This window comes from Heptranchias perlo, chromosome 30 (genome assembly GCF_035084215.1).
Source record: "Heptranchias perlo isolate sHepPer1 chromosome 30, sHepPer1.hap1, whole genome shotgun sequence".
NCBI classification, from domain to species: domain Eukaryota; kingdom Metazoa; phylum Chordata; class Chondrichthyes; order Hexanchiformes; family Hexanchidae; genus Heptranchias; species Heptranchias perlo.
In genome coordinates this window covers 17,493,566-17,565,654 of record NC_090354.1, presented here as the reverse complement: position 1 = coordinate 17,565,654, position 72,089 = coordinate 17,493,566, and the positions used below count along the sequence as shown (strand labels likewise).

General features: G+C 40.7%; 2 protein-coding genes and 1 long non-coding RNA gene across 3 annotated transcripts; 1 reads left to right on the top strand and 2 right to left on the bottom strand.

Annotated features, from left to right (window-relative positions):
* Window positions 1-13,224: 13,224 nt before the first annotated feature.
* Window positions 13,225-40,231, bottom strand: LOC137299960 (uncharacterized). The gene is made up of 4 exons (XR_010958015.1): window positions 40,087-40,231; window positions 38,409-38,501; window positions 16,251-16,354; window positions 13,225-14,052 (listed from the first exon to the last, which is right to left on the bottom strand). It is a non-coding gene; the product is annotated as an uncharacterized lncRNA (long non-coding RNA).
* dlx4b (distal-less homeobox 4b) lies at window positions 30,425-37,323 on the top strand. The gene is made up of 3 exons (XM_067968992.1): window positions 30,425-30,937; window positions 31,644-31,837; window positions 35,209-37,323. Exons 1-3 carry the CDS (start codon window positions 30,637-30,639, stop codon window positions 35,458-35,460), a joined length of 747 nt encoding a protein of 248 aa, XP_067825093.1. The 5' UTR covers window positions 30,425-30,636; the 3' UTR covers window positions 35,461-37,323.
* Window positions 40,232-45,591: 5,360 nt separating the features above from the next.
* dlx3b (distal-less homeobox 3b) lies at window positions 45,592-50,446 on the bottom strand. Its single transcript, XM_067969238.1, has 3 exons — window positions 49,999-50,446; window positions 48,033-48,223; window positions 45,592-46,860 (listed from the first exon to the last, which is right to left on the bottom strand). Exons 1-3 carry the CDS (start codon window positions 50,330-50,332, stop codon window positions 46,555-46,557), a joined length of 831 nt encoding a protein of 276 aa, XP_067825339.1. The 5' UTR covers window positions 50,333-50,446; the 3' UTR covers window positions 45,592-46,554.
* Between the last annotated feature and the right edge of the window lie 21,643 nt (window positions 50,447-72,089).

Sequence of the window (72,089 nt, the reverse complement as noted above, 5' to 3'; positions counted from 1 at the left end):
ATGAGGGGGCAGTCGGATTCACGTCTCTAGCTGGCCTCCCACAGGTGCAGGGTGCCATCAAGTGCACGCACGTAGCAATCCGAGGACCGCCAGAGGAGCCAGGAATATTTATCAACAGCAAGGGATTTCATTCCATCAAGGTACAGCTGGTGTGCAACCACAAGAAATGCAGGTCTGCGCCAGATTCCCTGGGAGCTGCCATGATGCTTTTATACTGCGGCAGTCCAATATCCTTGATCTCTTCATACCAGGAAACAGACTTGAGGAATGGCTTATAGGAGGCAAAGGTCACCCCTTCAAACTTGGCTCATGACACTTGTGAGGAAACGCACCAATGAGGCGCAAGAGTGCTACAATGAGTGCCACATGACAAGCAGATGTGACATCAAGCAACCCATCGGCATTTTGGAAATGCGTTTCAGGTGCCTAGGCAGGTCTTGAAGTGCCCTTCAGTACTCGCTACCAAGGGTCTCCAGAATCATAGTGGTGTGCTGTGTTCTGCACAACATTGCGCAGCAGCGGGAATTATAGGTGGAGGACGATGAAGGTGCATTTCAATCATCTTCTGATGACGTTCCAATTGGCGAAGAGACGGAGGACGAGGAGCAATATGAAGATGGGGCACCCATCGCCAGACCAGCTGCATACATTGCTGCTTGGGTTTCCAGGGATACTCTCATAGCTCAAAGTTTCAGTTAGTTTGTCAGACTGGAAACAATAAAAAATGAAATCCTCCGCCACCCTCCCCCCACCCAGCCCCCCCACCTCCTTTTGCACAAAATAGTCCTTCAACCAAGTATACCCCCATTGCACTTCCTCCAATGGGTCCAGTCATATATTCACATTCATCACTAAACGACTGAAAGGACGAGCTGGCACTTGGGATGCAATAATGGGAAGGAAGAGGAATCGTTGCAAATTAAATTTGATGTGCGGTTATGAAAAAGAAGAAATTTCACAACAACATTTTGTTAAACACCCATGTGCGTACCTTTGTTGAATTACAATTGCTTTCTCTTACACTTCCTACCGTTTCCACATGGTGCATCTCCTGTGGCTTCAACAGAGGTAGAGGTAGGTTGCTCAGATCCCTGCTCTGATTGCTGCGATGCTTTTGGTCTATGACCGCTGGGATTTGGAGCCCGTGAGGACCCCGCCAAAAACTGCTCCACCCGCACCTGTGCAGGGACAGATTCGGCCATTGGGAGATGAGGCAGCATGTCGGGTACTGGATGGGGGGGTGGGGGGTGGGGTGGCAACGGGTGCGACGTGGGAGCGCTTTGAATGGAGTCCTCTCTTCCATGTCCGCTTTTGCCATCATCCCTCTCCTGGGCCAGTGCCACATCACTCCAACCTCTCTGCTGGGGAGCAGCTTGGTGCAGATCAGTAACACATTGTAAGGCCATGGATAAGGTATCTGTCATCCTATTTAAGGCGGCAGACATCTCCTGCACGGCCGTGGTCATGGCTTGCCTTTTGTGAACTGTGCTTGAAGCTCTACGAAGGTGGTCACTCTCTCCATGGTAGACATTCTCGCAATTACCTGCAACACCAATCCACTAATGTTGGAGCTGGACTCCTCCATCCTCTCCGCTATTGTGGAGAGTGTGTGTGGCACCTCTGCCAGTGCCTCACAAATTTGCTGCTATCCCTCTATTATTCTCATATTTAACGATGGCCCTTTATGCCCAGCTGAGCAGAGATTGGAGAGGAGCGCGCCCTCCGATGCGGACTCTCCACAGCTGTCCCTCCCATCAGTGTCTGCTCGTGCTCACTTGTGAATTGTGAAACACCAGGTGAAAACTCAACTAATTGTCTAACTGGACCCGCCGAGTATTTGCACTGGTACATTACTCTATGTCCTGTGATGGTGCACCCTCAGAAGGAATGAGCTCCTCTGAAGAATCGTTGTCATGCATCTCCGCAGAATCTTGTTGTGTGAAGGCCCTGGAAGACAGAAGAGACAGATATGAATCAGGCCTGGCAAAGTAACAATCTTGCCAATCAGCATTCTCAGGCTTCTCACAGTTCAGTAATTTATGAAATGAAGTCAACATGTGTGTCAGAGATATTTTTAATTCTGTCACCAGGCATCTGCGAGATCCCAATCTCTCCATCTCTGATTAGTAGGGAGGCAGAGGTGCCACTTATCTCCATGGCCGCCTCCTCTGCATCTGTCAGCTGCACAATTTGTGGCGGGCCACCTCCAGTTCTCGCCCTCTCCCTTTCATTTTGCGCTTTCTTCTCCTACAAGGAGCGAATGAACAGACTTGTGAGTGAATGTAGGTCACGTATTCACCCGCAGTACATTCAGCGAGGGTATCTAAGACAGATGCATAAGGGTTGGGGTGAGTGGCAGCAGTGGATGGGTAAATGGGGAGGTGAGGAATTGCATAAAAAGTGAACCATGGGTGCTCTTGAATTTTAAGTGGGTTTAAGGAATGATGTGATGGAGTACACTTGGCAAGACAGAGTGAGAGGGGGTTTGTCGAACACCACAGGATGTATGTGAATCAGCAACTGTATTCACTTTTCCTGACCTGGTTGGGTCATGAAACCACTTCCTTCACTGTATCCAAGAATGGGATACAATGGGGGTGATTTTAAACCCCAAGAATGGGTGGGTTGGGGGCGGGTGGGAGTTGAGAATAGTTGTTTTTTGGGTCGCGACTGCAACCTGGCTTTATTTCTGGGTTTAATGTCGACCCGTAAAAGTACAGGCTTCCCACTGGGAATGCCGAGTCCAAAAATTTTGCGACCCAAAAAAACAACTGTTCTTGGGGGTTAATATCACCCCAACGCTCCTGCTGCTCACCTCCTCAGCCACCTCCGACCACGCCTTCTTGGTGAGAACAACAGGTTTCTTCCTCCCATTTCTGGGGTAAATTATCTCCCTCCTGCTCCTGACTGCACCCAGCAGTAACTCTGCCCTTGCTCGTCCTGAATCCACCTTCAATAACTCTCACCATCTCCTTCCAAAACCTCCTAGCTCCACCAAATTCCATTTTTGCATTGGCCCTTTAAATAGTGAAGTTTAAATCACGTCATGAGGGTGTGCATCACGCCCGCTATCGCAGCTTGGAGTCGCAAAACCCGAAAGTAAAATTATAATTAGGCAGCCATGTTGAAATTGGACATTCCAAACCGCTAAATTTTCTTCCGGGTTTCGAGCATGCAATTTCCCCCCGCTTCGCCCTCCTCCCCCCACCACCCCTCGACTCTGAACCCACTTCTGCGTTGATATCCAGGCCATAATTACAGTTCCAGTGCAAATGAAGCCTAAAATAACTGACAGTCATCCTCATTGTTTATCTTGGTATTTTCTTCAAATCGGATCCATTCTTATGCATGTTCTTCCAAGTGTTGAGGATGAGAAATGCTGTGTTCACTGTTACTGCCTCCCATGACTTCTGGGTCCTCTGTTGTTTATGGAATTCCCTTCCACCCTAGAGAGAGTACTTTGCCTTTCCCCCTCACCACCTACAATAACCTGCAGGACCTCGTCAGTGATGCGAACTATTTGCAATATCTCTGCTCTGTGAATGCTTAATGGTGTGCATTGCACAGCTGGATGACCCACTGTTAATGCCTGTTATTTATTCTGCTTTCATGTCTGTTAAGTTGGTTGACAAGTAATCCATCAACATTATTTCAGTTGTACATTAGTTCTAATGCATGTATCCTCACAGAAAGTACACTGAGTAAAGTAACACATTCCTATGAACACTAAAAATGGAAGAGAAAATGAACTCTCATTTAATACTCATTGCACGAAGAGAAAGTTCATCTCTAAGGGTAAGAAATATCATGGTGACTTTTTTTCTTTAAGATAAAGATAGAGGAGGAATATTATCCAAAAGGTACTTCCTCCTTACCACTCTTTATTCTTGAAGATATCATTGTCCATTAGGGACACCGATATCGTTTGGTGATGTTTTATCATGTTGTGCAAGTCCCAATCATGTGGAATGTCATCTGCAGTGTTTTTATTGCTTTTCCCCCACAGACAGCCAAACAATTATTTGACTGCAGAATTAATGGTCAGATGCTGTTCTAGTCATTTGGATTTTGAATAGCTTCCCAGCTTTTTTGGGTATCACTTGTGCCAATAAAATTGAAGGAAAAGCTTGGCATAGTTGTGGTATGACCCAGATTCTGGTGCAGTAAGTCGAGTTTGTTTTATACTTTATTGTACAAACGGGTTATTATAAATTAGACTGTGTGATGTAATCATATGCCAATCACAGCACAGTTCCTGCATCATGTGATCAATCATTCTGCGATAACCCTGACAAATACTGATTGGAAATCTTTTTTTAATTGTTCTCAGGATGTGGGTGATGCAGGTACGCCCACATTTATTTTTTTTATATTCGTTCATGGGATGTGGGCGTCGCTGGCAAGGCCAGCATTTATTGCCCATCCCTAATTGCCCTTGAGAAGGTGGTGGTGAGCCGCCTTCTTGAACCGCTGCAGTCCGTGTGGTGAAGGTTCTCCCACAGTGCTGTTAGGAAGAGAGTTCCAGGATTTTGACCCAGCGATGATGAAGGAACGGCGATATATTTCCAAGTCGGGATGGTGTGTGACTTGGAGGGGAACATGCAGGTGGTTCCCATGTGCATGCTGCTTTTGTCCTTCTATGTGGTGGAAGTCGCGGGTTTGGGAGGTGCTGTCCATTTCTAGTTGCCTTGAGAAGGTGGTGGTGAGCCTCCTATATTGTTGTCATTACTTTTACAACTGAGTGGCTTACCAGACCACATTTTTTAAGCTTTGGGCAATTTATTACAGCAAACTCTTTGAAGAAATATTTTCTCAATATATTCCACATTTTCCCTTATTTTTCTGCTATTTTGATGCAAAAGTGTTTTTTTTGCATGAAGTGACACAATTTACTGAGTGCACCAGGACACCCTTCCCCCACTTGAAGTAACAGACTAGTAAATTAAGTCCATGGGGTCGATTTTCGGGTGAAGGAGCGGGTGCGTTGGGGGCAGGGGGGGCTCCGAAAATCACTAAAATGCCGAGCGGGCTCGGAGCCCGGCTCCAACCCACTGACTTCCATGTTCCCCAGTGACGTGTCTGAGTGTGTGTGCACCTCTCGAATGCGGGAGTCCCATTGGCAATTAAAGCCGGCGGGATGATAATTTGCATAGTTTCTCCGATAGTTGAGGTACTTGAACTGTTGATTGACTGACATTTTGGCAGGGGTGCGATTTTGAAGCGTCCTCAGCGTGTTTCCCGTGCTGTGGGAAACACTCCCTGTTGCAACAGATGTGTTTCAGCCAGCAGCCAGTGGGAGATGCAAATGATTATTTGACAGGTGGGGAGAAAACGCCATTTATTGCAGCAGGGCACTCTGTCACTTCAGACAAAGTTTTGGCTGCAAGACCTTTGTGTTTTCACTCAAAATTCTTACTTTCCACCCAAAACTCTGCTGTGCAAACATATTGAACTACTTTGCGGACCCCCTCAAACTCACACAGTCAGGAAGGGAGGGTGCCATGGCTGCATTCACCACTTCATCCAAGGACGAGCAGTATCACCAGCCTCGCCAGGCACGGCATCCACCTCCGTCACGTGGCGCTGAAACAACACAGCGCTGCGCCACAGGCACCTGCACAAGAGCATGGAGGGCAACAACAGAGAGAGCGACGTTGCAGGAGGCACTACCCTCGCCACAGGGTCTACAGACTGAGGCTCAGCTTCCTGGACCTCTCTGAGGAGCAGTGCATATGGAAACTCTGAGTCAGTCGCCAGGTAGTCGCAGATATCTGCAGCCTCTTTCATGCCGAGCTGTTCCCGGCTGGGCCGAGCACCACCTCCTTACCTGTCACTGTCAAAGTCACCTCTGCCCTCAACTTCTTCGCCTCCGGATCATTCCAGGATGCCACCGGGGAAATCGCCGGGGTCTCTCAGTCGTCCGCACACAAGTGCATAAGGCGGGTCACCGACGGCTTGTTTCGCAGAGCCTCGCATTACGTCAACTTCCCCATGGACAACCTCAGCCAGATGGAGGGGGCAGTGGGATTCCACGTAGTGGCTGGCTTCCCACGGGTGCAGGGTGTAATCGATTGCACCCATAAAGCAATACGAGCACCTCCACACGAGCCAGGACTGTTCATCAACGGGAAGGGGTATCACTTCATCAACACTCAGCTTGTTTGTGACTACCGCAAGAATTTCCTTCACGTGTGCGCCAGATACCCTGGCAGCTGCCACGATTCCTTCATCCTCCGGGAGTCCAACATCCCGCCCCTCTTCCATGCACCGAACACCCATTAGGGCTGGCTCCTCGGGGACAAGGGATACCCCCTGCACATGTGGCTCATGACACCTCTGAGGAACCCCATCACCGAGCAACAGCATCGATATAATGACAGCCACATCACTACCAGGTCTACAATTGACCATGCTATAGGGCTGCTCAAGATGCAGGTGCCTTGATTGTTCTGGGGGAGCGCTTCAATACACACCAGACAGAGTGGGACGCATTATAGTTGTGTGTTGTGCCCTGCACAACCTGGCACAACAGAGAGGGGTGCTACTTGAGAAGGCCCCATCCACATCTGCCACCCACATTGAGGAGGAGCAGGAGCAACCCATGGGCAGAACAGTGGCTCACCTTTCTGCTCGTGAGGCCAAATAGTCGGTGGTATGTGAACTGTTCTCCTAACATCAGACAGTGTGAAGAGTCCAGTCCTCACCACCTGGATAGAGCAGCGGCCACATCAGCCTCCCCCTCCCCCCCACCCTGCACAAAACAGTCCTGCAACTACACATACGCCCACTGTAAGGTGACCCAATGGGTGGCATCAAATGTGGGCATTCATGGTGAACCTCGTGAAAGGGCCTTACTACAGAAGCCAGTCAAGCATGGCCAAGATGAGGCAGTAGTGGTGACAATAATAATATTTAATGTGAGTTTAACAAAAAGCAAACATAAGTAAAAAACATGACCATTCGTCAAACGCCCTTGTGCATCCCCTTTGTGCTTACAAAACTTTTGCCTTTCGCTTCCGACAACTTCTACGTGGTGCTGGTTCCTCTTGTTCATGCCCTGACCGATTAGATGCTTTGGGCCTACGTCCTGTGGGTTTTTGTACCCGTGAGGGCCCCTCTAAAGATTGCTCCACCTGCACCTGTGCAGGGGCAGACTCGGCCACCTGGAGAGGAGGCAGCATTGCGGATACTGGTTGAGAGGGGGGGCAACGGGTGAGACGTGGGGGCGCTTTGAATGGTGTCCCCACTTCCATGTCCCTTTTCACTGTCATCCCTCCACTGGGCCAGGCCCACACCACTCCTACCACTCTGCTGGACAACAGTTTGGAGGACATGTGTGAAGCATTGTAAGGCCAGTGCTGGTGTATCCGCCTGCCTGTTAAAGGCAGCAGAATGTTGTTCACTCTGAGTCCGAACGGCCATTGTCAGGGCCTGAATGGACTCATTTGTGAGTCGTGCTTGAAGCTCAATGGAGGCTAGCCTTCTCTCCATCGCAGACATTCCCGCACTTACCCACGACACTATCTGATGCCCTCACGTCCCTGTGACAGTTTCTCAGAGATTCCCTCCTGTACCTGTGCCACCATTTCACTCATGCAGGAGTTGGACTCCTCCATTCTCTGGGCTATTGTGGCGAGTGCGCGTTCCAGCACCTTGCAAATGTGCTGCTGCCCCTCGATCATTCTCCTTTTAAAGGACGGCCCCCAGTGTTCAGCATCTGTGTCCAGCTGAGCAGAGCCTGGAGAGGAGTGCTCCCACTGACGCAGACTCTCCACAGTTGCCCCTGCCACCAGTGCTCGTGCTCACATGTCTGGTAACTCACCATGTGCGACCCCAACTAACAGCAGACTGGGACCCACTGAGATGTGAGTATCTGTGCTGGTGGATGGCTCGCTCAGATGTAATGGTGCCCCCTCGGAGGCTGGGAGCTCCTCTGAGGAATCACTCTCTGCCGTCACAGCAGTCGCTGAAGACCCTGTAAGAGAACAGAAGGCAATATTAAGCATGACCACAGATGTGTCATCTTGTGATGATCATACTGAGGTGCTGAAGATGGCAAAGCATGTTAACATCAATTCATATTGTCTGTACTGGATGTTAAAGTTCTGTCACCAGATGTTTGTCGGGTGCCGGTCTCGGTGTCCCCGACGGACAGGCACTCGAGGATGCAGCTCAGCTTTAGCACCTCCTGCTCTGCATCTGTGAGGACGACTATCTGTTACGGCCCCCTCCGGTCCTCATCCTCTCCCGTGCATTCTGTGCTCTCTTCTCCTATAAGGGGAGAAAGTAAAGACGCGTGAGTGAGTGATGGTGACGTGGCCAACCGATGAATGCATTGGTTTAGGTGCGGCTGACCGTGAAAGAGATGCATCAGAGGGTGAGTATGAGACAGAGCCATGACATTGTGTGAGGATTGGGTTTAGTGGTGGGGTGAGTAATGAGGAGGTGAGGAAGTGCAGGTAAGTTGAGGATGAGCTTTGAGTGGATCTGAGGAGTGATGTGATAGAGTAGTGATGGCAGTGCAGAATTAGTTGGGGGTTGGGGACGGTGATGTGGATGACAGAATGTAGGAGAATGAGTAAGTGTACTCACTTTGGCTGACCTAGTTAGGTCATTGAAGTGCTTCCTGCACTGGATCCAGGTGTGGGATATGTTGTTGCTGCTGGTGACCTCCTCTGCCACCTAGAGCCAGGCCTTCTTGGTGGCAGAGGCAGGCCACCTCCTCCCGTTCGCCAGGTAGAAGACATCCCTCCTCCTCCTCACCCCATCCAGTAGCACCTGGAGTGAGGCATCACTAAATCGAGAAGCAGCCTTTTCCCTGTGCTGCTCCATTGTGCTGTGTGGGTGTTTGCTCCAGAAGCAGCCATTGGAGGACTGCCCCTTTAAGTAGAATTCCTCCAGCTGACAGCCTGTGATGCGGGTGTGCAGTCAGCCCGCTGCGCAGCTTTCGGACGGCAAACCCGAAAGCCACGTTAAGTGGCTTCAATTGACCTGCAATCGCGTGGGAAACAGAAAGTTTTTATTGGGCGGGTTACCCACGCGCCCAATCGCCCCCCTTCGCCCATATCTTCCATCCACGATAGACGCTTGCTCCACATTTAATAAGAAAGCCATTTACTCTTAATTGCTTTGTTTTTATCCCCATGTTTAATTTGAACACTGACCACAATTTCTGACCAAATTGCTTCAGTACAAACAGTTTTGTTTTGAAATCGGTTAACAGAATCAGAATAGATTTTATTTATTTCAAAGAGAGGGCCAATATTTTCATGGGAAAAAAAGAGAATTTCTGAATCTACCCCACAGAGCACTACTGCATGGATATTTAATGCGTGTATCGAAAATATCTCTCTCCACTATTATAGTGGTAGTTTAACCCATTTAAAATAAATGACCTAACCCCTGTGGTAAAACAATGGAGAGAGGAATTTCAGATGAACAATTTAAACATTTGTATATTAATATCCATGGCATCATTTCAGGGCTATAAATTTTGTACCTAGAAATGATTGTCAGGGATATAAATCTTCATGCAGAAGACATTGGGGTAGAAATTGGTTCTGGCCCATTTTCGGGTGCATAGCCATCGACGCGCAGTCAGCATGCTCCAAAACCGGGAGCAACAAGGCTCAGTCGAAATTAGGCCCCAGGCCTCATTTCTATAATTTGGGTGAGCTGCTGGTTCCTGTTGCTCCTCCTAAGGCAGCTCACCCATTTCGAAAGGATACATTTTGTGTCTCTAGCCTCGCCGGCAGCAGCTCTTATGTAAGCCCTGGGGAGGGAGGGTGGGAGGGCAATGGGTCGAGAGGCCTATCGTGGGCCGCCAGCAGCATTGGGGAGGTGATGTGGAGCCAGGAGGAACAGGAGAGCTCCTCAGGGCTCCACATCAACTTTTAAAAAAATATATTACTTTTCGTTGGCTGTCACTGTTCAGCGAAGCAACTGCTGGAGATTCCTATACGCTGTCCAATTTAGCAGAGGGGACCTCAAACAGGCGGTAGGCCCCTCATTTACATATGTAAGGGGTCTAACACTTGTTTTAGGCAGCCACCAGGGATACCTGGAAAATCATCCTACCCAATATGGGTTCGGACGTCTTTCAGGCGTCCTTGGGATATGGGGCATTGCTGACAGAAATTGGTACTTTGGGCACTCGTTTTCTGCCCAGAAAACAGGCGCAACAAGGAACAAGTTCCCCCCCTCCCCCTCCTTCTATAGAGTTGTAAATAATTTTACAACACCAAGTTATAGTCCAGCAATTTTATTTTAAATTCACAAGCTTTCGGAGGCTACCTCCTTCCTCAGGTGAACGATGTGGAAGTATAGTAATCATGAAGCTCTAAATATATTATTACATTGTGGAAAAAACTGTAATGTATCTTAATCAGTGTCTTAACAGGGGTATTGCAGTCAACTGAGCTTAAGTGAATATCTGATATGTGAATTTTTCCATTGACTGAAAATCAATCTTGTTTTAAATCTTCTCCTAATTGCTGCTGTTAACTGAATAAGTGGATAATTTGTGCACAGATTACACATTGGTTGAAAGTGTAATGGGCCTAGATCCATCCTGTTGCAATCGTTCACCTGAGGAAGGAGGTAGCCTCCGAAAGCTTGTGAATTTAAAATAAAATTGCTGGACTATAACTTGGTGTTGTAAAATTGTTTACAATTGTCAACCCCAGTCCATCACCGGCATCTCCACATCCTTCTATAGAGTGAAACAGAATGAATTTTACATTGAGAATTTTAGGGTCAGATGCAATAAGCTTTTTTGTCCGATTTTGCTTAATGCTCTGCTTGAATGTTTCAGTCGGTTATGGGCCAAGTGATGCTTTGATTTAAATCCCATAAATAATAAAGTATAGTAATCATGAAGCTCTAAATATATTATTACATTGTGGAAAAAACTGTAATGTATCTTAATCAGTGTCTTAACAGGGGTATTGCAGTCAACTGAGCTTAAGTGAATATCTGATATGTGAATTTTTCCATTGACTGAAAATCAATCTTGTTTTAAATCTTCTCCTAATTGCTGCTGTTAACTGAATAAGTGGATAATTTGTGCACAGATTACACATTGGTTGAAAGTGTAATGGGCCTAGATCCATCCTGTTGCAAATTATGACATTTTTACATTTTATTTCTTTTCATTAAAATTTTATCTGGGCCAAAATTTGACAAATTTAAATTAGTTTCTGTTAACTGCTGTCTGTGAGGGGCTTATTCTATCCTGTATATGTGTGTGTGTGTGTGTGTGTGTGTGTGCGTATGTATTTTTTTTGAGTGAGTACACACAAGAAGCATTCCGTATTAATGTTAAATTTAAACTGGTTTCTATTAACTTCTTTCTGGAAGGAATTTATGTAGTCTTTGTTTGTGTGTGGGGAGAGACAAATATGCAAACCCTGTCTGGATTTATAAGTGCTAGCTTCACAGAATAACCAGCTTCTCTTTATATTGATTGCTCGAAAACAAACCCTTATCAGGACAAAATTGGTTTAATTAATTTCTCAGGCAACGTTTGTACGTTTGTCACTGCGAGAAAGAGAAAGAAGCATTAGCTGACTGTCCCACCAGGAGTATCCTGCCGGCAAAAGAAGTATTGTTTAAAAAAAACACTTGAGCGCCTTTTGCGTCATGACGTAGCTCATCCAATTAGGCTAAAAGACCTTGGCCTAGAAATTTGGCCGACCAGCATCCGTGTTTTGGACACTAAATGGCCTCCTAACCCTCCAAAATGGCGGGCAGGAAGTGCACGCTCATTACGATCCAGAAGTGCGCCGCCTGCCGTATTGATAAAGGCCAAAAAATTGACATGCAATGCCCACACCAAAAACAGGCGTTAGGCCCCTTATTTGCATGTGCAAAGGGCCTAACGACTGTTTGAGGTCCTCGATGCAAAATTGGTTTGCCCTGAGGCAGCAGGCGCCAGCTGGAAAGCCAGGCCTACGTGCATCTTAATAGATGATCCTTAAAGGGACCGCCTGTTAGGCTGCAATCAACAGAGTATATGTTTTAAATATACTTCCCTGAATTTGTACAATGGAGCAGGAGTGCTCCTCCTGACCCCACATTAAAATAACGCTTGCCTCCGCAACTCCAGATATCAATTTCCCTCCATCCTCTCCACCCAGCCGCCCCACCCCAACCCCGGTCGCCCCCCCCTTCCTCACTTACCTGACGTCACTGCTAATATCGCAGCAGCACGATCTTCAACCACACTTCACCATGTGAGCTGCCTCTTACTCTACGCTCGCCCGTATGGAAACGAGGCCTGAGGCCCAATATCAGGAGCGTCTAGGGCCTCACCATTCAGGCTCATGTGCCCCGTGCAATTTCTAGGCCCTTAAGTCTACTCTCTCAAGACATTAGCTGGAAGACCTTCAAGCTTATAAACTTAAATTACTTATATAAAAATACACACTTGTGACATGAAAAGCTTACCTGGCATAAAAGTCTTACAATAGCTGCTCATCTTTAGTTCACTCAGTTCAATCATATGTATAGATCATTGCAGTGGGACAGAACTCCATGAATGTAGAGACATGTGCTTACGTTGAAGTTAATCAAATTACTTTCTGATTTGGGTGTAGGAAACAGTTTTAAAGTAGCGGTGAGAATTAAAGACTCAATTCCTTTATCTGCTCATTTAACTTGCTTCTGTGTATATTTCTTTCTTGCAATAAACAATTCTTTGATTAGCCTGAAAATATATTCTCCATTATCAGTGTTTATCTGCCTATGAGAGGTCAGGAGCAAACCGGTGGCTATTTGTATTATATTTCATACGATCCAGTAGGGAAAAGTATGTTGTTAAACCTGAGGCACACGACAACCCATTCAATGCACACTCAAAGTTAAATTTCAATCTATAAGAGGTGCGGAGCTGCTTATGGTCTTATGGTCAACTTCCAGAAGAGATAGGAACAGGAGTAGGCCATTCGGCCCCTCAAGCCTGCTCTGCCATTTAATGAGATCATGGCTGATCTGATTTTTACCTCAACTCCACTTTCCCGTCCTTTCCCATATCCTTTGACTCCCTTGCTGATCAAAAATTTGTCCAACTCAGCCTTGAATGTATTCAATAACTCAGCCTCCGCAGCTTTTTGGGGTAAAGAGTTCCAAAGATTCACGAAGTTGGCTTTTGCAGTGAACACAAATAAAGTGTTTTGGGAATGAGCGTGAATTGTATCAGTAATTTATTTTTAACTAAATGCATTGTCACCCGATTTACACCCTAGATTATGTACAAATCTTCAGTATACATTTCAGGGTTCTTATTCTATAATCTATTCAATACAACGAATTAAAATATAGCAATCTGAAATTTTTATTTTAGAAAATATCTTAACACAGCATGCAAAAAATTATTTAACATGAAAAAGCTTCTGCATATTTTAATATGATGGAGGACTAAAAGTAGCAGACAGATTATTTACTGAACAGAAATTGACTGAAGTATAATACATTTCCATTTACACAGATGCAAATTGCTAGCAATAAATTATTCATTGATTATATTTTTAGATATAGAGCTACAATTTAATGCTATTTAAGAACAAAGTTTCTTCTCTTTAGTTTAAGATTTTGAAAGATGTCACCTTACTAGGTTCCTTCATAAACCCACCTCACAAAAGGATGTGGTCATCCTTTAGTGCACCTGGGAAAATGAAGGAATATATTAACCACAGGGCTGATCAATTGCTCCCTCGATTCTCCATACACCAAGATCAAAAGTGACTGAGACTCGTAGGCTCAGGACTTTGAAAATAGACTGACTTATAGTAGCTGAATATGGACACTACATCCTTGCATTGTATTGCACAAGTTTGCTGAGCACAGTTAAATCAAGCAGTTTGGCACTGTTGTCAATCTTCTGGTGGCACTATTCTACCACCTGCTACCATCCGCCATGCAGTTCAGGGAAGTCACCAGCCAGAACTCCTTTGAGATCTTCACAGGATTGTTGGGGCTAAAATGCCACACCTTTTGAAGGCTAATGATATGAAATATTCTTGTACTGCCTCCCCTCAAAGTTCGAGGTTTTTCCTATGAAAAGAATCAGTAGTAATGAAGTTAATCACTTATTTTCCCTTTTTTTTAACAGAAATACAAATACTATTTTACTTTTTATTGAAGACTTGTTAAATAAAGAATCACTTTTTCTCACTTCAGTGTCTGATTCCAGAAAACAAGTTACCATTTCAATATAAATGTCAAAGAAATGTTAAGGAGACAGTGCTGCAGCGTGGCCTTATACTTTTTATGTTCATTTTCTGCACAGTTCTGGTAAATTTTCAGCACCTTTATTCAGTGTGCGTCCACTTCCTTAATATGTGAGTGCTTACCGAAAGCAGAAAGCTTATTAAAATGTCTAGATGAATTACAACTTTTATTTACATAAATTTGTCATTGCCCTTTTATGTATAATGCACAATATAATATAATATATCGTGTCAGCCTTGACTCAGTGGTAGCACTCTCGCCGCTGGGTCAGAGGTTGTGGATTCAAGCCCCGTTCCAGGGAGTTGAGCACAAAATCTAGACTGACACTTTAGTGCAGTACTGAGGGTGTACTGCACTGTTGGAGGTGCCGTCTTTCGGATGAGGCATTAATCCGAGGCCCCTATCAGGTGGGTGTAAAAGATCCCATGTCACTATTTCGAAGAAGAGCAGGGGAGTTCTCTGCGGTGTCCTGGCCAATATTTATCCCTCAACTAACATCACTAAAACAGATGATCTGGCCATTATCACCTTGTGTTTGTGGGATCTTGCTGTGTGCAAATTGGCTGCTGCATTTCCCTACAACATTGACTACACTTCAAAAAGGTGCTACATTGGGCTGTAAAGTGTGTTGCGATGTCCTGAGGTCATGAAAGGCGATATATAAATGCAAGTCTTTCTTTCTTTAACTACAATGGCCAGTTTATAAAGATTAGCTGTTGATTACAAGTCTAAACTTCTGGTATCATTGCATCATAGCTGCTAACAGTAAACACCAATAGTTCTATAAATCTTAACTGGTTGGTTTACTTTAATCAGTTCTGCTTTTTATTAATTTTTTTGCACTCAACAAGGTGAGGGATGTTCACGTTGGGAAATGAAACTCTTCCCATTTCAGGCTCCTAGTGTCAGCATCAGGCACTCCCAGGTCAGGAAGTCAGGTTTAACATTGCCAGATGCAGAGTAAAGCTCCCTCCACTCTGCCCCAACAATATGCCTTAGTCTCAACCTCAAAAGAGTGCCCCTTACTCTACCAATGTGACAATTTTTCCATTTCCCGCACTAACCCACCCTGCACCTCTATATATGCACATTTTGATTGAGAATTAAGTTTTGTGCTGTAGGCCCATGCATACCAAGAACTGGAGTAAGACTGCCCAAACTCATTTCACATTGGTCCCCTCTAGCCAGCAGCGTGAGCTGGATTTGAACACTGAGGTAAAATGCTAGAGATTAACCCACTGCACCATCCAGTTCTCTCTAGTTCTGCTTTTTCATCATTAGTTTAATTGATAACTTACTATTAATGCACTGCTGAACTTTACATGCAATTAACACTATGTAATTTAGCAATAGAGCAAAGTAACAATTCTATTACAAGTGCTAAAGAGATGCAAAAATTTCTGGTGACAGATTGATCCCGCTGTAATTTTATATAATACCTCCAACTTGAAATGATCACGAGTCAATGGGGTATGAATTAGTCGGTGCCCAGTTTCAGGCGCAAAGGCGGTGATGTGGTCACAACGTGTGCCCAAACCAGGAGGCCCGTGGCTGGCCTGCCATGGGTCCCGTAGTTGGCAAAGCCCATGGGGTAAAAACGTGTATTCATCACAAAAGTGCACAGTAATCTTGCATAATTCATAATACCACAACCATGTTGGATGAAAGTATATGTTTTCCAAGAATTAAATTCAGGACATTATTTCTAGTGTTAATCCTTGTCCTACTTGTGTTTAATTTTCCTGCCATCTCTATTAACCTGATAAGCTAGATTTGAGATTATTGCTTGTTTAAATTCATGTTTTTATTTTTGCAAATTTATTTTTACATATTCTTGCTAAAACATTTAATTCAATGTGCCTTTGTGCAGTTCCTACCAGGAAATAGTAACGCAGATTGGTCTGGCTATGTTATTTTAAAACAACCAGCCAGATTGAAAATTTTAACTGGTGGATATAAGGACCCAGGGAAGTCTTTGGCTTCTTGAGTGTTTAATTCCCTACTTTACCGTGTTAGATTACCTGATTTGTGCCATGATGGTCCTCAGGAGGTCAGTGAAGGATTAGAAAGCTCAGTTCCATTCATTGTCATGTGAAACACAGTTCATTAAATGGGTTGATCTGTTCTGGGAATGCAGACAAAACAGTCCCCTGGTTATACAAAGTAAAAACACTCAGAAAACAGTTAGCACCATGGAAATCCAGAATAAAGGTAACTCCTGATGGAATCTATTAGTGCCCAATGCTTGAGAAATTCTACAGTCAATAATCATGCTGAAATCACTGCACCACCAGAGAGGTTTTGTAACTATGACTCAAACATTATTCGTCTTTTCAAATGATGTAAATATGTTCTGTTGTCTCTATTTCTGATAAATTACAGATTGATTTTCATTAAAATGACAACAGAATAATGAAAATATTTTAGACCTGGAAGTTATTCATCCTTTTAAAGGCCAAGGACTTGATCAAGTTGTGCTTAAAAATTGTTTTGTTTTAATTAAAAACAAAATTAGTTATGTATTGAAATTACTTATTCAATGAATTCAAGGGGCTAACAAAATATTGTCATTATCTGAACTATAGATCTACATGACTTATTTTAACAGACATGTTGTCATTTGTTATGTTATGTATACAATAGTAAGATTATTTTTCCTGGATGTTATTGAGTGTTCATTCCTTTAATGACTGTGGTTTATGTCATGCTGTTTAATGTTCTTTGTGATGCAAAGTGGATTGTATTTTGACATGAAAAGTTATCAACTACACCATTTACTCATAATATCAATGTTATCATATAGTGTTTCTTTCAGTGAGGTGTGAAATTGTCCAATATACAAATACTTTTAAGACTACGCTCACATTTAGGAAAAGCTACAAGCATTTTTCTTTCAAAATAAATTTGATCAATACAGAAATGTTACACTCAGGAAATTCAATAAAAGAATTCAGCTTGTTTGGAGTCACGTGATTGAGGTAACTATGGTGATTGGGTCTATAATCACTTGCCATTTTCTCTCAGACTGTATTAATATCAAATAAACATAACAGATGTAGGTTTCTAGGATAACTAAAATGTGGTAGAGGTTGTTCCCTTCACTGATAGATTTTCAATATCACAAGTGAACTGAACACTTGCAGTCCCATTCCAATCCTAAGTGGACATATTGTGAAATATTTGAGTAATTTGATTTGGTTGCATCCTTGATCCTCTGAGAAACCCATAGTGGAGATTTGAAGACTTGAGGGTAAAACACAGAAGCTCTTTTGAAGATGATTTTTTAAGATAATGTAAGTGAACCGTATCATTGTTGCTAACGTAGCCTTTATTAGTTCCAATGGATGCAAAATGTGAAAAGGTAGTTTATTTTATTCATGTTTTTTGGGGAGCTGTGGAGAAATTTGGAATGCTGGGTAGTGTACCAAGTAGAAATAGTTTTGCACAGGCACAAGTTTCCTTTCAATTTATTTTTTCTTTCCAAAGTGTCCGCATGACAAAATGATTCCGGCCATAATGATTTCACAGTGCAGGGAGAGATATTTTGAATAACCAAACTAGAGGTAGCTAAAAGGAATGCGATGAGATTTATCAGGAGCAGAAGACTGGTTGATAATTGAAGATACATAACCCAAATAAATCTAATTGTACTTCATTGGATATGTCATAGATGTATTGCTTTACTATGAAGTGAATTTGTATTGTTTATTTTATGTATTATTATGATATTGATTCCCTTTTGCCTTAGTTAGCATATGCTGTGAATCAAAATTAGAAGTTGATCAGTTACTTCATAGACATGTATGAAAATAAATGCCTTAGATAATGCCTCCAAATATTTGGTTGATGTCCAAATAAACTACACTAACCAGCCACAAAGAACAGTGGAGTGGTGCCATCTTAAGCATACCAAAAGGATTTTATACAATGATAATGGCCCCTTATCCATTAGATTACCACTGGTGTGATGCCACAAAGAATCATAGGAAATACACTTGAATGGTCATCTATTCCACTAGTGATTATCAGGTACTAGACTGTATTTTAAAAGCCATATAAAGTACGGGCCTGTTTCTTGGTATTCATTCTTAACCTTCAATTCTAAATGTTTATATACTGAACGAAAATTGACCTTAAATGGAAGTCCCACCATTTTTCATTGGTTGTACAACTTGTATAAATATATTACACCAAAGGTGAGAAAGCATCCTCTACATAAACTTCATTACTTTCAGTTTTTAATGATTTTGACTGAAATTTCTGCATTTCACAATTACTAGTTCATTTATTTATTAAATTTCCACCCAGAAATTTACATTTATTAAATAACTTCAATCAAATTCCCAGTTTGTCCATAGTCTCCCCAACCTCTTTGCCAGATTCTCAATTTCTGTCAAGAACCTTTTGTTTGATCAAATAGAACTTCTGTTCCTGGCATCATCAGAGTTCAAATCCTCTGTCATTAGGACATTTTATTATTAAAATAAACTGTTAAAACAAACTCTGACCAAAGAAAATATTTTGTTTACCAATTTTGTATATCTTAAGTAAAATAGGGGGAAGTATTTTAAAAGCTGTATAAAGAGGCTAAGTGGATATGACTATGGTTAGACTGGACCCACACACTCAAAACATTTTTTTAAAAACTATTTCAGTTGAGAAGGTGCTCAGGTCACCCAGTGCACCCCTGAACACTTTTGAAACCCATCTTAACACTGCACTGAAGTTATACTTCATGTCGTATCCAGTCCAAGCAGTGTGAGAGGGAGGTTTTACTTTTTTTTAAATTTCAATATTAAATTTTATGAAATAAAGTATAAGATACCACAATTCCAAGGCAATACAATACAACACAGATCATACACATACGATTCTAATATTACAATTTAAAACACAGTACATATCTTATAATACATGCTGTACAATACACCTCGCTTCAGTCCATCCCGCAGCACGTACGCCTAGACCTTGGAGCGTGCCAGCCGGCAACACTTGGTCATGGACAGCTCCTTCAGCTGGAAGACCAAAGGGCCTCCTTCACCAAGTTGATGGTCTTCCAGCAGCAGTTGATATCTGTCACGGTATGTGTACCGGGGAACAGCCCGTAGACCACAGCGTCCTGTGAGAGGAAGGTTTCACATCACTGCATTCCCATCAGATCAGCACCTGACTCCAGAGTTATACCGTGACCTTTTGTGCCTCCCCGCAAGATGGAAACTGCTTCCCAGTGACACTAACTGCAATCTAAGTTTTCACCAAGTTTATGCTAACATAAGATTTTCTCTTAATTTTTTTATTGGAAAACAGAGCCACACTGATTATTTTTAAATAAAAACTGGTATAAATTAATATATACAGATATTTACACTATCTGTTTTCCCCAGAAATTTACTGCAAGGTTCCCAATGAGCTTGTAGTGATTATGTCACAGTCATTAAGATTTAATGTGAATCTCATCATCTATGAATATCACAAAGCCACTGCAAGCAAAAAGGACACAAAACTGAATAAAATCAGTGACAAACTTCATAATATACTAATATAATAATGACCAATACTCTGGAGTGATCTTAGGGCTAGTCTTAGGGGTTTGAATGATCAAAGTGCTTAAGTTTCACATTTGTGATTTGTGTCATCTGAATTGTTAAATCACATTATTCTCTTGTATTTATCACAAGATATATGTCTGTTTCTATGTAACAAATTATTTGTAATCCAACATATGTTATATATATTCTTATCCAATCATTACACAACAACCCCCGCCTCCAAACTGACATTTTAATCCCTATGAATCTGCTCAAATACAATTCTATGTCCATCCATTACTTAGAAACACAGATATTGTATCAATTTATAAATTACCATTTACTTAACTAACAAAAATAGCATGTATCAATCTTCAAAAGACATGAGAGAATATGACCTTATCAGTAATATACCTGGATATGAATTATATTTTGTTAAATGTATTCAACTTTGAAAATGGACCATGTTTTGAAAATATTAAATATGCTAAAACAATTATACCCAGAAAAATATTTACTTAAGTCAAAATAACAGGAATCTTCTGTGTGAATATTTTTGTTTAAAAGCTTTTATTCTCTGAGGGTTAATTAGGGAAATGGATTGAAATGAGCCTTGGTCTACAATATAGTATAGATTGATTAATATGAGGAGAATGCATTTAAGTTCAAATAATCAGTGCAGAGGGTTCAGTTAGCATTTAACCATTAAAATATCGTCAATTGTGTATTTCAGGGCCAAGACTTTCGGTATTTAAAGCCTTTTAAGCACAAATGGGATTTCCTCCTACTTTAATGGGGTTAAAGTTTGTCTTTATTTGCGTTACTGACTTTCTAACTTAGGTAGCGTGCAACATAATGTTGGTATGGAAATATAAAATATTGGCTGATTGGGAGTAACTTGCAACTTAGATGAGATCCCACTTGATTTGGAGGGAGTATATGTCTGTATAACGGCACTGACCAGCCCAAAGCAGAGGGGGGCGATACCCATTGACCATTGTACAGCATCCTCCAACTAAATGATTACCTGTACAGATGAGCTAGTCATTGCTACTCAAGAAAAAATAAGACGTAATGTTGGAATGGCACCGTAGCAATTGCTTAGAGTAACCATCTGTAAACTGGTAAGCCCCATTGGGAGATTTTTTTTTAGAACACATTGGACGAATTATCATTTGGTTCACGCCGTGCTATTTACTGATGTGCGCTTGATACATCCACTCTGCCTTATCCGTTTCTGGTGTTGGTGCAGTTTTGCACAAAGGAACCATCTTTAATGATTCGCTCTTGCACTGACCTCTAAATATGTAGAATAACGGATAGTTGGTGAATTGCAGAAGTGGGTACAAGTCTAAGGCGAGGTCAGTCTAGTCTCAAACACTGATTGCACAAGTGAACATACAAATCCCAATTCCTATTTTTAATGTACTGCTGGCCATTCTGCTGCTTTGCACGATGCGTATTCCCTCATTTTCTATATGCTTAAAATGGAATGGGAAATGGAAGGCCGGCCATCAATAATGAAAACTAAAAAAGATGCAATATAGGAAAGCACAAGATAAAACCAGGCAGATGGAGTAAAATCACGAGGAAATAATCTGCAGGTTCTGACATAGGAACCTGAAGTTTAGATATAATTTTCAGAAACGCTGTGTAGGTTAGAAAATAAAATGGACCGATATTTGTTCCAGTATTTATGGAGGTGCAAATATTACACTTGAGACTACAAAAATAAGCACACCCGCTCTGCAGTCTTGCTCATCAATCATCCAATGCAACTGGAATTTCACACAGTAAATGTAAGTTTCGTGCTAGTTTTGCTTGTTTGTCTGAGGCAGGGGCCTTGACTTAAATAGGCCCCCCTTATTATATCGATGGAAAAGCGTACATTTCATCCAGATGATACACGTGTACAAAAATATTTTTTCGGAATTGGTGTGCAATCTGCTCTCCCTTTATTCACAGAGTCACGCAGCGTTGCAAAAATTGAAAGGAGGGCCCATCTTGACCTTTAATTGCGCTTTTTGATTCCAGATTTCTTTCTTCTCCCATACAGTGCTTTATTATACTGATCAAAGCTTTTTTAACCGTCGCCATTATGCACAGGGTCTCGGAGATATTAGTTTGGTTTTTGCCTGCTTTTGAAGAAACATTTTCATAAACGTATTTTGTATAAAAAGCCAAAAAAAAATTCCAGATTTTTAAAAAAAGTTTATTGATTAATTCACAAGGCGATTCCTAATAAGAAAAAAATCTTCATAGAACCAAAAGTAGGTTATGTTCACTTTACAAAGTAATAAACGAAGACTTGTTGGACCAACCAGCGGACAGCGCATACTCTTGGCAATATTTTATTTTGTAACTGCGCCGATTTTTCTAAATGATTAAAAGTAGTAACCTAACCCATTTTCACATTTTTTTATTAAAACTAATTCAAAGGGACGTGATAATGCAATGGGTTACCAGTAAACGAATATCAGAAACATACTTGGAATTTAATTTGTATTTTTTTAAAAACTTGATTCTAAAACCATGATCTTCCCAATACAGAGATCGGAGATCTCAAGCAGAGAAAGGTGCTTAACGAATTCCAAAGCTCCCATCCAGCTACAGAACGCACCACACCAGCAGTGTACTAGTCTGCCCCTTTGTTGTTTATTCTTCCATTTAATAATGATAAACTCGGCCGCCCACCCTATTTATGAAAAGAAATGCATTCATGAAAATTTGCACGAAAGTAGCTACAAAGGAAGAAAAATGTGACTCCAGTATTAATAATGATAAATTATTTTTTTGGAGCTGTGCAAAGATGATGAACTATATTGGGAGCAGAAATGATTGTGTTTTATCAGGGACTTCCCCCCCCGTTAATTCGATTGAATCGCTCGGCTTCTCAGCCCTTGTCATTCACTTCTGCAGCAGCCAAGGCAACAGAGCAATTTCGCCTCATCAGGAGATAAATGGCGGGAGCAGAGTGGTTCTGGAACGAGGGACGCATGTGCCCAAGAACCGCAGGATTAGTGCCCTTCCTGTTGTCATTTAGCTCTGTGCAAATTCTTTCCAAACCTGCAAGCTTAAACACATCCAACGGTTATGTGATAGTTGGCCACTATCCAGTACCACAAATGTAATAGAAACAGCACTGACTTTCCAAATTCAGCAGCAAAAAAAAACATGTTTTCATTTTTATTTGCAAATAGGCGCGAGGACGCTGTGTTATGTTTATATTCTTTTGCACGAATTGAAACTCGAATTTGATTACATGTTTGCTTATGGGCTGTTATTTGTAAACTGCAGATCAAAAGTGCTGATTATATGAGGTGAACAATACATTAATGTTAATAATACGTTAAGGTTAACAAAACCAATGAGCGCTCCATTATTTGAGGTAGAAAATTAAACAAATAATATGATCTGCTAAACGAGAATGTTTGTGGTCTTTTCTGTATGGCTCGTGTTTGGCGTTATTAAAAATACAAATTAAGATTTTAAAACTTAGAGTGACGAAATTAACGAAAGCAAATTCAAGTGATGAGACAGCAGCACGGTGTGATATGTTAAACTGCTTATCTGCAATTCGAGTTTCCCTGAATGCAGGTTATGAGTGGAGATGTAACGAAAAGCAACTGAATCTGTGCATTCAGCTCAGGTCTTTTTGACTGAATTCTGAACCGGTGCAAACCAAACCTGTCTCACAAAATGGGGATCGATCAAGCCCATTGCATTTGAAGAGCCTTTTTAAAAAAATGTTTTAATCGCTGCGAAACGCAGCTGCTCTTTGTTTATTGCTGTTAAATAGTTCAGACTAATCCAATCGCGATTATAGTCATTCTGTGCCATCAGAAAATGATAATTGGAGCTGAGTAACATTAGCGAAATCCGAAATATCAGAGATAGACCACTAATGGCGAATAATTCGAATGTCTACCCATCTCCCTCCAATAAAACACAAACTACAACACTTGTCGGTTTAGCAATCGGTGTTTGTTTTTGAAAAAAAAATAGATTTATGTTCTCGTGATTAATCCAAAACCGCTGTTAAGAATCCAGTACCGAAAGTAAGTGATACCAATTGAAGACGGATAGTAATTCAACCGTCTAAAATGAGCATTAAGAGTTCTAATTAAATGTGTTTACTCATTTACAGGCAAAGACTCGTTTAACGATTCGAATAATTGGATTTATTTGTCAAATTCTAATTTGTCTTTTCCGCTATATCGAGGGGAAAGTCCTCAATGGTTTTGAACAGAATTCTGTGATGAACTAACATTCCTACCCAAACCGGTTCAAATGTTTTCCTTGTTTTTGGCTCCGGCTGTAAAGTGACTGAATCGGTCACCTGTATAGGTCAGTACCCCTCCTTCATCTTCAACTGAAGAAAATCTACGTTTCAGGTAAAATTATGTTCATAGCACCAGCTCATTGTCGGGTAAAAGGTCTGACTACCGTGCATTTTAAGCTAAAGTGTCGATTTACTAGATTTGTTAGTGCGTAAGTGCAGTGTTCAAAAGGTGACATGATTCAGAAAGGCTACAATAACCATTTAAAAAGAATGATTACGGTTTTAGTTTTAGAAATTTAAAATCTGTATTTTCATAGAGTATTATAGCATAGTTAACCAGTTTTATTAATACATGTGGATAATCTTTTACCATTTAAAATTTATTAAAATACGAATGACAGTACTTTGCATCAAAAACAAAGGACACGTTTTAAACGAATGTTTCACATACAAAGTTCATTTTTTCCACAGAGCAAGCACTAAAAGTGACAATTATCTAAACATTATCAATTTTTAAGAGCACTTAAAATTTGATTATTCGCTGCGAAGGTGTAAATTTGTCTACTTAGATGGACAAGTGTAAAATCCGGGTTGTATGGTTATTTAGTTTGGAGTTCAATGCAATCAGCTCAGATAAGCGCACACTATCTAATGACTATATTGCAGCAAAGACAAACAGGGAAGAAACATTTACACAGTTGGAACCAAGCGGCTGCTTTGCATTTTTTCCGTGTCATCATAGTTAAACTCAGTAATTTTCCTTAAGCCAAGGTTACCCACTTTAACTTGACTCTGGCAATATAAACCATATTTATCTTGATTAAAGAGCAGTATCTGGTTTTGTGAATTAAGAGAACCCTCTCTGCCCAATCAAAAAGTCCAGTTCCTTTAGTGGTTCTCAATAGAACATTTATTATTTATGCCTATCTTACACCATGCTTGTTGGTCTTGTTTTTAAAACGTATTAATTCGTTTCTAAGTCGTGCAGTGGGGGTGTTGAGACGCCTGGATGTCTGCTCTGACGTTCCCATGTCTAGTTATTAGAGCTTCTCTCCTTCTATTACTCCACATTGAAGCCTCAGCCTCCAATGCATGGCTCCAGGGCTCGCCTTTGTTCTTCCTATATCCATAATTATAGCTTTTAAAAGAGGGTACCTTTCCTTTTCTCGGTGCTTCTCCGTGTTATGACAACCACTTTGAATTGTCACCAAATGATTTACGTCTTGCACTGCACGATTTGCTAATCCAGCATTTTAAACTTATATTTTGCAAATCTAAAAAAATTAAAGAACAAACAAAAGTAATGCTCGTGAAAATATTAATGTTTTAACTTCCAATAACGAAACGGTGCCTCCTTTTTTGCTTTTAGACTGTAATGGGAATTTGCTAAAACGTAATATGTAGAACATGCTTTTGAGGAATTCTGTAGAGATGATATTCAAGTGTATTTGTGTCGGTCTCCTCTCCCTGTGTGAAAGTGTTTACGGTTCTGTTATCTAACTGGACTACATCATGTTCCTACCATCCCTTCAATAGGATCATAACTCTAGATATATGTGTTAAAATTAGATTGCTACGTAAGCTTAATGGCTTGGTTAAAAAAAAACTCGCTTGCCTTGATCAGTAAAAGTAAATTAATCGTCTCTATAATGCTACTTTCATGCGCATAACTGTAAAACAAAGTTTGTGAGAAATTGTATCTACATTTATATTGGAACACATCCCCAAGCTAGGGCGTGCAATTGATTTGCGGTTAAGAATGGTTTTATTGTGGGAACGGATTTACAGCAATTGTAACTATTCCACTAAATTAGTCAGCGAACATTAACTTTAAAAAATCCGCCTTTTGAAGCCCCCCCCCCCGCAATATCCATCGTCCAACTGTTCATAAAGTACAAACTGGCATTTCTGGAAGATATGTTTATAATCACAGATTTTATATGTTCCCTAACTTTTTCGGCCACACATTCTCACCTCAAGCTTTGCTTTATTCTTCCAATCTATTCAGGAACTTTGAATTGAACACATTTAAAAAAGGGTTTGGGATTCTACTTTTATTGCATCTTAGTAAACTGTTAGCTATTAAATAAAGCTACACGTTTATTCTGTGAGTCGCGTTGTTTTACAGCAAAAGCTGGTGCGTTTACAAACTGTATGCAAAAGCCCCAATGTACCGACCAATTGAACAGGACTAGGCGTTTCCAGGATATTCTCGGGCCTTACAGAAATAAGTTTATAGCATGAACACTGATTTTACATTTAAAATTTTACTTGTCCGAACCAAACATAAAGGTGAATAATGATGTAGCCGAGCAGCCATCATCTCTAAATGGTTCACAATTGACCTTAATTACTGCAGCAAGTTAGCATTTCGAAAATTGTTTTCTTATTGTGTCAAATAGATTTTAGAATCAATACAACATTAGCATCTCAATATCCTTCTATTTGATTGTGTATGCAAAACGAGCGGTAGAGTTATTGCTTAAATAGCTTTTAATGGGAATAGTTAACAAAACGGCCTAAAGTTCTTATTTATCGGTGCATTTAGCGTGTATGGGTATGAATTCGGAGTATGAATCTTATATGAAAGCGACAATACCAGTGCCCTCGTGTTGGCTGGATTTAATCAAATAAACGGTTTTACCTGCTCTATGCAAAGAACATGACAACTGTTCTGCAGAAATTACCTTCCATCTAAAGTTTCTCCAAGAGAATGAAGTCCTCAGTCTGGAGTGTGGTTGTAAAACATGCTGAAGCAGTCAAGAGATTTGCAGTCCATGCTCCGTGTTTTAATTTATTGAGTCAAAATGTATTTTGGCCAAAAGTGGAAGGCAGATTCAAGAATTTTAAGTCAAATTGTACCAATATTAAACTTCTTCTAAAGCTCCCATGAATGACTAATACAAACTCTCCCAACGCACAAGTCTTAACTTTCACAGGCTTCTGATGACATGTTTACATAACACATTGTACTACAAGTTATTTGGCAAAGTAACACTATGTCTTTATTGCATGGACACGGGCTTACCACAAACAGCATCTGGGCACACGAGGAGGTATAGTAATTTTGGGAGTTATTAACCCATGAGACACGTCTTAGGGAGCAGTTGCTAAATGTGAAAAACACAGTGCTACTTTCAATACAAGATGAAATAAAATGACTTTGTGTGAGATGGATTTGAACAGGAGGAAGAGTCAAATTTCTATATAGCTCAAATTGTATACATGTGGTTTATTAATGTGAGGGAAGGTTTAAGACATTACCAGATATGTGCGTGTGCCTGTTTTGCCAATTGCACTCTGTTTTCATATCAGAAAAACTGTAGACGAGATTGTACAGGAATGATTATTTTTGCTGATGGATGTTCAGTCTAAAATTTCTTCCAATCAGTTAACATGTAAAGCAACGCTGTTCGTTTTACCCCTAGATCAAACACACACATCCCTAGATTAAATATATATAATCGCAGATTAAATGTACACACCTCCAGACGTAAATTCAAGTAGTAATATCAGGGGATCCACAAAGTACTGGTTACCATTTAAGTTAGACTGCTATAAAACGAGTAAAAACTTTTGCAGAAACTATTTTAAAAGGTGACGCATGCCTCAAACAATGTAGCAAGTGCCTTGCGTGTCTATCACGAATGCATTTATTGAGAACAAGCAGCACTAAGCTACAAATCAAAGCATGATCAACAGAGGACGTTTATATAAACAGGAAGACAGTGTTGCTTCTGAATACACATTCTTTGCAGTATTTTGGTTAACACCCTGCAATACTCTGCATTATATCATTTTTTGATATAGTCTTCATTTTAATAACCATGTGGTCTTATAAAGTATGTTTCGCAATCAATAAACTTCAGGTTTGAAATGAATAATATTTCACGTTTTCCAATTCGCCTTGAGCTGAGTGCTTTTGTATTAGGCAAAAATTGAAAGCAAATAATGTCGCGAAAATTATCTCCAATTTTCGTAAGCTGGTTGCACCTGTTATATAATTAACTATTTAACAGCTCGCTTCTCTTTTCCTGGATGAAAATCCTTTCTTTGCCTGGGTTTGAATGGCCGCCCTGGTACATTTGGAAGGCTGCAAATCATCTTCTCAGCAGGAGAAAGAAAACCTACGGAACGGAACGAGCTTCTCACAATGAGGGGTTTATTCATGCTGCACAGATCAGGAATAATTACGGGCCGCTAGAAGGCAAAAATTGTTAAATACTGACTACACCCCGCAGCGTTCTTTTATTTTACAAAGAAATTTAAAAATAGTACTGAAAGCTCGACAAAGTATAGATATATGGGAACACGCTTCGATACAAGAGTTAAAAAAATGTTTCGATTTACAAACACTTGAGTTTTGTCCATGCACTGTAGCTTATTCACCTGTTCTCGCTAGGTGTGAGATTGCTCGGTCCTTAACATATTTTGCGATTTCAGAAAAATCGGCCATTTTTTTTGAAACCCTAGGGTTGTGATTGTAACATGAGGGGTTTCTGAATAGTTTGAATCTCTTCACAAGGTGGAACATCGCAGGTTAGTAAATAATAAACCTGGCGGACAGAAATAAGCCTTTATATTACCTTTGACCGTTTTATTCTGTGCAAAAAAAAAACAATAGAAAAGTTAAATATTCAGATCGGCGATGTCAGCTTTTTTATAATCAAGTTATAAAGAATAGTCCCGGTATGGGTAAATACCAGATTCTAATTAGATTTACTATCCTCCGGTGTTTTGGGTATCAATAAGCTGGATGCTGAGATTGGCATTTTAAACAAAAATATATATTTTAAAATAAAATCAACTGTCTTTTTGTATTGTTAATGAACTCTAAAGATCGGAGTTGAGCATTTTATATTGTACATTTCTCAGACCGTCAGGAGAAAGGCTCGGATTGGATTTCTTTCTCGCGTGTTCCACTCCAAGGTTAACAAGCAGAGCAAACAAAGAAAATCTCAGCCTCTCCACATGCTTCCCAACACCTTTGAACCCCTCCATAGGTGTAGGGAAGTTAGGTAACTACTTCATTTATTCACAGCCGTCACCCATAACTGTCACAACGCTCTCCCATCCATCATCTTTCCACTGACACGTGTGTTTTTAAAAAAAAAGTTTTTTTTTTGTTTTTAAACAACTCACTGACATTTCGTTCATCCCGTGTTGTACACTTTGCAAAACATCATTTTCATTCTCAAACACCCACCCCCGTCGTCTTGGCAATATAATCAGATTGAAAATTTCATTTTAGTACTTCAGAAACCATTCCTCTTAACACTGATCCGCGAGTCGCCAGTTAATTTAATGACACGCCAGACGCGGTATGAACATAGCGGTGACCCAAAAAAAAAAGTACAGAAATGAGTAAACGATCTTGATTTTTTAGTTCCGGCAACTGGCTTCATCCAAGATTCACCCTGTGTTCAATAAAATGATCAATACTCGCATTTTCTCTGACGTGACAAATACCTGATATACCGAGTCGTTGTGATTGCCTACACGAGACTCGAAAGACAGCAGTGACAGCGTCAGACAATTCGCCGCTTGTGACAGGACTAAAGAGATTTTTATAGTTGAAGTGGGTATCACATGAGAATGTCATTTAAATCGCCGCATTGATTAGCAGATAGCGGAAGAGACCAGGTATAATTAAGGGATAAAGTATAAGATAAATGTCCCAAATCACACTTTAAAATGCGCCTTTTACTTTTTTGTGTAGAATCCTCCTTAGCTTTATCAATGTGGCGTAACAGATGAATTGTGGCTGAACGAAATATAACTTAAAGCTCTCTGTTGTAATTATTATGTTATATAAGTTGTGGGGTACAGTTTGCATCGTGGCCATTTTAAAATCCTTTTTTAAAAAAACAGTATTGTGTGATCTTTTGTCTAGTTATGCTGCAGATCAAACCGGAACGGTAGTTTGAATCCAAACTTTGAGATCGCTAAAGCGGACACTCAATTGTCCTTTTATAGCTGTTCTTACCCGTTTACTGCCCCCTTTCCACCCCTTTTTTAACCCAACGTCGACTTGTAGTTACTGAGCTACGGTCTGATGATTGCTACAGTCCTCGGAGGAGAAGTTCGCCGATTAATTTAGTGTTTGTTTACCAGTTTTGCAGGGCACGCCATTGCTGTACGCATAAAACAATTTCATAGCATGTTATAACGTGTTTATGACATTGTCTGATGATTATTTCGGATGGGCTGTTCGCTGATGGAAATGCAGCTTTCATTAACTGATTCTAATTAAAGTTAATTAGGATCGCCGCCGGGTAAGTGATGCAATACGCCCTTCGTCCAATCACAAGGCAGGAGACAGCCAATTGGATACGTTTGCATATCAGATCCATATGCATGAAGCAGCCATGCAAATCCAGAAGTTTTCCTGAATTTCACGGGGAATTCTCTCAACTTAACCCCCTTTTTTTACTCAGCATACAAGTGGGAAATTCACCTCTACTTGGAAAATTGAGGAGAAGACGGTTGGATTTGGTTGGCGATCGGCCTCTGTGTCAGTTTCATGTTGCGCGTCAATTCCATGTCAATTTCCTGCACGCTGGTAATTCCTAGTCAGTCCCGTGCACTTCCTCGTTAATGATGACTATGACCGCGATGGCTGACGGTCTGTTAGCACCAGACTCATCCAAGTCGGCCTTTCTGGAGTTTGGACATCCAGCTCAGCAGTCATCCCCTGGCATGTCCCATGGACACTATCCGGTGCACGGCTTGCACTCCAGCGGACATTCTCAGCACGATGGCTCCTACTCCGGCGCCTCTTCCTATGGCAGATCACTGGGTTACCCGTACCCAACCCCAGTTAGCAATCACGCACCTAATCCGTATATGCCCTACCAGAACAGCAGCACTTTGGGTCACACCAGGTTAGAGGACACAGGTAAGAACGGTTCGGACACCAGTTCACGCTGTAAAATAGATCTGTTTGTACGAGCGCTTCTATCGCCATTCTGCAATTGAGTCAAAACGTTTTTTCAGAGTGCGGTACCGAGATTTGAGAGGCCTCGCTGGATGACATTATTTATATATTCATAAAGTATTTTAATTAGGTTCTTTAAATAGACAAGCGCAATTAGGCAAATCTAATCCTGGAAAATCATGAGCTCGTACAGTATTCCGTCTCCTGCCAAAACGCCACAGTAATTGAGTGGCGCTACGGCGAAATAATCCATTGTTTGCCGAGAGATCCACTTTGCTGGGAAATTAAGCGACCTGACCGATTACATAAGTGGATTGTTACATTGAGCTATCGGGGGAAATGTTACCGACTTGCAAAATATTAAAATTCATCCATTTATGTATATTTTTGCAATAAAACCACATCGGAGTACAGGAAGATCAAGTTATTATAATCAAGTTACTGCAACACATCCATATTCCAGCACTTAACTTCAGTTCAAATGTTACTTTCTCTCCGGCAATAATTCACATTATTATGCTCACGTCTTTACTGGGATCGCCCATTCAAGTCGAATGGTTTGAATGAATATTTTTTTTTTGGGAGGGGGGGCGAGGTTGGAGGGGGGGGGGGTCGTGATTTAAGATGTGATGTACCTAAACTACAATGTTTCCAATTTCCCTCCAAGAACACGAGAAATCGACTGTAATCGAAAATGGAGAAATCCGATTGAACGGGAAAGGGAAAAAAATCCGAAAGCCGAGGACCATTTACTCGAGTCTGCAATTGCAAGCCCTGAATCATCGTTTCCAGCAGACACAGTATTTGGCACTGCCGGAGCGAGCAGAGCTGGCAGCCTCTCTCGGACTCACCCAGACACAGGTAGGGTGCTGGCCAGAACCAATTCTGCTCTCTTAGAGTTTGAGTGTCCACTTTAAAAAAAAAATGCAACCTCTTTGTTCTTGCAAGAATCACACGCAGGCCGTTCTTGGTGTTTGAAAACGTATGCAAATTTAACCCCGTTTGTCAACCACAGGTCAGTTCCCAAATTAAAATTCAACAACGTAGCAGGGTCTCGGTGCTTTAGTAAAAGGCATGGAATTTGCGTAACAAAGTATTAGTGATGAACTAGAACCAGAAATTCCAGCAAAAAAACAAAGCATCCTTCTAATTCGTGTCGGGTTCAGTGGAGACCCCACCGCATTTAAAGCTGTAATATCATTCAGCATTGGACTGGAATGCATACATCATTTCCCTTTTCACAGGTTATTTTAGTAGCAACATGTCCTGTAAAGATGCAAGTAGAATGTGTTTGTACCGAAGCATTGTACCACTGCTCAACTAAATGGCAGTGGGCAATTACAGGACTTTGTGTAACGCCACTTTTATAAGTTTTCTTATAGGATGTTTCTATTTAATATGCCGGTGCTGGAGGGTGTGCGTTAGCATTTGTATGTGATGCAAAGCCCTTATTAACCCGTTAAATTACAGGAATTTGAGAGCAAAATAAATTGGTAATCGTTTACGCACCATCCATTTTTGTAATCTTAAAAGGTAACTTTTTTTTAAAAATGTGGTACAGGTTAACAGCCATTCTCCAGGAAACTCAATTGTATATGGTATGACTGGAAGATCATAAAGGAACAGCGCCTTTTCAATTCCTGCGTAAGAAAATCATGGCAATTGTGTCATTTTCCTTCACTGCCATTTACACAGGGCGATGGATTTTTAAAATACATTTAACTCATCCAAAATGGCCGCTAGTAATGAAAAGATAACCCCCTCCAATATTCCCCATCTATTGTATTTCAGCATTCCTGATAGTGTGGCGCATGAAACAAATTCATGCTATAGGTCATAAGTAGACTGCACCTCAACTCTTACAACCGGTTAAAATCATTACTCTTTTCAACGCCGCACAGTAAAGCAGCCAATTTCTGCCATTCACTCTTTACTCTTGTAAAACGACAGTAAGCTACCAATATGTAATTCAAATGTCCAGAATATTTTGAACAACGGCCAACTTTTCATAATTTTATCCATGTTCTTTTCATGCTATTGAAACATTTTTTAAAGTGTCAAAAAAAACCTCCAATATTCCTAGAAAATCTGAAAGTGCAAAGTGCTTCCTGTAACTAATCAACACGCATCATAGCTCGGGCTATGTGTGCTTTCCTTTCTTTTCGCATTCTGCAGTTTTTGGTATTCAGTTGTTCATTAGTTCCTGTAAATCGCACTTTAAAAATTACTTTAGCATGAATTGATCATTGTAGGATTTCAAGCTTGTACAAGCATTAATTAGTTATCCAGAAATTCTGCTACTAAAGAAAAGAATCAAGATTACACGTATATGGAAACCTCGACAAAGAAAACGAGAGAAACTCTAATTCGGAAAATAGAAATAATATAAATGAGAATTGATAATCATTTATTACCGCAGCGCCTTCCTGTCAAACGAACGATTTCTGTTTTAAACATGTAGATATTTATTCCAATTACAGCCGCCAAACATAAATCCGTAAATATAAAAAGAAACTAGTAAAAGTTTTGTTTCATGTCTTAAAGATGAGCAAACAAAATATTGCAACAAATTCCGCGGGCTTTAAAATGCCTATATAGAACTTTATTCAAAACAATTGAAACAACAAAAGTTTGCTTGCATATTCTAAAAATAAACACTACAGATCTTGCAAATTTTAGCTACTGTCCTGGCTGCAGTGGTTTTGTTAGGCTAGAATGTATTTGTTGCATTGACAATAATTTGCTCCAGTTGTATTTTGTAAAAGAATAGATAACTCAGCCGGATTATATGCTAGCGAACATATTTTTGAAGTTGTGTCTGAACAACAAATGTTCGCTACATAACCACCAGAACATACTTAATATTTCCACATAGAAACACGTTGAGTAAACGTTATGTATACAGACATACAAAAAGGCCCCAAAAAATACATCTTCAAAGAGAGGTGGTTTTAAAAGTTTGCTTCAGATTCCACAATCTACATGGAAGTACAGACTCCTCACAGAAACCACTGAGTTTTCTGTACTACGCTGAACAGTTCAATATTAAAAAAACTATAACCATACTGCTAGGAAATACTGGGTGACATTTTCCGAATGTGTGATGCTGGTTCAACGTTAAGGGTGTTGCATGGTTCCGTTAGTATTTATTGCTTCACTGCCTTCTCGCGTAAAGTATTGGACCAAGGTGTTTTTAAAAATAAACTAAATAGACACGAATCAGTCTTGGCGTTGGGTTTCACAATCGGAATATAAAACCTATCAGAGGTGTTGGAACGTGTCTCAAGACATCTTGTATTGTCAAATAATTGGGCAACACTTATTCTGAAAAGGACATGGAGAAATGTTTTCGGTTTCGATTGCAGGATAAATCCCCATTAGCCAAATACCTAAAATGCCACTGGTCTGTTTGGCTAAAAAGGTAACTTTCATTGCAGGCTAAACCTTGTTATCTTTAGTTGGGAACCAACGTAAGAAAAACCGCTATCTATAGTTAATTTCTATGTGAAACTATTGACGCTCGTATTTTAATGTCGATTTATAGTTCAATTAAAATCACTAAGCATATGACCTATCGGGCCAGTTTATAGCATTTTTGTTGTTGCTGATCGGTTGAGGGTGCACCACTTTATACCAAACTCCTAATCGTTTTTGTAAAGAGTCTGTATCCTCATGTAGACGATGAGACCTGATCCCGACTTACAGCTTGCTTTTAAAACCGCCCGTCTCTTATGTGTCCTCTCCTTGTGTCTTTTTGTATGTCCATAGTGAAACCTTTTTAAAACGACATTATCCTATTCCTTTATATACAAAGTGTTTCATCCCACTCGTTTTCTTTTAGAAGCTTCTAAATTGTGATTGCAGTAATTATTTACTGACGGCCTGCTTTTTGGATCAGCCTGAATGTTCAGGCATCACTGGTTTGACAGGATCATTGGCAAAGGGCTGCAGTAGCTTAAAGCCTTTTCTATATTACACATTAGTCCTTCACAAAATATGAATGCAATTTGCTTTTACAAAAAATTATTTCAAATACATTGAAATCTAAAATGGGCAGCATGTTAGGGGAGTTTTGGCTAGATCACTTGTTCATGCAGACACATGGATAATCCACTAAAAGAGTGGACGCTCTCTTGCATTCTATGAAGCAGTATACGCCAGGTTATTCAAGTGTAGCGTTTTGAACTTAACGGTGCAGCAAATATGATACCATTGTTTCTATTTTATTTCAGGTGAAAATCTGGTTTCAGAACAAGCGCTCCAAGTACAAGAAGCTGATGAAACACAGCTCCAGCGTGCAAGAAGGCGACCACCTGCCCACCTCCGCTGCTTTGTCCCCATGTTCGCCCAATATCCCACCAGTCTGGGACGTTACCATGGCAAATAAGGGCGCCACTATGCCACCGAACAGCTACATTAACAGTTTTGGGTCATGGTACCCGCCGCCCCACCAGGACACCATGCCAAGACCCCAGATGATGTGATTGACCAGGAGTACAATCTACCCCACAAACTTTTGATCATTTAAAACAAAAAAAATCAGTGTCACATGATTTGAGGTAGTCTTATGGACGAGAAAAGACGACTGACTAGAGATAGCAATGGCTATGTGCTTTCGGTCATATCTAAGCAGGTTTGTTCTAGAAATACAATGAGTGTATAGAGTCAAACTCCTCTAATGAGTGCAATACACGCTTTGTATGATGTTTGGAATTCTATTGGAGAAGTTTGATGCATCTATAATCTACGTTATGAATTGCAAAAAAAGGACTGATTTTATAGCTCTTCTATTAAGCTCAATTTTAATGTTTTAACAAAAGAAGCGCATTTTTACTCCAGGATGCAGATCCTTCTTGGTTGGGTAAAATACATAGGCTGTATTTCAAAGCATTCACTGATAGGCCGTCCCAAACCCTTCTTAGGGCAAGTGCCATATAGGCTTTCTTTGCGTATTTTTATTTAATTACGGTAATTCCAGTTTGAAACATTAATGTGTAATTTACATTATGTAACTTCAGCCAGACAAAGCTGTAAACACTTTAGTTGAGGAGTATCTGACTGGAATATCCAGGTTTTTTTTAAAAAACAACAATGTGTCAGTGTGAAGTGAATGTAATAAATGCAAACATACAGCCGCCCAGCTCTATATAGTTGGAATAAAACAGAATGAGCTCGAAATACACAGCGGATTCCCCCAGCACCTGTAAAGAGAAAAAGACAGACCAACGTGTCGGGCTTTGATCCTTAGTCAGAAATTCCTCAAAAGTTCTGAAAAAAACGTCAATACCTCAAACATCAACCTGTCCTTTTAGGGATGCTCGGGGAAACGTTGTGTATTGCCATCGTTTTCTCCGTTAAAAAAAATCAGATTGCCAGCGCTCTCATGTCCTGATTATAATTGAACTGTTTTGGGGACAGTGAAGGAAACTTTTAAAAATTCCCATTTCAATATAGGTCTGTTAAAATCTCAAACAGCGCATGCAATTTGTATTTATTACTCTGAATTCCAGATTCATCCAAACTGGTCTGCTACGTTTAAATTCAAGAGAATGCTTTCCAAGACTTTCAAGCGTTAAAAATAACTAGAGGTGGAAGGCTCTGCAGCAGGTTGCACCCATCTGTTTTCTAAAGGGAAACTACCCCCTCCCACCCTCAAAAATGGACAATATAATTCACGATGAATGTGGTGTGTCATATAAGATGAAATAACTAACTTGACGTGGCTTCCCTTTGAAATACAGCCTATGAAGGCAAATAAAAGGGGATGTGTTTAGCTCATCCAAGCAATATGAAGGCAAAAGATGTCTTGGAGAACAGAGGACGAGAGAACACAGTACGTGTGTGTATATATTGTTAAATTAGTTGTAAATAGTGCATATGTATTATGTCTCATTATTCTAAGTAAAACAGTGATACGCGTTCAAAGCATCCTATATTCACCTAATTCGGATAAATATGGCTACTCAAAATTTAATAGTACGTTTCTCAGGATAATAGAAACCGGAGTGTGTTAGCATTTTTTTTAAAAAAGCAATGCCGACTTACTGTGGATTTAACTGTAATTAAGTGTAAAGGAAAGGCACCACGTTTGCATGTAATTGATCAAACTATTCTATTCATTCCACATCCCTTCACAATTTCTCGCTTACATTTCCTTGGGGCCAAACGTAGACATGAAGCTTAATAGATTTTTTTTAATATAAAAGTCTGCGGTCACGTTTAAAAGTGGAGGAAACGTGACTTTTTTTGCATGACCACATATTAATTTGCCGAGAAGAACTGGTGCATTTCTGGAAATATTGTTATTTGTCTTTATGATTAAAAGAACTCTGGACTTTTAAAATTGAGCTGTGGTTTCCAGTGTGGTGACCGAGGGCCTTACCTATGTATTTATCTCAAGTGACCGGGGATTTCCTTGATATTGCGAAAACGTTAGTTTAGTTAGACCAAGGGCTGGATCGCAAATCTCCTTTGATCGATGCTTCTCTTTTTAACGAAACGCAACAGCAGACGCTATTAACATGATGCCGAGCCAGCTTTAAAAACATCTAAAAGGCGCGTTTTCAGTGCGGGGGCGGGTTGGGGGGGAGATTTATTTTCTATTTAACAATAAGCGTAAAAATGACACGTGTCATTTTAAGATCCGAACGTGAAACTGAGAAACAAAAATGAAAGTTTGTACTTGTCACACGAGGAATAATTGCAGGTAATAACCTGTCTTTCCAATTTTCAGTGTATATATTGTTTGTTAAAGCTTCCAGCTGATGTACTTCACCCCATCCGACCTGTGGCCAATCGATTTTATCACCAACGGACAGTACCACATTATTTTTAACGTCCCAAAATGTATATTTAATTGCATTTTTGACATGAGTATTCTCTCTTGCCTTTCAACCCGATCAGCCCTCCTATATATGCACCTAGTTGATGAAATTTATTTAGTTCTTCGCTTTTTACCCCCGCCTTCCTTAAAATAATAAAGTGATGGGAACACTACATCGAATCAGCATTTTGTGTGCCTTTTACTATCTGGAATACGTCACTGGAGGCCTATCCTAAAGTCTGTGCTATTTGTGTTCCATGTAAACTATTCACTAATGGGAAATAACATGCTTTAAAGGTCCGTGGTTTCGATTTTCTCTCTCTACATGTTTCTAAACAGATGCTATTATGTTTTCTTTACTGAATATTAATGAATAACTGGGGTCTGTTACAGTTAGCCAAGTAAACATATAAATCCGTCGTACCAAAGGTGATTGATTAAGTTATAATATGTGCTGATTGTCAGTTGGGACTAACGGCCTTTAGGCGTGGCAGAATGTGCTCGATATTTTCTTAAAAACATGGAAGCGAATAAATCTATATTCCCTGTTCAAAGGTCTGACAGATACACCTGTGTCTAACATTCCCAATTAAGAAACGTATTACTTACCACGTGTCTCTGATCTCCACTTGTCATGCCTCACAAACTACAACACGTATTGAAATCCATGGTTAGCTCTCCCAATTTTTTGTCAAAGTCAGTCTACAAGACAAGATAGTGGTGTTTACAGATTTTAATGCATAGAAGCTCGCATGTCAAGCCTCCCCCCGTAACATCTGCACTGCAAACCGTGTGCAAAGCCCACTTCTCTGCTATTTTAAGATTTTTTTTATGCTTGTGTGAAAGGAGCTGTAATTAGAGCAATTTTGACTGTAGCTCCATGAATAAAGCGCTTTCCATCAAGATAATTACGAGCAATTTTCAGTCGTCTAAATGCACTGCTTAATATGTAACAATTCCGAGAGGGGGAAAAAACGCGAAATCAGGCAGATGCACCGGCTGCAGTTTTGCTGCACAGATTTGAGTTGTTATTATCTAAATTACTTGCAGGTGTATATTGTAATCAGCAAAATACTGATAAAAGGAAAAGAAACACGCTTTGGATCGATGTAAAAAGCAAACCAGGAAATCTGCATTACAAAGGTATTTTATGGTATTACAGTAACATCCGATATTGTATTACTAAACAATATACAATTGTATGTTTCTTTAGCAATAGGCGGTTTCTGTAACTATGGACAACCTATTGCAGACAATTGAATGGAAAACTGCTGAATATTTCACTGAAATGCTGTTAACTCCTCACTTTCTCCATCTTGTAGGGAAAGTGATACGGTTTTTTTTCCCGGGTAAAAAGGTAGAAAGATAAAATGACGCCAATAACATTGGCTCTAAAACGATGGCTGAGATACAAAAAAAAATATTTAGTGACCCCGAAAAGAAAAATGTGACTTGATCTCCCTAATTCTGGTTTCTAACAAGTTTTTATGGAAGTGTATCTCCTTTTGCTTTTTCATTTAAAATGCCACCTCATACACTCAAATTTATTATGACACATTGTCTTAAAATACGTTAAATTTTATACTACCCCCTTTTAAACGTTAGCGTATATTTTCAAGTGACCTGCCTGTTGAGTTCAGTTTATTCTTCACATTTACAGCATCAGGCCTGTAAGTAATTTTCATATACTAGAATAGTCAGCAATAATCTACCAACAAACCTGTCTGATAACAGGGGGCAAATTATGCTCGTGCACTCGGTATGCCTTTGGGGTAAAAGGGGAATAGAACACACAAAGAAATCATAAATGGGTGTGGAATTATTTTTTTTTAACTTGCATCTTGGCTGATGTAATCCAGGCAGTGTATTAGTTTTTCCTCTGACCCCGCACCCAACAGTTATGTCATTTGAACAATTAGTCGATATTCCTGTCCGTAGTTTTCAGAAAACAATCCCAAGATCGCCCTAACGTATCGGCCATCGATACAGAATACATGTATGACTAAGGACGATCACTTAGGCCGAATCAGATTGCCAAACGTTAAGAAAAGAACGCCTTCAAGGGGAAAAAAACATACCACATACAACCACAGGGGTGAGCAGAATACACATTCTCTCACAGAACGAAATTTAACATGTTGCTTTGCAATATTGCTGGACATCCCAGCATTTCTCCCTCCCATTAACTAACGCATTGAATATATAGGACAATGATATTTCTTAACTCTACTGGAGAAAATATCGGTTTCAGAGAATACGAGAAGCATAAGCGAAGGGTGTGGCTTACCTGCTGTGGCTGGTATTTACTCAGAAATTATTTTGTAGCTTGCAAAGAATGGCAATTTGTCAGCACTTTTTTTTTCTCCCCCTGAAATACATGCAGTAAAAGTATAGGAAATGGAGCTAACAACGCCGGTGCTGCTAGCTCTGGTTAAAGCTCCAAGTGTGAATTAATTCTGCTATCAGCGTCCTCTTTATATTCTCAGCTCAATTAGCCTTTATTACTGGCCATGTTTACTCATCGAGAGATGGGATAAAATGTGTTGAATAGAGAAATTGCTCATCTTTGCAAATTATAGGTAATTTTAAAGCTTGAGATTATAATAATAGCAGTCCAATCTGGACAGCCTACGTATAGTCTTCCAAACAGCATAATTACTGGAAAGGTTTAGGAACTCCAGAGAACTGAATTCATTATTTACTCTTCTCTTTTGACGAACTTGGGGCTGTTTGATGAATACAAATCGTACAGATATAATTACAGTTCGGATTATTTTTTTTATTATTATGAGCCTCTGGGACATATTCTCCAGTAAATCTAAGAAGGATACCACTTGTCCACATTGAGAAGCCGAGATCAGACGGGTTTTTTTTCTATTCTCTTTTACTGCTGTGTGCGGAGGAAGGTTGGGAAAGTGACCTTTTAAGGTGAGGTGAGGGATCTTACCATGAACATAGTTGAAATACTTTCCATTGTAACCGTTTAAAAAAAAAGTTTTTAAGGTCAGACTGGGCTCCTACAATGTAAATGAAATTCTGCTGCTTGCTTTGATGTCTAACGATCAGGATCTTTAAACGCTGTGAATAAAATTATAATCCGCATCCCCGGAATTCAGTATTTTTCCGATTTTTAAACGGGCGAAAGTTTGACTGCAGCCTCGGGAGAGGGACGCAAGCTTTGCAGCTCCCCACCCGAATGGTACAGTATGTTCAATTGATGAGAATGTTGGAAGGGAATTCGTTTTAACCCTCCGCAGCCTGCAGCGGGACTGCTCTGCACCGCATCCTGATATAATGTACAAGATTGAGTAGTTCTGTTTCACTGAAGCACACTACGGCATTACAGGGACATTAATCATTCTTTTATAGTTCGCATGTAGCGAAATATAATTGAATGCAACTGATGCCCTTCAGTCCGCAAAGGGTTACACTTAAAGGTTGCTTTTAGGGACGGTCTTGCATCCTAAATGTCATGTAATGATTTCAAAACGCTGTGATGTGCCATGTATTTCTTTTTAGATATTAGAAATGTAATTGTTTAATATACACATATATTACCGAAATTCCACACACTGGTCGTTCCTTTCAATTCCTGTCGTACAAAAGAATTCTCTTACCGTTGTGTGGTACTTCGTGCAATATTTGGAGACATGAACACTTTGCAACAATGAAACTGGAGCCTTAAGCAATTTCTAATGACCCCCCACTCCCCCTCAGTTTCACTTTCTTTCTGTCAGTGAAGCGTTGTAGTTGCATCCATGGGCGGGCTATTTTTAAATCACAGCTTTAACCTAAGTATTTAGAAGCTGCTCTTTGTATTGCAAAGCGTCCTTTTTAACAGCATTATCTTTGTCATCCTTACTGAAAGGATTGCAGTCCACTGCTCCCTCTACCTGTGTCACATAACATATACTTGGATTCAGAAAGCTGGCCTCCACTTTGATTTTTTTCCAGTCATTTTTTTAAACAATTTTTTTCATTTCATACTCGACTCCGTCAATTACAGCCATTAAACACCGTGTACAATTAGGGATAACATCAACACATCGTATCAAGTACCGTGTATTTACATACCGATCCGCGTGTATAATTGAAACCAGTGCATTTCATATTCCATATTCAACATACATATATTTCGCTGTTATACAGACACGGAATCATATATATTGCTCAATTTAACCCCTCTATAAATAATAGGTTAAAGATTGTTCGTGTCTTATACATCTTTTTAAATGCGAAATTCTACGAAACAGAAACTAAAATTGTTCCACGATAAAATTTCTAATAAAATTGAGCAGGTTGTAACCAATCTACTCCTGGAGATAAATCGGACGATGCTCATATCTCTCCGCTGCATTTCAAATACAAATTTGAAGTGTTTGTAAGGTCGAGGCAGAGCTGCATTGTTCTTTGGGGGTGTCGACTGGAATACGGCCCAGATCTTACAAACCGAGAATCCTGTTCATAGAATGCACAGAAATTAATTTATGGAAATCGATCAGAATTTATAAAGAAACAGCTTTTTTTGTTGTTGTCTGGTTACAAACAATGGTGAAACTGCCTATGTTACTAGGTGTGATGTGGAGATGCCGGTGATGGACTGGGGTTGACAATTGTAAACAATTTTACAACACCAAGTTATAGTCCAGCAATTTTATTTTAAATTTCCGCATCGTTCACCTGAGGAAGGAGGTAGCCTCCGAAAGCTTGTGAATTTAAAATAAAATTGCTGGACTATAACTTGGTGTTGTAAAATTGTTTACAATATGTTACTAGGTGTTCAAGGTATAACTGCTGCCTTGTGACATTGTTATATAAAATGTCAGTCATACAGTAAAGTGTGAGAATAATAATGCAAATTATTATTTCAGAGGGGAATTGGATAAATAATTGAATGGAAAAAATTGACTCATATTATTTTGCTATGGGGAAAGAGCAGGGGAATGGGACTAATTGGATAGCTCTTTCAAAGAGCCAGCACAGGCACGTTGGGCCGAATGGCCTCCTCCTGTGGTGTACCCGCTATGATACTATGAAATCACTCCACATCTTGGCCCCAGTGTCATTCTATGGTGTCTCTTTGGGTTAACTTTGTGTGAACTGTAATCCTGTGGAAGTACAAGAGATTAAAATAGAAGAAATATGACACTATTGTTCTGCTGATTTCTCCAAGCAAAAATTCCATTAAAATGTTGTACATTTCACACAGACTGTGTCTTAAATATGGCTTATTGAACGATTATGACTGAAATATCCTGAGTTCGTGCCGTTTTTGCAGATTGCTGAGGTGATTACGATGCTTTTGATACAAAATTGAGCATTTGATAACGTTACAATCGCCCTGAGATAATATTTGCACTCATGGTTAGGACAAATCAAATGGTTGTGTCACCAATCAGCCATAATGTATCGTTCGACTTCTCTCTGCACGTTACATATACAGATATGTGTACGTATCTATATGAACTGTTTATCAATAGAAGTAGCGCAATTGTTCGTTCATATAATACAATCATAACATTATAACCATTTATTTGAACAATTATAATACATGCACCATGTATCCTACGGGAAAATGTGTGCATGCGGGAAAGTTTACGTACATAACCCATCGCTAAGTCTACAGTGTAGTTACTAGAATATCGCAACATGTAAGGTGATCAGTGATAATGGATAAAGTTGTCAGTAAAACAGTGCAACCTATGTGTCTGCATATTTAATAATGATGACTGATAAATGATAATTACATTTTAACTGTAGCCTGTAAATTAATATTTAACGTATCCTATACAACCGCCGCCCATGCATATGGTTTAATTCTTTTGAATTATGTATTTGGAAAGTCTCCTTTTCCACCTGATTTTTACAGGTGTCAGTACCGATTGAAACAGAAATGATTCATTCGCGGTCCAAGCTTTCCACGAGTCATTTTGTTTACAGCTGTTGGAATTGCTGGAGTTATTAAAATTATCACTACAGAGAGCACGACCATTAATTACATAGTGGTCGTAATAACAAGGAAATCAGTGTTAGTTTTGTCTGTAGTACCCCCGGCGCATCCTGCAAAGCAGCGCAATTCTAAAAGTTCTCAACCTCTTTGCGTTTCTCCATGTAATAGATTTAATACTACGGCGCATCTTTTGCAACATGACACACACATTCCCTTCAATTGCAACGAAGAGATCGCGGTTAGGATTTCGTCATGTCATTTTAATTACTACCTAAGATATTTCCTAATGCAGCGTGTCTGTTACTCAGTCTTATTTTGTTGCTAGCACCATCATGTACACAAGTGGAGAAAAATAACTGTGACTCACAAGCTTCCTTGTTATTGTATATAGTACGGATTTATACTCTAGATGGGCACAGCGTGCTTGTATGCTTTATTACAGTATAAACCGCACGCGTACCCACATACTGTGGAGAGAATATGAGGGTACTCACTATCCACCCATGTACATAGATGTGAAAACCAGTGCAAATATATCCAGGAATCGTATAAAATGGACCATCCGCGGATCTGTTTATACACAGATAGGACTGTATAACTACAATACTGAATCCTTGTATTAGAAAAAATCTATTATAACTTTTAAAACATATACCGCGTTGGCACTGAAAACAATTATATTCGTTGTTCCAGTTATAAATTATATTCTTTGCTTTGCTTTCGTCGGCGAGCCTGAAACTTAAGCGTTAACATTATTTAGAGATTGTCGGGACTAAAATGTAATTGTTATTAAAATTATCGCTGTCAGACCTCAAAATCTGGATGGATTCGCGTCTTAAATAGTGAATTATTTAGAACTTCAAACTTAATTTATTACCTGAGGAAAGTGTACTTTCATACTAAACATCAGTTTGATGCATTAGACACAACTGAGGGGGAAATAACTAGAGAACTTCGTCATTTGAATGAAGTTAAAATATTTCCTTCTCAACCCCCTCCCCAGCACTACCACCCCCACACACGCCACACTCCCCTCCCCTGGGGTGCAGTTCCTTTGCCTTGTAGATGCGGACCTGTATTGTATTCGGAGGTTGAGTTCGGTAAGCACAGGGTTAAATCAGGCAGCTCCTGTTGCAGTCAGCCTGGCAATTGCAACAGCTTTGATGCACTTGCTGGTATGTGAGCTCTAGCACGATATTAACCCCAGGCGATGGAGCAGTTTTTTTCTGGCAGTCGTGGCTAATAAAATCCTGCTCCACACAACTCAGTGTCTCCAGAATGTCTGCCTGGCTGTCGCCTATAGAGCTTTTGCACGCAGCCCTCAAACCAAACTGCCTTTAATAGCAGGAGATGGGTGTACATTTAACTATTTACTATCCACATGCTGGCCTTATGTGTAGTTCTCATTTGTTTTGATGTGTGTGTGTGTGTGTGTAAGATTTTCTTCCGTTCCGACACTTTAACCTAACCATGATTCAGGAAATGGACCACCAATGTTTCTCGGTGAACTAACCCGCGTATATACTTATATGTATATAGAAGCCCATCCCCCTCAGTGATATGCAGGTGTAACTCTGGGTCAGCATCCTGTTTATATGTAACTTTCAGAATATGTATGATAGAAACATGTACTGTCGAAATTAGCACTCCGATTAAAATGCAACTTTACATGGAAGTATGAATATTTAATTATTCGCTGACTTTTATAGCTTAGTGATGAGTCCATGATATGACTACTTGGGTTGAAGTCATACAGAGTTTAATTTTGGACAAACCATCTTGTCAATAGATTTCAAATTGTTCTCGTTTCTATTTCCTAAATAAAGAGAGTAAAACATGCCGTGGAATGATGACTTTTTATTAACATTGTTCTCAAGAACATCATCAAACAAACATTTAAAAGATTTGTTACAAAACAGAACGTTAGTTACAACAGAGGTTCGTGTGTATTGGGCGTCCTTTACAAGCCAAATAGTTGGGATGAAATTTTGATGTCTTTGAGGAATTCCTCCCAGTGTCACATATATTCTTAAAAATTACCCGCAAGGAATTTTCTTAATTATTATTTTACAATTGATGTGTAAAATTTTATGTACACTTTTATTTTAGAAAAAGATACCCTCAGAGCATCATAAATACAGTTCTTGCTATTTTTCAGACAGTTTTTGCCCCATCATAATTGTCTATTGCAAATTGATTTTGCTATTTTACAGTAAATACCGTGCTTTTTATCATATTGCATTGGACATAGTTCAATGGGTACATTATATCTGCTACATCAAACAAACTGGCCGCTACTCTCTAAAAATATACAGGCAGTAATAATTTAACCATTCCAATAGATCAAAATAAAACTTAAATAATATAACAAAACATAGGCAAAGCAATGCAGAATGCTGTTTGCTACTGTAATTGGGAAAAATTATAACGGGTCAGTGTGCAGTGGAGTTCTGACAACTGACAGAGTTACAAAATGCCCTGATTTGTATCCGTCATATACAGTTTTTGGTATTATATACAAAATTGACGTGTATTACTACAGAAATGAGTGGGAGAAACTCTGGAAGTTATTTAATTGTCCTGATGATTTTAATTCAATTCTACCCTGGCTCTTCACGTAGCGTAGGTGTTCAGTCTTATTTATGTATTTATTTATTTATTTGACGCTTCTGTAAAGAGCTTTGGGACTCCCCCCTCCCCACGTTAAAAGGCGCTATATAAATGCAAGTTGTTGTTGTCTTTTCTCGAAACAGTAAAAGATAAAAAGTTCAAGAGTTTCAAAGTTTTGAAGTAAAAACAAAAGTTTTAATAGACTGCTCCAGTACTTTGAGGCGGTGGTTGGTGCAGTGAGTTTGTTGCTGGTAAGTGAGAGCCTGAGGGGTGTGGTGGGTACCAGTGATTGAAGTCTTCCAGGTAATTCTGAGACGAGTTGTGTGGGGATTGATGTTGGAGGGGGTTCCTAGTCGAACTATGACTTTCCCAAACGGCCGGAGAAGGGGGTGAATTGCACGCCATCGAGTCGCTGTTGTTGGGACTGTGCTCCATTGTGAGCTCCCCGTTTTTGTATAGCTTCTTAAACTTGGATCTTCTGTTCTGAAACCAGATTTTCACCTGAACATTCGGGAAAGAAAAAAGAAATAGAACTGGTGGGTAAGACTTTGTTGTCAAGTACCGAGAACATGATAAAGTATGTAGATACTTATCAAAGGGTACTATTACAAATTCACTTCTCAGCAGTATATACATAGAACTATTATTGTAGAAATGCTTTTACTGTTGTTCCTTTATGGCGTCTAGGACTAAATAACGCACGTCTTCTTATTTCCTCTGTTGATCAATCTTTAGTAATTTCTATTTAAGCTACCTGAAAATAAAACTCGTTGCAGTCTGTTCTTTTACTCTATGGAGTCTCTTGTGTAATGAGTAACAACTCGATCACCCAAAACTCCACGCAGAAAATACGCTTCTGAGGCCTTTAGAATACTTTTGGTTGAATTATTTACACATTGTCCAGATGATACCTTTTATTTCTCGCGTTTCCCAAGAGAAAATACTTTTTTTTCTCATCTTAACTCGCAAACTTCTCTGCCAAACAGGTCACAGGCAATTGTACATTTTAGCAAGCAGATCTAGAATTATGGGATATGTTTCTCCAAATAGCTTAGCCTGAAGAATTTTAGAGGCCGCCATTTCTATCTAGCTAATTGTATAGATTACAGGTATTTGATCTGCACCAGTTGTAGTACACTGTCCTTAATACATTTAGGGAACTACGCATGTCTGCAGAGAAGTGCAATGCCTGATCTGTGCAAATGTTTGCTAAATTCCTCTTTGTCACTGACTTAGTAAATGCTGGTAAAACCAACCCTGTTCTATGTATGTATCAGGAATTTGCCCGACTTATACAACAGGTTTCCACTGTCATAATTTAATCAGCTCTTATTTTCTAAAGGTCTAGAAACTAGTGACAAGAGGACAGGCTAATCAATGAAAAACGAACTATATAAAGACTGATAGCAGAACATATATAATAGCATAAACAATTCTATGAAAGATTATTTCAGCTACAGTGTGAATTTATAACATAGTATAGGTTGTTGGTGTACCTGCTTTTGAGCCAATGCAGAAAAAAAAAGGCGAGGCCTGTCCCAGCAACAAAACTGGTGTGGAGGCTGAATCAACACTGATACTTATTGCGTCCTCCCAGGGCAAGCCTTAGCCCAGGGGTACTGAGTGAAATGTAAAGACAGTGGGTGCACCGATACTAGGAGAGTAGAGTGTACCTGTGTTTGCGTAAGTCCCAGAGAGGCTGCCAGTTCCGCTCTCTCAGGTAATGCCAGATACTGCGCCTTTTGGAAGCGTTTCTGCAGAGCCGCCAGCTGGAAGCTCGAGTAGATTGTCCTGGGTTTGCGGATCTTTTTGGGTTTCCCGTTCACAATTCTCACTTCGGGCTCCGGTTCTTCTTTCACTGAAACTTAAAAATATCACAAACAATTAAATATATACTCTGAATGGTCGAGATTTCACATAAAAAACAACGCAGCAATTAAGAGTTCAGACTCAGCAAATAACTTCTCCTTCACTACAAGAATTCCAACTCACGTTGTGAACGCGAAGTGAATCCAAATGGAATACAAAATGAAAATCTTACATTGTTACATTCCTTCAGGGTATAAGAGAATCTAACACAAGGGATTGATGTAACAGAAAAAAAACTCTGCCTATTTCGTTCCTCTAGTCTTTCATGGTGCAAATTACAGAAAGAGGGAGGAAACTGCTAATTATTATTATTGATAATTATTATTACAAGATACAAACTAGATCTTTATTATCTGATTTGATTAGTGAAATCCCCTTTCAGGTTTCCTCTTCTGCGTCATTCATACGCAGTATAATCTTGTTTATTTATTTATAACTTTATGTATTTACATATGTAGTGTGCCATAGGGTGATGAAATCCTTAAAGGATTGTGCAATCCAGACACGGTGAAGCTGCACAGTGTCACAGTAAGGAAACTGACCTCAGGACAATCTTTACGGTGTTCCATTTGGAATCCTGTGTCCGTTTTATTCTTTCCACCTGCATCTGCCCCTTTAGAATATTGGCAGGGAGAATTGTTAATTGCTAGGAATTAAAACTCAGCTTTACTCTGTCCACAATGCACTGATGCCCCCACATTCTAGCTTGCTCTTAGTATTTCAGTAGAGTCGGATCTGCAGGATAACAGCGAGTCTGACCAAAGGGAATTCATCCCGACCAAGTGCTGAAAGCAATTTACAATCCTAACCCTACCTCGAACCCTGTCTAGTTTCTAGCCTCACAATCCCTGTTGGGTTCAAATGTCCCTATAAACAGATTTTTGGACTGTCCCATTCCCATATACCTAACAATGTTGTACTTTGAATGATTCTTTGTATGACAGATAAGAAATGTAAAGTAACAATTTTAAGCAGTGTACTTAGACGTGACTTCGCCTTAACTTCCTTTTAACTTTCTTCTAGACAGTTGCTTTCGACTGGTGCCAATATTCACTTTTTCACATCCAGTGATATTTTAAAAAACATAGCCCCAGTTAAATATAATGATTTTCACTTTCATACGTGGATTCTTATACCTACAGTTGATTTGGCACCAGTTCTAACCATTGCTCCAATGAGCTCGCGTTTTTGTATCATTTCTTATTTGATCTTTCAAACGCGCTTGTTAACGATTCTTAAGAGTATTCTGTATCCTCGAACATATTGGTCACCTCGGATGGCTCAAAAAATTACAATCCCTTAACAACGTACTGACACCCTGTCGTGTAGCATTAAGTAGCACCGTGCTTTGGTTGCATAACGACAGCGTCAGACTACCTCAAATGGTTCACCTCTAGAGATTGTATGTGTATATTCTATCGAGTTAAACACTCCATTCTAATACATACATTCTTTGTGTAGTGTTTCATCTATTTCAGATCATGTAAAGGGGGACCATTTAGTAAAATAGCATCTAGTAAACTGAATTATCGCTTTAAGAAGCGTTCCGTCAGGTGTGAACGCTCGGATACAAAGACTACACTGCACTGCATTCTCCCTCTTAACAGTCATTCAAGCAGCAAACCTCTTCCATATCTCAAGCTCTCTTCTTTAAGGGAATGCAGCATTACATAACTACCCACCAATTAGTTTGCACTTAGCGTTCTGTTGGAATGGCTTCCAATTTGTTTCTGGCTTCAGACAGCGATTGGGAATTTCAAGAGCCCTTACCTCTCTCAGCCGCTGATATTTGATGATCCCTGTTGAAATGCCCATACTGGCGGTACGAGTTATTGTAAGCATACTCAGGCTTTTGAGAATAGGAGCCAGGCCCTGGAATATTGTTCAGATTAAATTGATGGTACGGATAATGGTTCACTGGCTGAGAATAGGCTGAAGTCGGATAATAGTCGTGCTGAGGATGACAGGACTGTGGGTTATAGTAACCAACATCTGTAGCCGTAGACTCTGGGAGAGTTGGAGAATCTTTAGCAGGATGACATCCCATAGAGCCCTGGATGTCCGTAAGAAGACTGGGCAGCTTTTTCTCATAGGTTCCACTCATTGTTCCAAACAATTTTTTTTATAGACGATTTAATCTTTAAAATGCAAAGCTCAAACTATGCACACATCACTCTGCGCTGTGGAGACGAGATCCTTACAGCAACTGCAACTCAAAGCAAACTGATGTAACCCAACCAGCCCAGCGTGGTTAAACCCCTAATTATATGGAACAGAAGGGTGGATACAGGAAGCTTATTGGTTCCAGAGATGTCGCCTAGAGAACCAGTCCAAGTTTTTCAGACTTCCCACGCTCATATTTGTGGAGCCAAGTCTATTATCACTCTTGCTCGACTATTAAAAGTGTCTGCCTTTTTGTAGATGTTCCCTCCAAGCATTCATTTTAAGGGGCTTGAAGAATTTAAACAGAATTCAGAACAAGTTCCGACTCGTGTTTTTGTACATCTCAGTTTGATAACTCTGGTTTTTATTTCTTAAAAGGGTGATACCCGACCGACATGGGGGGTTAACACCCGATTGCTTTTACTGTAAGTTATGTATTATAGAAAGACTAGAAAGGATATATATATATGTGTTACGAGAGGCCGAATGATAATCTGTGTTTAATCCTCTTTTACGGGGTCCACTGAAGAATCATATTTATATATGTTTTTAATGGTTGGAGTCTGCCACGTGTATCTATAGGCACTGAAATTCAAACTTCGAGGTGCATATTTGGTGAATAGCTGCAATGGGCTTTAAACTGAATGCTTTTTTTAAAAAACAATCGATACAATTTATCAGCTACTGTCCTATAAATATCTAAATCCATTAATCTGTAATCCGTAGGTCCTACACATTTAATCAGTATATATACCTAAAGTTGTGTTTTGTTTTAATGTAATATAACCACGATGCATTAGGGTGGCGTAAAACTATAAAACGACTTCAAAACCAACACCAGCAATCCAACAGACTGTTTTGGTTGCAAGGAGCTAGGTGTGGTCTAACCTGTGCTGCAGGTTTTCCCATGGTTTCAGACGCCATAAAAACAACACAATGCTGTCTCCTCCTTTTGCGAAACACCATTCCACAGTGCGCCCAAACAGGCTGGAAACCGTAAAGAAGCAAAGGTTGTGCGTGAGTCACAGGTAGCCGCCCGCCAAAGGTGCTCTCCACAATAGTTACACCCGCAGAGTGACACCACCGAGCGGCGCCGAGTGTGCGTGTACTCGCGGTCAAGATGATGAATTCTTTACCTGATACACCACGAAAGTGGAGCAATAAAGGTGCGAACAGTATCAATTCTGCTCCTTAGAAAGATATGCACTTTTACGAGGGCCAAGAAAAACTTAGTTTAGGTGCAAATAAATGATAGTAAACTGTTTGAAACAAAAAAAGACTGCAGAATGTTATTTCAGAGAACAGTATAGCTGGTTGAACAGACCCAACAGTGCTTATTTTAAGACGCTCTTAATACAGACTGACAGGCCCTACAAATTACCGCATGTCCTTTTATCTTGCAACATTTCACATAAAACTTAATATGTACTTTAGATTAATGTACGGCAATGTTTCCAACAGACGGCTCCAGCTGCGTATGGTCAGGAAGAGGCATGTTTACGGTCAATGTGTCTGTTACATTTTAATCTTTCGGGGCTATAAGAAAAGCGCAAGGGAAATAAAAGGGCGAACTATAAGTACAACCAATGTCAAAGTCTGCTGCTCCAGTTATATCGTTTTACGAATTTTAGCTGCATTTTTCAAACCATTTCTCATTTGTCGCCTGTCCCTAAATCTCACAAAAACAACCTTAAGTGATGCAGCAGGATTCTGATAATATAATTGATACTAGGTAAACTGAACTGATTTTGTTTTCTTTATAGATCATGGGAACACGTTGTGATACAATTCATTTATTGGTTCGAAAACACAGCAACGAAGTTAGTTTATATTGTTTCAGGACACAGTTCTCGAACATCAGGCATCATTTTAATACTGATTCGTGAAGATGCTAATAGAGAACAAGCAGAAAGACAATTCAATTCTTAGATGACTGACACTAGTTTTATTTTATTTTACACGTTTGCAGTAGGCGTGAGTTGAAAGGCACCTCGTATTGATCATCCATCAAATAACGACCTCTGTAAGGATATTTCTGTACTAGGAGATTGAGTCAAGATACACGAAAGACAACCACATTTTTTTTAACTAGTGATGCTGCCTGACAGTCATTATTCGATGTGCAATGGTGCCACCTAGTGTTTCTTCATTATACAATCGGCCAGTCCATAATTTGTAAGTTTATCTTCGTTTATTAATCTTTCTGAAGCAAAAGTTCACTATAAGTAATCATGCCACCAGTGGTTCATTATTATCCAGCAGTGAGACTGTTAAAAGCATCTAACACGATTAGATCAATATTTTAACAGATCATTTTAAAAACTGTTGAAAAATGGAAAGACTAAAGTTGATAGCAATTACATTTTTATATAATTAAGCGTACAGTTCGATAGAATGGAAAAGTTTAAAATATCCCAGCAGGGAAGGGATATGTTGTGCAATTGTTACAGTCAGTGTTAAACAGGCGCAGATAGTGCGCTGAGCGATAGGCTCATCCTAACCAGAAACCTGTCGGACATTTATAGGCATGTCACGTGCACGCGTTTGCTATGCATTTTTTTTAATAACGTGGGTGTCTGGCACATGTCGGTACGTGCTAGGCTTAAGAAGTGAGGTGATAGTGTTTGGGGTCACACCCATGAAAGAATATTATTCATATGAGAAGGACACCCTTTGGAATTGCGTGTTAACAAAGTTTACAAACTTGGCTGGTTTGATTGTTTTCTGCATTTAACTAGACGCCAAATTAGATTTTCATGATCCATGGCTTCTCAATGTCAAAATCTGTTACATTTTGGGGGGAAAAAACAAGGTTATTAGGAGCAGAATTGATAAGGTTTTCAAAAGGCTTGAGTGGAGAGTGCTTCACTTTCATCAGAACAAACCAACCTTCAGATATTAGTTGTTACAATCAGAGTTTATGTTTTATTGAGTGATTGCAACAGTTGAAATAAAAATTAGAAAATGCTGGATCCCATCGCCAGGATTCTCTGAAACTTTCAGGCGCTGACTGGCCCGTAGTACATTTCTAGACTTTTCTGTTATTTCAGATTTCTAGTATTCAAGTTTCTTATCTCTACAGAGAAATTGTTTGGGTTTATGCATTTAAAAATGCAGTGGGAAAATACAAAGTAATAAGTCATTTACACTAAACATCTTATGCTGATGCAAAGCAATTTCAGCTTTGCATTGACACAAACAGGGCAGTGCAATGCAGGTGTGAAGTCACCCAAGAGGCATTTAGGCAAGAGGTGCAAGACCACCTCCAGGAGATACTTCAACACTGCTTAGTCTTTGCACTGGCTGCAGTACAACTGAAATCTGGCACTAGAAGTTTAAAAGCTTAATTTTCACATTTTTGATCTTAGCAGAGAACTGACTTAGTGAGACTGGTACCTAGAATACAAATGACTCCTTATATTACAAGTCCATTTAAGCACTCAGTAGTGTATAACTTAGGGCTTTAATATCGACATAACATATTTAGTGTGAACAGTCCCAAAACAGTGAGACTCACTGAATGATAATGAGACTTGCTGGGCCGTAGCTGAGTTTACATTATGATAAGAATATAAGAACATAAGAAATAGGAGCAGGAGTAGGCCATTGGGCCCCTCGAGCCTTCTCCGCCATTCAATAAGATCATGGCTGATCTGATCCTAACCTCAAATCTAAATTCATGTCCAATTTCCTGCCCGCTCCCCGTAACCCCTAATTCCCATTACTTCTAGGAAACTGTCTATTTCTGTTTTAAATTTATTTAATGATGTAGCTTCCACAGCTTCCTGGGGCAGCAAATTCCACAGACCTACTACCCTCTGAGTGAAGAAGTTTCTCCTCATCTCAGTTTTGAAAGAGCAGCCCCTTATTCTAAGATTATGCCCCCTAGTTCTAGTTTCACCCATCCTTGGGAACATCCTTACCGCATCCACCCGATCAAGCCCCTTCACAATCTTATATGTTACAATAAGATCGCCTCTCATTCTTCTGAACTCCAATGAGTAGAGTCCCAATCTACTCAACCTCTCCTCATCTGTCCACCCCCTCATCCCCGGGATTAACCGAGTGAACCTTCTTTGTACTGCCTCAAGAGCAAGTATGTATTTTCTTAAGTATGGACACCAAAACTGTATGCAGTATTCCAGGTGCGGTCTCACCAATACGAATATGATGACTACAGTTTGGCTCAGTTGGTAATGCTCTTGCTTCTAAGTTAGAAGATTATGGGTTTAAGCCCCTCCCTAGTAGTTGAGCACATAATCTAAGATGATACTCCAGTGCAGTACTGAGGAAACACGGCACTGTCAGAGATGCCACCTTTAACCCTAACCCTAACCCTAGCCCTAACCTGTTAAGGTGGATATAAAAGACCCTTTAGCTTGATTGGAAGAAGAACAGGGAGTTGTCTTGGTCAACGTTCCTCCCTCAAGACTACCAAAAGCAGGTCATTCATCTTGTGTGTGGGATCTTGCTGTGTGAAAATTGGCTGCTGTGTTAGCCTGCATAAAATAATAAATCACATGTCAAAAAAAAGTAATTCAATGAATGTGAAGCACTTGGGAGATTTCCTGAGAATATAATAGAGTACTACATAAATGAAAGTTCTTTCTTTACACAAGAAGAAAAATACTGGGAAACAAACATGTTAACATGTTTGGATGAAATTCCTTTGTCCTCTATTTTAATGAAAGCATTACCCATTTACTTCAAAGGAAGCAATAAACTGCACAGCTTATTACCCACTTATCTTAAATGGGTTAACCCCTTTATTGAAACAGGGGACGAAGGAATTTCATAAGAACATGTTAACATTAGCATCGTCTCAACCCCTTTTGACTTTATGACATTCATTTAATGTCACATTAGGTTTTAACCAAGATTTAGCTGGATGCATTACAGATCTCGACATGACCCTGTCAAGGGTTATACGCAATTGCTCTTTGATCCAAATAATGACCAACAGAGATTCACGGTGAGAGGTTCATTCTTGTACAGAACAACTTTTTTGTACATTCACTGTTTTGAAATCAACAGATCAAATTCCATCTTTGTGTTACTTTCTCATCACTTTTGGAGTGAAATTCCTCCTGTCAGTAATTTTACCAAAAAGAAACATGTCATGAGCACAAAATGGGAAACCCCTTTTGAAACATCAATATTTTTGATAAAATATTGATTGGAGGAATTTCACCCACTTAGTGTTCAAAGTTGCAAGCTGAACACTCAGAAAATATGCTTCGAATTAGCCATTACTTTTCCTTATCTGTCTGTCGTAACTGCTTGTCTCCATTCAACCTGTGGAAACTGAGGTGGTGGACAATTAGGTAACTGACTCCAGGATAGCCTGTCTGTGGGAGGAATCCTATGAGTCTGATGGAGCTCACAGCTTTCATTACAGCTGTGTTGTTGAGCTCTCACAAAATGAATCACAGAAAAATACCCCGTTGTTAGCTGCTGGTCGGGATATCAACACAAAGGGGACAACCTTCGACTTTCACCCGAAACAGGTGCGGAGTCAGTGGATCAACCAATTCGCATGAGACCAGAGACATTTTGAGCCCCAGTTGTGGAAGACGGGAAATTGGCTGGCTCCCATGCTGAGCCAGCCAGCAGGTCGGGTCTCCGGCAGGGGAGGGGGCTGGTGATCCCGGGGAGGGCCTCAAACAGGCCATCAGCACGCCAGACTTTTCTGAGGGCCCAAGAAGAGCATTCCTGGTTCATTTGGCCCCACCAAAAACAAATTAAAAGTTTCCTGGGCTGTTTCTTGAGCGGCCTCCAGCCCTCCCTTTAAGGCTTCTCATTAGGCTGCTCAATGCATGGTACATAAGAACTTAAGAACATAAGGAAAAGGAGCAGGAGTAGGCCATACAGCCTCTCGAGTCTACTCCGCCATTCAATAAGTTCATGGCTGATCTTTGACCTCAACTCCACTTTCCTGCCTGATCCCCATATCCCTTGATTCCCGTAGAGTCCAAAAATCTATCTATCTCAGCCTTGAGTATACTCAACATCACAACCCTCCAGGGTAGAGAATTCCAAAGATTCACAACCCTCTGAGTGAAGAAATTCCTCCTCATCTCAGTCTTAAATGGCCGACCCCTTATCCTGCGACTATACCCCCTAGTTCTAGACTTTCCAGCCAGGGGAAATACTCCTCAGCATCTACCCTGTCAAGCCCCCTCAGAGTCTTGTATGTTTCAATGAGATCACCTCTCATTCTTCTAAACTTCAGAGTGTTTCGGCCCATTCTACTAAATCTCTCCTCATAGGACAACCCTTTCATCCCAGGAATCAATCTAGTGAACCTTCATCGCACTGCCTCTAAGGCAAATATATCCTTCCTTAGATAAGGAGACCAAAATTGTACCCAGTACACCAGGTGAGGTCTCACCAAAGCTCTGTACAATTGTAGTAAGACTTCCTTACTCTTGTACTCCAACCCCCCTGCAATAAAGGCCAACATGCCATTTGCCTTCCTAATTGATTGCTGTACCTGCATGCTAACTTTTTGTGTTTCTTGTCGAGGACACCCAAATCTTTCTGAACACCAACATTTAATAGTTTCTCACCATTTAAAAAAATTCTGTTTTTCTATTCTTCCTACCAAAGTAAATAACCTCTGATTTCCGCACATTATACGCCACCTGCCACCTTCTTGCCCCCTCACTTAACCTGTCTATATCCCTTTGCAGACTCTTTGGGCTCAATTTTAAACTTAAATTGCGGGTGCGTTGGGAACGGGGGAGCTGCGAAAATTGCAAAAATGCAGAGCGGGTTCGGAAGCCGGCTCCAACCCACCGACTTCCGAGTTTCCCACAGACGCGCCTGTGCGCGCGCGGGCGTCCCGAATCCGGTAGTCCCGCCGGCAATTAAAGCCGTCGGGATGATAGTTAAGGAACCAAATGTACCTCATTGAGGTACTTCAGGTACTTTACTTGTGAGATGTTAGGTAGTTAGAACGATTTTTAACTTACCTGGGTGGCTTTCCCACGGCTTCCGATTCCTGATCAAGCAAAAATAATTCAATAAAAAACCATTGCACAAAGTTAAAACACAAAATCAACGTACCTTTCGACCCTGTTCTGATGTCCAATGTCTCCCTCTCTGATCTCCCCCTCTTCCCCCCCCCGATGTCCCCTGATCTTCCCCTCTCTCCCCCCGATCTTCCCCTCTCTCCCCCCGATCTTCCCCTCTCTCCCCCCGATCTTCCCCTCTCTCCCCCCCGATCTACCCCTCTCTTCCCCTCTCCCCCGATCTTCCCCTCTCTCCCCCGATCTTCCCCTCTCTCCCCCCGATCTTCATCTCTCTTCCCCCGATCTTCCCTTCTCTCCCCCGATCTCCCCCTCTACCCCCCACCGATGTCCCCCTGATCTCCCTCTTCCCCTCCCGATGTCTCCTGATCTTCCCCTCTCCCCCCCATGCCCCGCCGATCTTCCCCTCTCCCCCCCGATCTTCCCCTCTCTCCCCCGATCTTCCCCTCTCTCCCCCCGATCTTCCCCTCTCTCCCCCCGATCTTCCCCTCTCTCCCCCCGATCTTCCCCTCTCTCCCCCCGATCTTCCCCTTTCCCCCCTCGATCTTCCCCTCTCCTCCCCGATCTTTCCCTCTCCCCCCGATCTTTCCCTCTCCCCCCGATCTTTCCCTCTCCCCCCCGATCTTCCCTCTTCCCCTGATCTTCCCCTCTTCCCCTGATCTTCCCCTCTCCTCCCCCGATCTTCCCCTCTCCTCCCCCAATCTTCCCCTCTCCCCCTGATCTTCCCCTCTCCCCCCACCCGATCTCCCCCTCTCCCCCCCCCGATCTTCCACTATCTCCCCCCCCCACCACAATCTTCCGTTCCAGTGCTGGCTGATGTCTCGCTCTTTCTTTCTCTCCCCACCCCACCTTGGTGTTGCAGCTCCTGTCGGCATCTAGCCTGTCAATCAGGGGCTGCTGGGCGCGAAACCTGGAAACAACTTTAATCACCATCAATTACATTGCGATCGCGTCGGAAACGGTAAGTCTTTTTTATTCGGGTTTGCCACGCGCACCTTCACCCCCCACCCCACCCCCGCTGCCAACCCGCCACCATTTCAAAATTGAGTCCTTTGTGTCCTCCTCACAGCTTACTTTCCCAACTAGCTTTGTATCGTCAGCAAACTTGGATACATTACACTCGGTCACTTCATCCAAGTCATTAATATATATTGTAAATAGCTGAGTCCCAAGCACTATGGGACAAATGGGCAGAGACTGCATGGCCCATTTTTACCTGAAAATTCCAATTAGGATCTTACAACTGGTGTCAGACCCCGAATTGCATTTTTAAGCAGCCTCTGGTATTAATGGGAAGGCCCCCTCCCCCGATTTTCAATTGCTGGCCGCCCATTTATCAGGCAAGAAATGGGCAACTGAAAATCAGCCCCCAAATTCCCCAGCAGTTAGAAATATGCATCTTAACAATATGGTGAATTAACTTGCTAGTCATAATAGACATTTATATAAAGTGACACTAATCCTAAAAGTGTAAACTTCAAACCCCCTCTCACAGTAACAAATACTTTGCCGGGTTCAGATGAGCCTCTGCAAATCTTAGTCAGATGAAACCCATATTGAAAGAATCAACTTGTCAGTGCCCAGGAATTTATAAAAATGAAGCTTGACTGTCTATTTTTTGATTAGTCTTTTGGATAGAACTACAACATGTTAGTAGTGTTCTTCAAGGAGGTTGTCTCTCCTTGCTTTTGCTTCACCACAACCTGCAATCTAACTGATTGTTTGGGAACTTTCTAAACTTCATTTTTCAATTTATTTAATGTTAACAGCTCTTTACCGCTAAAAGGCAACCAGTGAATGAAGGCAAGTGCATGCAAGTAAAATTAATCAGTGTCTTTCCATGAGAGTGGGAAAGTTATTGGTCATACTGGAGAGAATTTTTTCTTAATTAAAAGCTCCACGCTGTTATATTTTCTAATCGTTTCTTCAAATTAGAACGTGTTTATTCACTTTGACCTAAAAACATTTTAGATCATGAGTTTGTAAAGAAAGAACTTGCATTTATATAGCACCTTTCACGTCCTTAGGATGTCTTAAGACTTTCACCTTCAATGAATTACTTGCTGTTGTTTTGCAGATAAATATGGCCACCAATTTATGCACAGCAAAGTCTCACAAACAGTAATGAGATGAATGACCAGCTGATCTGTTTTGGTGATATTGGTGGAGGGATGAATAATGGCCAGGACACGGGGGTCACTCTCTTCTCTTCTTCAACTAGTGCCATGGAAACATTTATGTCCACTTGAACAGGCAGGCAGGCCTTGGCTTGACAATTTATTTAAAAGACAGCACCTCTGACAGTTATTACTGCACTGGAGTGTGACACTCAGTTATGTGCTCAAGTCTAAGAGTGGAGAAGAACCCACATCCTTCTGTCTCAGAGGTGAGGGAGCTACTACGGAGTCAAACAGACACTGTAAATCAATGAGAATGGAGGCAGTGTGGAGCTTGTAATGGAACAATGGGCCAAAATTTGCTGTCAAAGTAACATGAGGCTAATGGCGCTTGCCATTATTTATGCGCCAATGGTACAGCAACTTTAGGGGAGTGGCAGATGCGCGGTTAAACGCGAATGTCCAAACGTTGCTGTTCGAGTTGTGTCACTCTGCCGTTAGCTTCGCTAAACAGCACGTTGCTGCCTGCCTCATCATTGAAATGCATTGAATGGCATGAAGTTGCTTTATTTGCATGGTAGATATGAACTAAACTCACCACAGGAAGTTAGGTCTTGTCATTTTAGGTGTAAGTACCCTTTTAACGACGTTTTAAGTGTTAATTACGGCCAATCAACCTCTCTGGCATTGAAAACTAACTACTACAACTATCTCATTCCTTCAGGTATTAATTGTTGTTGGAGATTTTTAAAATGTAAAATTTAAAATTTAATTTTTTTTTAGCTTTCCTTTCTTGTCTCCTTTTTTCTGTCTCTTAATCCAATCTTTCTTTCCCTCTCTTTACTTCTTTTTCTGTACTTAATTTGACATTGAATTCATCCACACTAATTTACACTCCCTTCTCACTCCTTCCGCTATTTATTTCTCAATCCTTCAATCCGCTTGGTTAAGGAGATACACATTTGCTTGCCCTGTTCACTCAGGTCCCAGATGCTCTGTTTCCTTCACTGTGCCGTTATCAGCTGGCACTTCCAGTAACTTGCCATACAAAAAATTTAAGAACCTAAGCGTGCAAGAGCAAGTCTAAGGGCAGATGCCGCTAGATGCCCTGCAACAGCAAAATCTGGCCCAATATATTCCCACTAATATGGAGAACACCAATAATTTCTTCTTGAGCGAAACAGTCCAGGATTAGATTCTGATCTCCAATAGAACCTCATTGAGTGTGTGTGAATAAGGAGGCTGGAGAATATTGTCTGCTGCAGATGCCATTTCAGATCTGGCCTTTGTATTTTTGTAGTAGATTGCAGGGCTCCTTGCCTTATAATACATCTTGTTATTTTCTTTACTCAAGCTAGCATTGGTTAAAAAAAATAACGATTAGCCTCTTTTCTTTTAGTTCATTTTAAGAGGCTTGCAAATGCAGCACGGTAGGTCAGAAAAACAGCAAACTTTTGCTTTTAAGTTGTGTGGAAGCCTGGGATATAGTGCAAACAACAATGAAAGCAACATAATGTACCTTTTCGGAAATGCACCGATCTTATTAAAGTGTCCAGTTTGAAAACTGACAGTACAGACGTTTTGTATAATGAGCCTGGTAATTTCTGTAGTGAATCCTCATACACTGTGCTCACTTAAAATATTTTGAACTTTTTTGACAGAAAGGTAGAGCTCCCTGGATGACAAAAGAGATAGTGAGTAAGATGAAACGGAAAAAAGGGGCATATGTCAGATGTCAGGTTGAAAACACAAGTGAGAACCAGGCAGAATATAGAAAGTTCAGATGGGAAGTGAAAAATGAAATAAGAGGGGCAAAGAGAGAGTATGAGAATAGACTGGCAGTCAATATAAAAGGAATCCAAAAGTCTTCTACAGGCTTGTAAACAGTAAACGGGTAGTAAGAGGAAGGGTGGGGCCGATTAGAGACCATAATGGAGATCTACTCATGGAGGCAAAGCAGATGGCCAAGGTACTAAATGAGTACTTTGCATCTGTCTTTACCAAGGAAGAAGATGCTGCCAGAGTAACAGTAAAGGGAGATATAGTTGAGATATGAATGGGCTAAAAATTGATAAAGAAAAGGTACTTGAAAGGCTAGCTGTACTTAAAGTAGATAAGTCACCCGGTCCGGAAGGGATGCATCCGAGGTTGCTAAGGGAAGTAAGGGTGGAAATTGTGGAGGTACTGGCCATAATCTTCCAAACATCCGTAGTGCCAGAGGACTGGAGAATTGCAAATGTTGCACCCTTGTTCAAAAAAGGGTGTAAGGATAATCCCGGCAACTATAGGCCAGTCAGTTTAACCTCAGTGGTGGGGAAACTTTTAGAAACAATAATCCGGGACAGAAGTGTGGATTGATTAGGAAAAGCTAGCATGGATTTGTTAAAGGCAAATCGTGTTTAACTAACCTGATAGGGATTTTTGATGAGGAGAGGCAATGAAAACTAGAGGTACTGTAGGGTGTTTCCGATCGTGTGAGGGTCGTTCGGCCTTGCTGGTCACAACCAAACTCACTTATTTACGGTCGAAGGTCTGAGCTTACCCTTAGGAATCACACTGAATGATGATGAATAATGCAATTGACACAGGTTTCAGATTTTGAATAGTAAAAGTATGTTTAATATGTACAGCAAATCGCAATATGGCAAAACCGATGCTAATGTTCCTATATGACTACGAACAAATAGATTACTTCCCCTTGGACTTCTTAAACTAAGCCCTTCCGTGTTCCCTTACTCACGGCTGTTAACTCCCAACACTACACTGCTAAGGTTTGGTCGGGACATGCAGGGGTACCTCTCCACATGGCTGTGAGTTGAGTATTCTGCAGGCTGCGGTTGAAATGCTCACCCTGCTGACTTTGGCTGCCGGGTCGTGTCTTCTACGATCGAAGTCCTTGGGGCCGTACCCGTTCCTTGGGGCATGCGACTTCCTTCGGTCCTGGTTGTAGAGAGAGCAGCCTGCTCTGACCTTCTGATGTTGTGGAGCTGTGTCGCTGGTGTCCGTTTGACATCCACTGTTCGACCCCCTCCTTCCTGAGGCTGCACCAGTTATACTGTTTTCTGGCTGATCTAATCAGACGGTGCAAAATGTTATGATTGGTCCCTGGAGAGAAAACTTTGTTTGAATGTGTATTATTTTCCTGCCTCTCATCTAGCTGGTTTTGGGAACTGCTGGTCTTGCGTACTATATGAGATGTGAACTGTTTTCAGATGGGTTCTGTTGTCCCGACTGACTTAATTATATCAACCGGTGGATTTCGTTGTCTCCTTAGCCAACTTGGAGCCGGTGATGATGTAAGGCTCTGTCTCTGTTGGGTGGGGTGGGTTTTAGTTCAAAAGCTTATCCTTTCCGGTCTGGGAACTGTGTTTTAAACAGGGTCCTTTTTGCAGCCATTTTCCCAAAACTGGGTTTTCCCCTGGCAAATAAAATCTTGGATTGAAAAGGATAATCCGACAGTACAGGGACAAAGAGATCTGGGGTTATATGTGCACAAATCGTTGAAGGTGGCAGGGCAGATTGAGAAAGCATTTAAAAAAGCATACGGGATCCTGGGCTTTATAAATAGAGGCAGAGAGTACAAAAGTATGGAAGTTATGATGAACCTTTATAAAACACTGGTTCGGCCACAACTGGAGTAATGTGTCCAGTTCTGGGCACCGCACTTTAGGAAAGATGTGAAGGCCTTAGAGAGAGTGCAGAAGAGATTTACTAGAATGATTCCAGGGATGAGGGACTTTAGTTACATGGATAGACTGCAGAAGCTGGGGTTGTTCTCCTTGAAACAGAGACAGTTGCGAGGAGATTTGATAGAGGTATTCAAAATCATTAAAGGTCTAGGCAGAGTAGATAGAGAGAAACTGTTCCCATTGGCGGAGGGTCAAGAACCAGAGAACATAGATTTAAGGTAATTGGCAAAAGAACCAAAGGTGACATGAGGAAAAACTTTTTTACACAGCGAGTGGTTAGGATCTGGAATGCACTGCCCGAGGGGGTGGGGAGGTAGATTCAATCATGGCCTTCAAAAGGGAACTGGATAAGTACCTGAAAGGAAAAAGTTTGCAGGGCTGCAGGGGAGTGGGACTAGCTGGATTGCTCTTGCATAGAGCCGGCGTGGACTCGTTAGGCCGAATGATTCTAGAGGCAACGCTTCCTATGTATTTGATATTAAAATCCACTCTTAAACAGAACAAAAGGTGCTTGATTTAAATTCCATGCAAATAAATGTCCTGCTGTTGCCGATGGGTAATATTTGCTAAATTCTAAGCATATGTTCATCATTCATCTGTTCCAAAATTGGTTCTGTTAAGTTCAGTGTCACTAGTTTATACTGTAACTAAATGTGAATATTTGAAGCAAAAAGGAATCATACTTCATGAAAACTAGTAAAAATACATTTTGACTTAGAATGATTTGTCCTCAGACAGGATATTAACATTATTCCCCTCCACCCTTGAATTCAAAGCTTGACGTGATCGCAAGATAAATACAGATGAAGAAGGTCATTTGCCCCATCATAGCTCATCTACCCTGAAAGAATTTACACTCAACCATCATGAGACCCAATTGTTTCTTTAATTAATGTTGCCTCCATCACTCTACCCAGAAGTCCCTTACTCATGCTGACTTCAAATTCTTCCACATTCATTCCTGTACTTTCTTCTTTATGTCTTCAGTTCCTTCTTCTGTCTCTAGCCTTCCCACTGTTCGTGGACACCTCCCCCCACCCCCCAACCCCCCCCAACCCCACCCCACCCCACCACTGTCTTGCCTTCTCTTGAACATTTCATTGAAAATTGCTGTTGTGATATCAGCCACCTGAGAGTTTCTCTACTCAACTTACTCACTCTAATCTCTCTCCCTCTGAACACTTTGCTTTCTCTCCTTTTGGCAGGGGCGGGGGGGGGTGGGGGTTGGGGGGTTGGTGGGGGGTGGAGTGGGAGGATGTGGGGACTGTGTGTTGAGGGATTCTGAGAATCGTTCAATCCAAAGATCAAATTATTTTCTCTTTCGGATGTTGACCTTCTATGCATCTTCATTATTTTCTGTGTTTTTATTTAAGATATACGAACAAAGTCCAATGAAAACCTATGAGATTAGAAGTATCTTTTGTTTTACCCATCTACATTTTAACATATCATGTTAATCGAACACAGTAATATTAGTTCGGAATAAAAATTGTGGAAAATAGATCACAAGACACATAGAGTAAGATATTGACTCACCCTTTGATCAAAACAAAATTAACAATTTTAAAATATTTGTTCTCAGGATGCGAGCAAAGCTGGAAAAGTTACATTTATTGCCCAACCCTAGTTGCCCTGAGGGCATTAAAAGTCAACAGTGTAATGTGGGACTGGAGCCACATATAGGCCAGACTGGGTTCTCTTTCCTGAAGAATATTAGTGAACTAGTTGGGTTTTACAAGAATCCAAAACCTCTCATGATTATTTTATCTGGTGCTAACTCACAAATCACCAGATTTAATTAATTCAATTCCCCCATTCGCTATGGTGGGATTTAAACTCACAACTACTGGATTGCTAATCTAGTACCATAACCACTAGGCTGCTATACCCACTTCAGAAAAAAAAACCAGTGAGCTTCCATGAGGTCCTGTGGATCACTGCCACCGATCATATTTCAGTACCTTGCTCTACCTATCCCTGGTACTTCAATATCTGTCCCTGCCCCGAGTTATACTCTACCCCTGGTGTTACAGTCACTGATTGTACCCTTGGTTACAGCTTATCTCTGATATTTCAGTACCTGGTTGTTAGCTGCATTTTGCCCTATCCCATATCATTGAATACCTGGCTGTTACCTGGGTTATTACAATCTTAGATATTTCACTACCTTGCTGTTACCTGGCTTGTATCCTATTCCAGGAAATTCAGTATTTCCTGTACCCTGGGCTGATACCCTATTCCAGGTGCTTCATTATCTCCTATTGAAATAGACAGTTTCCTAGAAGTAAAGGGAATTAGGGGTTACGGGGAGCGGGCAGGAAATTGGACATGAATTTAGATTTGAGGTTAGGATCAGATCAGCCATGATCTTATTGAATGGCGGAGCAGGCTCGAGGGGCCGATTGGCCTACTCCTGCTCCTATTTCTTATGTTCTTATGTTCTTATGTACAAGGATTATGCCATATCCCTGGCTTTTCAGTATCTCCGATACCTGGGTTATACCCTATCCCTGGCATTTCAGTATCTCCTGTTAACCATTTTATACCCTATCCCCATAGGGCTAAAAGACGACACCTGGTGTACTGTGTACAGTTTTGGTCTCCTTACCTTTGGAAGGGTATACTTGCGTCATGCAACAAAGGATCACTAGATTGATTCCTGGGATGAGAGGGTTGTCCAATGAGGAGAGATTGAGTAGAATGGGCCTATATTCTCTGGAGTTTAGAAGAATGAGAGGTGATCTCATTGGAACATATAAAATTCTTAGAAGGCTTGACAGGGTTGATGCTGAGAGGCTGTTTTCCTTGGCTGGAGAGTCTAGAACCAGGGGTCATATTCTCAAGTTAAGGGGTCGGCCATTTAGGACTGAGATGAGGAAAAATTTCTTCACTCAGAGGGTTGTGAATCTTTGGAATTCTCTACCCCAGATGGTTGTGGATGCTCAGTCATTGAGTATATTCAAGACCGAGATCGATAGATTTTTGGACACTAAGGGAATCAAAGGATATGGGGATAGGGCAAGAAAGAAGAGTTGAGGTCAAAGATCAGCCATGATCTGATTGAAATGCAGAGTAGGCCCAAGGGGCCATATGGCCTCCTCCTGCTCCTATTTCTTATGTTCTTATAATCAATAGGCAGAAGGGAGTAAAGTTGAGAACAAGAGAGGGGAAGACCCAGGAGAAATTTACAATACAAATAGTACAAATAGTTGTTCAAGAACAAGTGAAAGGGAAAAGCGTAGAGCAGCAGAAAGAAAGTGTACTTTAGACACTAAAGTGAAAACTAGAAGGTGTAAGGCGATTAACCCAGCATCAAAGCTGAAGGTCAGGCTAGGGTATGTGGCCCAACTAAGAGCTCTATATACAAATGCACGGAGTATAAGGAATAAATTAAATGAACTACAGGTTCAAAATCAAATTGGAGGGTATGACATGATAGCTATCACTGAGACATGGCTGCAGGATGGTCAGGATTGGGAACTAAATATACTGGGTTATAAGAGACAGGGAAAATGATAGAGGAGGATATAACGAGAGGTAAGCAGCCAACAGAGACCTTATGGGTTGAATTGAGAAATGGGAAAGGATCTAAGACTATAGTGGGAATTGTGTATAGGACCCCTAGCAGCAGCTCTGAAGTGTTAGATTGTATAAATTCAGAGATTAGACAAGCATGTAAGAAAGGCATAGTGGTCTTAATGGGGGACTTTAACCTTCACATAGATTGGGAAAAGCAGTCTAGCAACTGTCAGAAAGGTAGTGAATTTCTTGAGTGTGTTTGGGATAGTTTTCTACAGCAGTATGTCCTAGAGGCAACAAGGGGGCAAGCCATACTAGATTTAGTAATGAGTAATGAACCAGATTTAGTTAACGGCTTAACTGTACGCGAACATCTATCCAATAGCAATCATAACATGATCGAGTTCAATGTAGTGTTTGAAAGGGAAAAAAGTGAGACAGCTGCTAAGATTCTAGACTTGGGTACGGCCGACTTCAATGGGATGAGACAGAGACTGTCCACAGTAAACTGGGCAAATCTGTTAATGGGTAAAACGACTGATGATCAGTGGGAAATGTTTAAAGAAATATTTAACGTAATACAGAATCGGTTTATACCCCTGAGGGGCAAGAACTCCACTTGCCAAAAAAAACAGCCATGGACAACGAAAGAGGTAAGGGACATAAGGAAAGGGCATACAAAAAGGCAAAAAATGGCACCGATCCTGGCGAATGGGAAAGATACAAAGATCAACAAAGGGTCACAAAGGATTGGAAAATTGCACATGTCACTCCGCTTTTTAAGAAAGGAGAGAGAGGGAAACCAGGGAATTATAGACCAGTTAGCCTAATATCTGTTGTGGGGAAAATGCTGGAGTCTATAATTAAGGATAGGGTGACTGAACACCTCGAGAATTTTCAGTTAATCAGAGAGAGCCAGCATGGATTTGTGAAAGGTAGGTCGTGCCTGACAAACCTGATTGAATTTTTTGAAGAGGTGACAAAACAGATAGTAAGAGCTACAAAAAGAGAGGATGAAAAGAAACTTGCAAGGGATATCAAAACCAATACGAAGAACTTTTATAGTTACATTAGGAAAAAGAGGGTGGTCAGGAGCAGTGTTGGCCCCTTAAAAACTGAAAGTGGGGATATTGTCATTGACAATGGGGAAATGGCGGACATGTTGAACGATTACTTTGCGTCAGTATTTACAGTAGAAAAAGGGGATTGCATGCCGGAAATCCCAAGAAATCTAATATTGAATCGGGGACAGGGACTCGATAAAATTAATATAAGTAAAGCAACAGTAATGAAGAAAATAATAGCATTAAGAGTGACAAATCCACAGGACCAGATGGTTTCCATCCCAGGGTTTTAAAGGAAGTAGATGAGCACATTGCAGATGCCCTAACTATAATCTTTCAAAGTTCTCTAGATTCAGGAACTGTCCCTCTGGATTGGAAAATTGCACATGTCACTCTGCTTTTTAAGAAAGGAGAGAGAGGGAAACCAGGGAATTATAGACCAGTTAGCCTAACATCTGTTGTGGGGAAAATGCTGGAGTCTATAATTAAGGATAGGGTGACTGAACACCTCGAGAATTTTCAGTTAATCAGAGAGAGCCAGCATGGATTTGTGAAAGGTAGGTCGTGCCTGACAAACCTGATTGAATTTTTTGAAGAGGTGACTAAAGTAGTGGACAGGGGACTGTCAATGGATGTTATTTATATGGACTTCCAGAAGGCATTTGATAAGGTCCCACATAAGAGACTGTTAGCTAAGACAGAAGCCCATGGAATCGAGGGAAAAGTAAGGACTTGGTTAGGTAGTTGGCTGAGCGAAAGGCGACAGAGAGTAGGGATAATGGGTAGGTACTCACATTGGCAGGATGTGACTAGTGGAGTCCCGCAGGGATCTGTCTTGGGGCCTCAATTGTTCACAATATTTATTAACGACTTAGATGAAGGCATAGGAAGTCTCATATCTAAGTTTGCTGATGACACAAAGATTGGTGGCACTGTAAGCAGTGTAGGTGAAAACATAAAATTACAAAGCGATATTGATAGATTAGGTGAATGGGCAAAACTGTGGCAAATGGAATTCATTGTAGACAAATGTGAGGTCATCCACTTTGGATCAAAAAAGGATAGAACAGGGTACTTTCTAAATGGTAAAAAGTTAAAAACAGTGGATCTCAAAAGGGACTTAGGGGTTCAGGTACATAGATCATTGAAGTGTCATGAAGAGGTGCAGAAAATAATCAATAAGGCTAATGGAATGCTGGCCTTTATATCTAGAGGACTGGAGTACAAGGGGGCAGAAGTTATGCTGCAGCTATACAAAACCCTGGTTAGACCGCACCTGGAGTACTGTGAGCAGTTCTGGGCACTGCACCTTCGGAAGGACATATTGGCTTTGGAGGGAGTGCAGCGTAGGTTTACTAGAATGATACCCGGACTTCAAGGGTTAAGTTACAAGGAGAGATTACACAAATTGGGGTTGTATTCTCTGGAGTTTCGAAGGTTAAGGGGTGATCTGATCGAAGTTTATAAGATATTAAGGGGAACGGATAGGGTGGATAGAGAGAAACTATTTCCGCTGGTTGGGGATTCTAGGAGTAGGGGGCACAGTCTAAAAATTAGAGCCAGACCTTTTAGGAGCGAGATTAGAAAACATTTCTACACACAAAGGGTGGTAGAAGTTTGGAACTCTCTTCCATAAATGGCAATTGATACTAGCTCAATTGCTAAATTCAAATGTGAGATAGATAGCTTTTTGGCAACCAAAGGTATTAAGGGATATGGGCCAAAGGCGGGTATATGGAGTTAGATCACAGATCAGCCATGATCTTATCAAATGGCGGAGCAGGCATGAGGGGCTGAATGACCTACTCCTGTTCCTGTGTTCCTAGGTTGTAGATCATTGGCTGAACACTTGGTCATGGAATAATTTAATGAGGAGGGGAAAATGCCAATGAAAGGTAACCTACATTATTAGAAAATTGATGGAGGAACCAGAATTTGAAGTTCCTTACTACTACACTTACCTGCAGTTAACTACATGTTGAAGTTAATATTTCAAGGGAGTTGCTGTCTTATTTCTAGTTCTGGGTGGTCTGAATATGCACAGAATTACCTAAATGTCTGTGGTAAATCTAAAAGGAATGAAAACAGGAACTCCACGATCCTATAAAATTTTAACTTCATACCACAGATGAGAGCACCTGAGAATATGTGTCTGCTTTTTAATTTATGGTTTGTTACCACATGAAACAGAGGTTGGTCTTTTTCAATGTGATAATAAACAGGAGTGTGAGGCCCATGCTTTATATTTTTAAACCCTCAATTTACATATCTTACAGGTCTGACAGAAAGCTCCTTGGGGGCAACACACTGGAGCTCTAATATACTGTCCCATAGAGTGAAAGGACATGGCTTGATGCCAATGAATCTCCAAATGGTAAGTTTCCAATCTCAACCATGTCAACATAAGGAGTCGTTGAGCAGAGGTCAGGCACTACCCCACAGCGAGGGAGAGAAAATGAGAAATGTATGCCTCTGATTCGGCCCTGCAGCTACCTAATGTTGATCCACAGAATTGTGAGACAGAACATCCAGAGCCTGATGTCCCACAGCCACCAATCGAAACAACATTAGCTGGAGGCAGCAGGTGGAACATCTGAGATCAGAGGTCAACACTGCCATCTGATTCTCCTAAACAAAAGATGCCTGCCTGTGAGACCAGAAGAGTACCAGAAGATAAGGTTTTAGAGACAGTTGTGGAACTCAGCAAAGGTAATTCTTTAAACGGTAAGATTTCTGTGAAAGCATAAAGAGAAAAAATAGAATCTGTAGAAGAGTGGAGAGGAGGGAAGAGAGAGAAAAAAATGAAAGAAGTAACTGTGAACACAGATATTAAACAAATAAAGCAACCTTAACAATCCTAGAGTGAAATAATAAGAGGCAATAAAGGCTAAAGCAGTTGAAAGCATTGTGTAAAGCAAAATTAGAAGAAAGAGAAAAGTCACATGGGAGATTTAAGAAGTTCAGGGGAATTCAGGGCAAAGCAATTCTGTCACAGAAATGAGAAAGCCAAAGAAGCGTTCCATAAAAGGAATCTTTTGAGGAACTTTGACAAATGCTGGAGTTAAAAAAGAAGTAGGAAATAATTTAGTTTGGAAAGAACAAGAGGAACTAAAAAAAACATCAGGGTATTGGAACAAAGAGGGAGGAGCAATAAGTTATGAGAGACGAGTCTGAACAGAAATCCTTGGACACTCTGGCTGTTTTTAGATTTATAGAAGATTCCATTTTTCAGTATTATATTGATCCATATGATTAATTAGTGCTTGTTAAAATGTTTTCTTTATAACTCAACTCAGTGGTAGCACTCTCGCCTGTGAGTCAGAAGGTCGTGGGTTCAAGTCCCACTCCAGAGATTAGAGCACAAAGTCTAGGCTGACACTTCAGAGGCACGGCCTGTTTTTTTGGGCAGAATGACATGGTCTGTGCGCCTGCAGTTTTCCGAAGTACGCTTCCTGAGAGAGCCACTTCCCATTGGGAGCGCTGCATCACAAAATCACCCTTTAAGAGTTCTCAGGTAGGTACAAGTCCTTCTGCCACTGCAATTGTAAAATGTCCCCTCTGCTCAGTTGTGTCAAGTTTTTTTTTGTGTTGCATTAGCGTTAGTCACCAAACTTTTAAAAAAATTGTTCTTGGGCAAAGCTGGCAAGACTGCATTTATTGCCCATCCTTACTTGCCCTGAGAAGTTGGTAATGGGCTATCTCCTTGAACTGCTGCAGGCCTTTTGGTAATGGTGCTCTCACAAAGGTGTTAGGTAGGAAATTCCAGGCTTTTGACCCAATGATGGTGAAGGAATGTGTCATGGAGAGAACTTAGAGGTTGTAGTGTTTCCATGGCATCGCTGCTCCTGAGCTTCTTAGCGGTAATTGCAGGGGAGGCAGGTGCTGTTGAAGTAAAAGAATTAAAATATTTTCAAAATCTTTTCATTAAGTTATTTAAAAACTTATCTCAGGGCAGATATGTGTTGAATGCCTTCAGTGTCCACAGTCCAATCAACAGCAAAAAACATTAAACGCTGCTAAATTTGGAATTTGTGTAACAATCTTTTCTCTGCCCATTTACAGCAAAGAGAATAGTGACATGTACTGAATGGGGGATGAACAGCCAAAGAAATTACAAATCTGAATTACAAAACTGGATAGAATGCAAAATCCAAATTTTGACCAATCCAACTTAGAATTATCTACCCTTTAAAAAAAAGGTACAAAGAACATGTCATGTTGCCTGAGGTTCTCCCACCATTGTGGCGGAGAGTGGAGGGAGAAGGGAGGCACAGCAAT

What these genes read in the sequence shown, in the direction of transcription:
- dlx4b (XM_067968992.1), top strand. Translation starts at nt 30,637, where the DNA reads ATGATGACTATGACCGCGATGGCTGACGGTCTGTTAGCACCAGACTCA. An exon ending in CACCAGGTTAGAGGACACAG is followed by an intron (nt 30,938 to 31,643) that starts GTAAGAACGGTT and finishes TTTCCCTCCAAG; the next exon opens with AACACGAGAAATCGACTGTA. An exon ending in TCGGACTCACCCAGACACAG is followed by an intron (nt 31,838 to 35,208) that starts GTAGGGTGCTGG and finishes ATTTTATTTCAG; the next exon opens with GTGAAAATCTGGTTTCAGAA.
- dlx3b (XM_067969238.1), bottom strand. Translation starts at nt 50,332, where the DNA reads ATGAGTGGAACCTATGAGAAAAAGCTGCCCAGTCTTCTTACGGACATC. An exon ending in AATATCAGCGGCTGAGAGAG is followed by an intron (nt 48,224 to 49,998) that starts GTAAGGGCTCTT and finishes GATATTTTTAAG; the next exon opens with TTTCAGTGAAAGAAGAACCG. An exon ending in TGGGACTTACGCAAACACAG is followed by an intron (nt 46,861 to 48,032) that starts GTACACTCTACT and finishes CCGAATGTTCAG; the next exon opens with GTGAAAATCTGGTTTCAGAA.